This window comes from Natator depressus, chromosome 10, assembly GCF_965152275.1.
Source record: "Natator depressus isolate rNatDep1 chromosome 10, rNatDep2.hap1, whole genome shotgun sequence".
NCBI lineage: Eukaryota > Metazoa > Chordata > Testudines > Cheloniidae > Natator > Natator depressus.
In genome coordinates, this window is record NC_134243.1 from 13,695,441 (window position 1) to 13,767,529 (window position 72,089).

General features: G+C 42.1%; 1 protein-coding gene across 3 annotated transcripts; it reads left to right on the top strand.

The window, feature by feature from the left end:
- Positions 1-2,097: 2,097 nt before the first annotated feature.
- On the top strand, positions 2,098-32,029 carry PDGFA (platelet derived growth factor subunit A). 3 transcript variants are annotated; one of them, XR_012641205.1, is made up of 8 exons: positions 2,098-2,605; positions 4,186-4,282; positions 12,514-12,618; positions 14,995-15,182; positions 24,288-24,414; positions 27,552-27,634; positions 28,626-28,739; positions 28,843-32,029. XR_012641205.1 is itself a non-coding variant. In XM_074965254.1 (6 exons), the coding sequence occupies exons 1-6, from the start codon at positions 2,543-2,545 to the stop codon at positions 28,851-28,853; spliced, it is 591 nt and encodes a 196-aa protein (XP_074821355.1). In that variant the 5' UTR covers positions 2,099-2,542; the 3' UTR covers positions 28,854-32,026. The 3 variants fall into 3 exon arrangements, 1 of the variants encoding a protein (XP_074821355.1); XR_012641206.1 differs by lacking the exon at positions 27,552-27,634 and having other exon boundaries at positions 2,100-2,605; positions 28,843-32,027; XM_074965254.1 differs by lacking the exons at positions 27,552-27,634; positions 28,626-28,739 and having other exon boundaries at positions 2,099-2,605; positions 28,843-32,026.
- The last annotated feature ends 40,060 nt before the right edge of the window (positions 32,030-72,089 follow it).

The following is a 72,089-nucleotide window of genomic DNA, read 5'->3' on the forward strand; positions in this document are numbered from 1 at the left end:
ATTAAAGCCCAGGTTGTTTCCTAGAAGCATGCCCAAGCCAGTAGCACGTAAACCCCTTCGGGGGCTCTGGAAAGCATTCCCTTTTGACATGCTGCAGGAAACGCCGAGATGAAAGGATAAGTCTCCTGGCTGTGCAGTTACAGTCTATTGTCTTCCATGAAGGAGAGTTATCACTCCTCAGTTGTGTTATTGCAGTTAATCCACTTAAAGGCTATTGGATTTGCAGATGAGCTGAATTCTTTGCTCCTGCTATTAAGATGCTTTGCTGAGACGAGAAAGGGCTGTTATTTCAATCACAATGAGTTCAGTGAGATGTCAGGGTGCAGGGGACACCTTGTGCCCGTTTACAGCGGGGAAAGGGGGGGTATTTCTTTTGCCCCCAGGAGGAGGCTAGAAACGCCTTTGATTTGAGCACTCAGAGAAAGCGCCCAAATCCCAGGCCAATTATTAATTGTTAACGAGTTCGCTCAATCCGGAGTGTCATAAGAACACTTGCCCCAGGCGATCGGTTGTGTAAACGGTGGCCAAGGAACCCTGCCCTGCAACTCCATGGCATACAACGCGGAAAGGAGGGGCTGAATCAATAGGATACAGGTTTAATATGTAACAGAGTCGGCCCTTGAATAAGGGGCAGGGCACAAAACCGCTGCTGCGCGTTGACTTTGAACCTTTCCACGGGAGAGAGCTGCTCAAAGTCAAGCCACCCCTGCGCGCCCAGACAGACACACACCCAGGGCGCAACAAGCAGCTGCTCCAGCCCGTGGCAGTCTCCCGGCTGCTGCACGATGGCCCCAGCTCCCTATCCACCGCCTGCCTTTCGCAGGGGGGATTGGGGAGTGAGGCGGGGGCGAACATGCGCCCACCCCAGTGACCTCCCCCTCCCCACGCGATCACGAGCGCCTGGACTGCAGCAGACCGGGAAGAGCGCGCGGCGCCCGGGGAGGGAGCCTTGCACTTCATGCGTGTGCAAAGGAAAAAGGGGGTGGGAGGGGAAAGGTGCCGCAGGCGTAGGGTGGAGACGACGGGGAAGTTCTGGCCCTGCTGGCTGGGCCCCCCCCCCAGCCACTGCTCCCCTCCGAGGCAGAGACCCACCCACCCCCCAAGAGCTATTGCAAGCGCTTTCCTCTGAGCTTGGCATTCTCCGAGCAGCAGGACAATAGTATTTCCACCCCCAAAATATTTGCAAGGTGGGGAAGGGGACCATGTCAGGACCCATTAATAATCTCCTCCTTGCCCACTTGTATGGGAGAAACTCAGCTCGCTCTGCCGCTTAGCTGTCTCCTTGGAGTGACGCGACGTGACCCTCCCCAGGCAGCCCTTGGGTTTTTGGCGGGGGAGGGAGCGTATCAGGGGGTTGCTGAATAATGGCGATTTTCCTTTGCCTTATAAGCGAGACAAGGTGGATGCTTTTAAGGTTGCAGCCTAGATCTGCGCAGAAGCTCTCTCAGCCCTTCCCTGTGCGTTGGAGCGGCTGGCTCATCCCTCCCTCCCAGTGCCGCAGAGGGGACAGGGTTTGGGCTGGCAGCGGGAGGGGGCAGATAGCCCCCTCCCCCGGTTTTGCAGGGTCTCTCTTTCCCCGGTGCGGGGCTCAGCTGCCAGGTGGCTTTGCAGCGTGCGAGGTTGGAAACTGCCGCAGGAAGCCCCCAGCCCCTCCCACTACTTGTTGTTTGCTGCTTGGAGTACTCTGGGGGGGGGGGGGGGAGAGGGAGGCGCATGGGGTGGGAGGGTGCCTGTGGTATATTCTCCTCCTCGGGATTATTTCACACTCCAGACAGCTCAAGAACCCTCCCTGGGAGTTCCGAGTCCTCGCTCCGATCGGCAGAGCCGGTGCCGGCCCCCCGGGGATTTAAACCTGGCCTGTCTCCCGTGCAAAGTGGGGAAGAAACTGCACCAGGCCGCCTGTGATCTTGCAATATTGCTCCGATTTATTTTTTTTTTTAACCTCACCCCAGCCGGGGCGGCGGGGGAGGGAAAAGCGGGGGGCATTTTTCAGCAAGAGAAACATTTCGGTCCCTATAAATAAAGATCCATTTACGGGGGGGTGGGGGGGGGAAGGGTAGTGGAGGACCGGGGGAGGGGGGCGATCTTGCAATACATAAATAATTAAAGGAACCTGCTGCTGCTGGGGTTTGCCTCCTGCCGGGGAAGGGAGGCGGGTTTGAAGCGCTCCCGCATGTCTGGAGGGGGGCGAGCTTGTCTCAGACAGGTGATGGGCGTTTCGGCTGCGCTCCGGATTGACTCCTTGGGTTTCACTTTGGTCTGATCTAAGCAAATATGCAGAAGTACCGGCTGGTCTAGTCCTAAAGCCAAGAGGAGCGCGCGAGAGAGCAGCAGAAGCGGAGCTCCTCTAGCCAAGGGAACATACAAATCCCCCAAGCAAGTCCCCCCCACACCTCAACGTGAACGAAGAGCCCCGAGCCGCACGCCTCACCCGTGTCTTTCCCCGAGGGATGGTACTGAATTTCCCAGCCACAGGAGCCGGGCTGGAGCTCCGACACAGCACCCTGACCTTTGATTCGTGCCCCCAGTGTCTTAGAACGCGATGAGGACCTGGGCTTGCATTTTGCTGATAGGGTTTTGCTACCTTCCCTTTGCGTTTCCTGAGGTAGGTGAGACTGGCTTCTTGCATTGTTAATTCCTAGGGCTCAGCAGCGGTGGGGGAGTTGGAAAGAGTGTTTAGAAGGTCGTTTGGGAGGGGGAAAGCTCCTAGTTTTAACCCGGGCCGGGGGAGATCGTTTGTTAGTTCCCTGCAGGGCATCTCTCAGTATTGCTGCCGGGGGAAGCGATTCGCCGCGGTTGCTAGAATTTTGCAAAGGCAAAAACCAAGTTGCCATGTAGGGTGCAAATGGGTGAACGGAATGACCGTGCATTTTGCTCCAGGGCTGTTTGCTGGCTGCATGCTTTTTGGAAAAAAATTGCATACCCACCCCGTTCCAGTTTGCGACACCCATCGGAACGCAAACGGCCTTGGGATTATTTGCAAAGAAATCCGTGCTCGGACCTGTTGTTGCATGGCAAGGAGCAGGAATTATAGCGCGGTTTCCTGCTAACAAGAAACTAGAATGAAACCGCTAATAAAATGACCGAGGAGCAGTTACTCTACTGGGTTCATATACACACACGATCTGGGTTTAAAACCGAATTCATTAAAACCTCTTCTCCCCTCTTCAGAGCTGAAGTTGTTCTTGTGCGGCCAAAAATGTAAAAATAAATATCCCTTTGCACCTATTTATTTGGAGCCCAACCAGGGAGCAGTGGGGTGTAGTCTGACCTAAACCCATTCGTATAGTCCTACCGTGTGGGCAGTAGATTCCTATGGAGAGAGATCTAAGAGAAACATGATTTTCTGTCTCTCTGGGGATCATTACAGGTGGCCATTTGTAGGGGGAAATTTGAGGGAATTTGTAAGACAATTGAAACCCCACTTTGCCTCTCGCTAGCGGCACAAGGCACATGCCCACCCCAAAGCATCATACCTGGGGGGTTGTTATTATTAATCATTATTATTGTAAGTTTCATTTTCGTTTATACGTACAGCGTGGGTACTTGTTCTAGGATACGTGATTTCTCTCTGCCTCCCGACAGACGTTGGGGGAAGCTGCTGACGCCCTGGGTTGGTGTGAGCTTATAACCAGCTTGAAAACTTTGTTTTATCCCCTTCCTGTGAGTTTCTGGGAGGTTTAAGGATCTCTCCACCTGGCAGAAACTTTAAACCAGCTCAAAGATGAAAGTGTTAAACAATTGCTCAGGGGTTTGGGTTTCAGAGTCGTGGCGCATTTCAACTTGATCTCTTCTGCTGGTGGTGATGGCTCTATGAAATCATAAACACCTAGGCACCCTCTCTCTCCCCCTGCCTGTGCACAACAGCGGGGCTATCAAGCGGTGGTGAACGCAGGACGACTCCAGACCCTGTGGAGGGGAGATTTTAAATGTCTAATCGCAACACGTCCTCCGACGCAAGGCGATGCCTAAAATGAGTTACTTGAAAATGTTAAGCAAGGAGCCTGTTGAATAGAATTTCATGAGAAAAGCCCCATTCCACTTGCGTAGTGGGGTGCAGGGTAGAATCAGCTCAGAGCTTTCAGGGGCGTCCATAGGCACGCTCAGCCTGCAGTGCTCATGTACTCAGAGGTGATCCTGGAGCAGGAGGGGGAAGCAATGATTTGGTGTTTTGTCTGTTTGAAGGAAGCTGAAATCCCTCAGGAGCTAATCGAGAGGCTGGCTCACAGTGAAATCCACAGCATCCGCGATTTGCAGCGCCTCCTGGAGATTGATTCCGTAGGTAAATTAGTCTCTTTCCTTCCTTCCCTTTTTATTCCACTGTTCAGAGGGATGGCACCTGGGCCCACAGATCAGCACGTGTCTGTTTGTGGGGATAGCTTTAAAGAGACGGTTTCTGAATATTCCATTCACTCCTTTCTAGCGCTGGGTGGGCCGACAGACCTAGCCCAAAGATCAGAATCCAAAGCAGGGAAACCAGAGGAGGAGGATGATGAGTCAGGCGTTTCTCCCCAATCCCAGCAGGGTTCTTAGGAAAGTCCAAGAACAGTTACCCCAGACAAGGATCCATTTCCAAACCAGGCTTATTTTGCATTTAAAAATGAAACCATCGAAAAGTGAGCAGACACCAAATAAACTTGGTGCACTTTTTTCTCGGTGTAATATTAATGTTGGTGACCTTTGTACTGTGAGACCTCTTTATCAGCAGAAAAAAAGAATTTCCATAATATTTATTGTTGTTATTCCACTGCACCATTATCTTTAAACTACTGTGTGAGAGTCATTTAAAATATTTGCAACAATATTTATGAATGAAGTAATGTCTCTCCAAGATCTGGGGCTTATTGAAAGGAAAATAAACTGTCCATACTGATTTTAAACAGGAACCTTCCTAGGGAGCTTACAGACACTCATTCAGAAGAGAATAGCAGGAGGTTATTTTCTGCACCATTAGGCTTGTGAGACTGTACACTTCACTAATGTTCTACACTGGAACAAATGATTGCAGTTTGGAATCAGATCTCAGAATCATTGCATTATTGAGTCAGAATCATTACATTGCAGTTGATGCACTTAGCTGTTGGTGGTTTCTTCATTTAGTTTGTGAAAGAATAAAACAAACAGATGCATCCTCCATGAACCCAGAGTAAACCTCTACCTTTCTAAAAGCACAAACAAAAAGTCAATGAGTTGTTGCTTGCATTGGTATTGGGAGAGCTCCATTGAAACCGTATGGTATGCATTTTGGTAAAATATAGACTAGGCTCAATCCCCTTCATTCAATGTTGCAACATCTTTTTAAATGTTAACTTAATTGTCTTATTTTTTTTTTAAAGTGAAGTAATAGTGAACAGAAATGTACCAGAAACATAGTTTACAGACACGGCTTTCCTTTTTCGTGATGCTGAGCAGTAACTGGTGTCCCATTAAACTGAAGTTTCAAATACTCATCTCCTTTCACATTGCTTTGCCATAACGGCTGATTACTAATACTGTTAAACACATTCTTTCTTCAAAAACCCTCTTATCCATCTTGATTTTGGGTTGGTCTGAAATTTTTAGAGAGAAGTTCTGCCCTGATTGTTATTGGGATTAAATAAGCTTTCACAATAGGGACAAAATAAGGAATCCATATGTCCCCACCTAAAATTGTGCTTTATACCGTTCAAGTGCATAAGGACCTAATCCTGATTCCATTGGAGTTAGTGAATATTTTAGCTCCCGAGGGAGATGCCTGAGCACTTCGGAATTTGAACAGATTTTTTATTTCCTGTGCCTTTGAGTCAATAACTGGTAGATACAAGACTATATTATTTTAAAATATGGCAGTGAATGGAGCAGAGCAGAGGAACTTATTCCAGGCTATAATTACTTACCTAATTGCAAATATCAAGCAGAAACAGTACTGAAAAATTAAGAAGTTAACCATAAATGTGTTATTTCATTTTGCTGTTTTACTGCAAAGCATCAGTCAGAAAGCACCAGAAAAACAGGAAATATAAATATTTTAATATTTGAACATGAAACATTAATATTTTAGGGCATGAACTTATAAAAATTCCAAGGATCCAGTCCTGCACCTTTATTTTTACTTATGTGAGTAGTCCTTATCCAAGCATTAAACTCTGTTACTCTATTCTGACTAATGGTTTCAGGGCTGGGCCCTGATGGAGTTAGGTAGGCATTTACAATCTTAGTTTATGCTTAAACACATCACTGGACCCAATCCTGCAGTCTTTACTTTCATGAGTAATCCTTAGACCCCACGTATTATTATAGCTGTACAAAATCAATTAAAATTGAATTCAGTGGGTATACTTTGGAGATAAAGGATTGCAGGATTGGGCGAGTTTATTGTATGTGAGGTTAGCATGGACTAGAAAGTTAGATGTCTGATAGTTAGCACTGCTAAGATAACATTTCACGCAATATTCTTTCTTTTGGTTTAATATATTTGTTACTTAGAATAATAACTACATTTTAAAAGGGTTGGTTCAATTAAGATCTATGCAGCAGTTATGTTGGTGATTTTGCAGCATATACTCTGATAAATTATGGATTGCACAAAAAACTCCCAAACCCAAAAAACTCAAACCAAAACTCCACGCAACCCATCCAGTTATCACTTTCTCCCTCATTTTAGTGCGTAACCTTGCACATCCTTCCTCAAGTGACTAGCTTTATTAAACTCAATAGATCTTCTCAAATCAGTGAGAATTGCTCTTTTGGGCAAGGGTTTGCAGAATTAGGCTTTCATGTAGTAAATGTCTGACTTTCCTAAGAAACGTATAGCTCAGTAAGGGGCAGAGTCAGTGGAAATTGGAGAGAGAGAGGTCACTTTCTCTCTCACACTGTAAAACAAACACAGTATATGTTTTTCACAAGTAAGTCTTTTAAGTCAGAGTGGGCAGCTCTTCCTTGCATTCTGACAGATTTTGACTCGATCTTGTACTGCAAGGATGACTGATAACCCTTTCATAAAATTAGAAACCACACCCCCACACCATCTGGCATATTACTTAAAGCAAAACATTATCCAACATGGTGCTTATCAATGTTTTCAATAAAGAAAATCTGGGCCAAATTCTTCCTTGTTTGCCAGAAGCTGGGAATGGGTGACGGGATGGATCACTTGATGATCACCAGTTCTGTTCATTCCCTCTGAAACACCTGGCATTGGCCACTGTCAGAAGACAGGATACTGGGCTAGATGAACCTTTGGTCTGACGCAGTATGGCCGTTCTTATGTTGTTATGCTCTTATGGCCTGATCCTGCACTCCCTAGTCTAAGAAAACTACCATGGAAGGCAATAGGAGTTTTGTTTCAGTAAGGATTCCAGAAACAGGTCCCTGTGAAGGTTACACTGATGTAAATCCATTGAGTTCCACTGAGAGCAGAATCAAACCCTGGCTACTTAAAATATAAAGCATGCATGATCCCAGCTAGTAAATATCTCTAGCATTCAAGGTCCACAACTTTACTACTAATAGCTAAGAGAATAAATCACCAAAAAAGAGGCATTTCCTCTACTCTGCCTGCAAAATCTCTTTCGCTAGCAGTGTGGTGCTTACTATTCACACACTACCTTCTCCCTTCTGTCCTGTGGGTGGTAGAGTTCATTTAATCATCTAGTAGATTTGCCTCCTGGCTCATCACTGCTTGGACTGAGATGAGAATCTCCCACAGAGGGAACAATAGTTTCCCTGTACTAGTGGATGATGTTGGAGCATCAACCAGGAAATTCTGGTGTTGCTACAATGCTAAATTCTAATGGTGTATTATAAAATAACACACACACATGGAAAAATTGGTATTATGTTAGTTCATTAAATCACAAAGAGTCTAATTCATTAAAAGCTCCTGTTGACTTTAGCAGTCTTTGGACCAAGCCCCAGTTTAAAAATGGACAAGGATGCAGATATTATCTTCTATTAGGCCAGCTGAAAACAGTGAAGGAGGCAAGCTTTTGAGATATGTCTGTATTTTGCTCTCTTCTTCCCCCTCCCCTCCCGCAACATGATGTAGGGAATGTGGCTCTGGAAAGCTTAAATACTATAGTGTTATTCTTTTTAGTTACTAAATTACAACTCTCCACAGAAAAATGCATCCTACATGTTACTATTTTAATTTCTTTTCGTAGATCAAAGTTTAAAACTTAGACAGTCTCTGAGTTTGGATATCACAAGGGCATATTTTAGACCGGATAGAAATATGATCAAACTGTCTGATTTTGCCTTGGGCTTTTGGGAGTAGGACTGATTTGTAAGAGAGATTGTATTTGTTATTGTACATTGTATTGAATTCCTGAAAGAGAAACAATGAGAATTTCATAAGCTGATGATGATACCAGGAACCTTGGGCCTCCATTTCTTGTACACACATCAAGATGATACTTATTTAGCAGAATACAACTAAGCGCACCATTTGGGACTGTACCTTATGCACAAAAATTACATGTGAAAACGAGGATACCATACAGATATATAAGTATGCAACAGTTGCTTTAGTTTTAGGGCACTTTTCACATGCTTATTTAGAGAGTACAGTAATCACATTATTGGCAGTGTTATAGGAATGCTGAGATTTATGTATTAGCTACTCCGTGACATAGTGGAAAAATGCCAATCTGACAAAAAGAACAATTTCAACTACATTAAGGGACTGACCAGAGCTAATGGCTAGATTTTTTTTCTACCCATCATCAGAATGTTGTCAGTGCATCAGTGCATAAAAGATTAAAGAGACATTATTTGATCAGCTGCCATGAAAACATTTGTTTTATTAAATGAACTACCCCATCTTAAAAGAGAGTGGCATTCATCTTGCTCAGCACAGCATCCTCAAAGTTGACTTAGCAACCAGTACTTTTCAACGTTTATAAATTGGGAATTATACTTTTTTTCTTATATTCACATTTCTCAACTCTCTGCTCTTAGGACCTAATCCTGCAAGGTGCTTAGCACCCACAGTTCCCACTGACTTAATAGGGAGTTCAGGAAACTCTGCATTTCTGAGGCACTTGGTACCCTGCAGCTTCATTCTTTTGATCACTTCTATCTTATGGAAAAATTGACATAATTTCTGACACCATTCGTTCAGGAGCCCTTTAGTCAAATTGTGAGTTTATTTCTAGGCTTCAGCAGTCAACAGGAGAGTTCTCTTCTGGATTGCTGAAACAGCGTTGTTTTAACCATTAAAATGGTAAAAATTCCTCTTCTTTCATTGATTTCAATGGAAGTTAGGAGCCTAAATACCTTTGTGGGCCCAGGTGCCAAGAGGGATACAATATAGGCTAACTGCTTTCAGTTACAATAACTCGTGCAGTAACCACATGCTCCACAATTCTGCTTATAAAAAGACACCAATGATTGAGTGAAAAAAAAGCATTTTGTACGTACGTTTCATAATGCATTTAGATTTTAGTGGAACTTGTTTCACAGTCAGCTGTGTTAGCAGTAGGGTAGCTCTACCTTTTTTTGCTTTCAGGACTTGCACCCAGCTGGGCATATGGTTGTGAACCAATTGCATTTTATAGTGATACAGCAAGATACAGTATAAGCCAAGGGTCTTCAGCGCCTTACAAGTTATCTTAGAATAAGCACATCCAACATGTCATTTTGCTTGTAACCTGATGGTAGCATAAGACTAAATGGAATTCTGAGTTGTGCAACTGCGGTCTCATAAACACGTGGTTTCACATAGTGGTAGGTTGATGAGATTACTTCCTGGATCTTACCTGATTCATAAAGCAATATAGTATGACTGAGTTATGCTAAATCGGAGCTTTGCCCAGTAAGGGACGGAGGATTGAAATCTGGTACTCAGGGCTGCTCCACAATTCATTTCTTTTTTCAGCAAGATGGCCGCTACCAGCAGGAGGCTAGGCTCAGGAGTATCAGTTTTACAGATAGCCTTTACTTTTTAAACCCTGTTTGCAGGTAAGCAGAGTGGCTTCGCACCCTGTGCAAGTCAGGCTCTTGTGCTAAGCAGAATGAATGCAGCTTGCTTTTGCATAGGGTGACCATATTTCCCCAAAGAGAAAATGGGACACCCCACTGGCCGGCCTGAGTCCGCCCCGCTGCCCACCCACTCGCAGGGCCGGCCTGAGGTTCCCCTCCCTGGGGCCATCTGAGGCCCCCTCCCGCCCACCTGGGACTGGCCTGAGGTCCCCCTCCCACCAAGGGCCGGCCCAAGTCCCCCCCCCCAAGCCACTCTCCTTAGCCCTCCCTCCAGCGCAGGACTGGTGTTGCCACTCCCCCCCCTGCATCCCCCGCATGTACTTCCACACCCCTACTAAGGGTCACAACCCACTTTTTTTTTTTTTTTTTTTTTTTACAAAACTGTGTGTTTGTCGAGTTTGTTCTTGCCCACTGATGCTTAGTCAGTAAGAGCCAACAGGGCAAAGGCACAGTTTTGCCAAAAAAAGTCGGGATGGCTGGGAGAGGGCTTAAAAAAGGGACTGTCCTGGCCAAAACGGGACATATGGTTGCCCTGCTTTTGCACTATAATTTCTTGCATCAAAGAGGGAGAGGTAGCCAGTGCTTAATGATCTCCCAGCATATGGGAAATCATTAAGGGTTTGGTCCTGAGAGGTGGTGAGTACCCGCAGACCCCACTGAGTAAAAAGAACATGCCAGATGCTCAGCTAGTGTAAATCAGCATAGCTTCACTCACCTAAGAGTGGAAGGATGGCCTAGTGGCATTGGGGTGGGACTTGGGAGACCTGGGTTCAGTTCCCAGCTCAGCTACCTACTTCCTATTATTGTAACGATACGAAACTGAGGTACAGGGTGGATTAAGTGACATATCCTAGGTGACCTTGGATATGTCACTTAATCCACCCCGTGCCCCAGTTTTCTTTCTGTAAAATGGGAGCAATATTTCCTTACCCTTCAAGGGTGTTGTGAGGCTAAAAGCCAGTAGTGATCGCGAGGTGTTCAGACACTCCTGTGATGAAGGCCACATACATACCTAGACAGATTGGGTTCAACGGTGCTGTGCTGATTTACATCACCCCCACAGGATCATTCCCACTGTTTTAGGAAATGGGCAGGATTTGCCAACAGGTGAGTGGAAGTGTTTGCTGGAGGCTACAATTGCATAGCCCACTTAGTCTGCTTTTTTCCACTTATAAGAAAAGAGGAATTACACACTTGAGGGCATGTGGTTCCTTCTAGGGTGCTGAAGGCACCTGGGCTCTGTCTTTATGTCTCACTATGCACCCGAGGCGTGCAATTATTTCACAGCCGCATGCTCGGTTGGGTGTGATTCCTTGGGTGTGTGTGCGTGGGGCGGAAAGGAGTCGGTTTATTTATAGAGCAGCCATGTGTGATCCATACTGTTAACATAGCTGAGTGTAAAACAGGTTCCACTAGAGTCTGGATACATTATGAAACATGCATATGAATGCACTGGAAGCAGAAAGGACTGCAGCGTTTAGAAGGCATGCAAAGCTATAGAAAACAGGAGACCATTACATGCTGTTAGCAAGCAGAGAGTGTAATTGATTTTTTGTATGCCACCCACTTGTATTTTGTGTGCGTGTTACAGTTCTCCTTGAAGGCATTGGTGAAACCTATACAACAGCCCATTATGTCACAGAGGGCATTCCAATAGGCAGATTACCACACATAGGAGATGTGTTGGAATTTAGTTACATTTCAGCCTGCATTTTGTTTATACCAGCAATGCAGTATGTGCTCATATCCTTCTGAAACCCACTGCATGTGACACGACCTGGACTGCTTCACTTCACAAAACCAAATAGCGGAGCTGTCATTTTGTTGTTGTATACGATAAATGAAATGCCAAGTTTTCCATCTTTGCTTTTTCTCATGGCCCTTTAACCCATGTGGTAGGCTTATTTAGGGAACGAGACAAGCCTGGATGCAATCCCAGAGTCTGCAGTAGCTTCAGATGCCCCTCCAAAGGTTAGGATACTTCACAAGGGATTTGTTCTGCAACAGAGAGACCAAAAGGAAACCCAAACTAGTTATTGCTTGTTCTTGAGTTAGCCAGACAAGAGAAAGTTTATAGTAACAGCATTATTACTACAACACCGTATTTTGTATTACGTAGACTCACACCACCAGAACTCTTGGAACTTCTTATAAGAGAACTTCAATCTGTGTATTAGCATCATGAAATATTGTTATTCTAATTTCTACACCTAGATCCAGTTAGAAAGTTTATTATACCTTTCACAGGAAAAATGCAACAGAATTAAAACAGAATTGCCCCCGTATCATACAACACAGAGAGTTTCTATATTTTTCCATAAAACAAATATTAAAGAGTTAAAAATGCACGTTTGTGTGAGAAATTCTGCATTAAGTTCTGCCCTTATGCCCCTGCAGTTTTATTGGCAGGAGTCTCACAGGATTGTATATTAAGGCAGGATTTGATCCTATATGTATGGCTGATGCATATTCTTATACATTAATGGTGGAGAATTAAAGTGACTGTCGTGCTTATGACACAGTTAAGGTCTGATATTGTGTTTTCTACTTTAGGATATGATGATGTTTCAGAAACAAACTTGAGATCTCATAGTGTTCATTCTGCTAAACATGTTCAAGAGAATCACCCTGTACCCATTCGCAGAAAAAGAAGCATTGGTAAGAAACAACAAGCTGTTTGTGCTTAAAGAACAAAATCGTGGGGGGCTCCTTTGATTAGTCATGCAAGACACTTCATTGTGCAAAATAAAAAGTAGAAAGTAAAATGGTCTTTTCCTTTGAGTATGTCACTTTTCCAAAGTCAGTTGTTGCATCAGTCACCTTCTGCTGGGTAATCTATCCACAAGAGACAAGCATGAATAAATTCTTTACATTCACTGTCGTGTTGCAGCACGTTAAAAGGGAGACCTTAGTTGGAAAATGTGGTGATATTCAATGTATAATTCGTAGTGTGGGGAACAACTACTACAATTTGCTTTTTTTAAAAAAACATCAACAGTTGGTAGAGTTTTCAGGACAGAAGCTCTAGAAAAGGAAACAGCTTGACTCTTTAATTCAAAACCAGTTTATCCAAAAATTGAGAGCAAGACTGAAGTGCTATGACATTAATTCCCATCATTACACAAGGGACCAGGCATGTTTACAAGGCATTTTTCTAATAAGTATTAATGATGGTTTCAAACAAAAGCCTGGATATAAAATGAAATAGATGTTAATTGACTTCAAAATGGCATTTTTATGCAACACTTGTTACAAATGATTAGGTCTTACTGATTTACCATTTAATATATCTTTGGAAAACATGCATATTCTTATATGCTGTGGGCAATTCCTAATCAGTATATTTTAACTTTAGACTAAGATCTCATGAAACATACAGCAGAGCACACTGTTAGCATGGATTTGCACTGTCAATTGGCAACTGCAGACTCCTCACACTGAATGCCTCTAGAGAACAATGCTTCTAAAACCACCTGCTACACTTGGCACCTTATTCTGTAAGGTGCTGAATGCGTCCCATTTAAAGTCGATGGGAATGGCGGTCTTAGCATTTTGTAGGAGCTGCCCGGTATCTTGCACTATCAGGCCCTTAATTGGCCTAGTTAACAGCATTGTAGGGAGTGAGAAGCATCCTTCCTCTGCTGTGATATTTACCCACCCTATAGAGTTGTTTTTAAGTTTCCTCTGGGGGCTTGCCCATCGAAACGATCCTCTTCCCAAACCAAATCAAAGCAAATGTGATCCTAGGCTTTCAAGTTACAGGTTCAAACCAGATCACATTTTCTTTTCTTTATACTTCTATTGAGGATATTGAAGAGCATCCCAACTTCATCATACCCCAGCAGCTTAGCCTCTTTAACTGGACAGCAAAAAACAAGCTGCCTTCAGATAAATTCTCACCATTCAAATTTCCCCGTTGGGGTTGCCATAACAGAGATAAAGCATTCTTTGCCAGCCCATCTGGTCCTGGAGTCAAGAATGTCACTTCTTGAGTAGTCCTAGCTCTTATCATCCCAGGCTGCAAGAGATCTCAGGTTTGTGGATCTTGGATTGTTCATATGTCAGCTAAATGCACTGTGACTGAGCTGTCACCGAGCAATATCTCACAACATTGCTTTATTGCACAGCAAACATTATACAGCTAACCCTCAAATGCCTGAAACCTTTGTTTGTAAACTGGTCTTTCAGCAGCAGAAAGTTGCTGTAGATTGAGACCTGGTAAAATAATTTGCACAGCTGAACATAGTATTATAGGTTTCAGAGTAGCAGCCGTGTTAGTCTGTATTCGCAAAAAGAAAAGGAGGACTTGTGGCACCTTAGAGACACTTTTGGTCATGGTTTCGCCTTGTTAAAAATGTCAAGCCATGCATCATTTTCCCAGCTTCATTCAGAAATAAGGACTGCTGCCATTTTTATGACCGCTTGGTGTTAAGACCACTGCAGAACTGAAAGTTGGAGAAGGTTGTGTCATAAACTAAGGGATGGTGCATGGTGTAGCAATTACAGAAGCAGATTGTGTGCAGTTTATTAAATGTGCTTTGTATGTGTGAAATATACATAGATGCACATTATGGCCCTTATCCTGGAAAACAGCAAAGCTTCCACTGACTTCTGTGGTTCAGGACCAGTCCCTATCCAGCTATCTGATCAGGAACTAGTACAACAGTGAGAGTTTCAGACGGTGTCCTTGCCTGCTGTCACCTTTCAGACAGTCTGTGCCTCCCATTTATTTGTGCGCGCTCTGAGCTGCACTGGGACTTGGGCAGTGGAAAGCCGTTGTCTCGTGAGCTGGGTGTTTGGAGCAACTCAGTCTTCACTCTGGGGTAGCATGCACAGTTGAACGGGAGGCAAGCAGTAACAGCTTATCCAAGCCCAGCACAAAGGCTTTTCGTTAATGTCAGCAATAGGAGCATAGAGCACCTGTCGCAAAAGCCTGGGTGGGAATCACTCTCTTAAGCACGTAGTGGTGTAAGCATGTGTGCTCTAAAGCGAGAACAGCTGTTCACCTGGAAGTCTGGGTTCTTCTGTTTGCAGAGGAAGCCATTCCTGCCGTCTGCAAAACAAGAACTGTTATATACGAGATACCTCGGAGTCAGATCGATCCCACGTCTGCTAATTTCCTGATATGGCCACCGTGTGTGGAGGTGAAACGTTGTACTGGCTGTTGCAATACCAGCAGCATGAAATGCCAGCCATCACGGATACATCACAGAAGTGTCAAGGTGAGCAAATTCTGGTTGTAGGGATATTACTGTAAGAGTTTGGGAGCTTCAGACATTCTTGTGTGCATCCCGTTTAGCATCTACCTTTACCACCCTCACCCTAGCAAAGTCAGTTAGATATCTTGCTCCCTTGTAAGTGAGCAGATGCCTTTCATAAAATATGATTAGTGGAAAATGTTATTTTTGGATTTGATTTTCATGGATTCCTTTCATTTTCCTTTATATCTAAAAAAAAAAAAATAGTTTTGATTGTGTCTTTCCCACGATCTCTCCCAGAACAGATCTTGAATTTAAAAGATAGAATGACTCGAGGGGCGTTGGACTGCAAAATCCACTGCACAGAATTACATTTCTTTAATTAAATATTGTGCAGCCTAAATTGGGCTTTTATATGTGACAATATAACACTTTTGATCTGAAAAAATGTCTTCCAAGTTATTGTATCCCTGGGGTTAAGAGACTCAAGGCTTCATGCTGTATTTATTCATTAAGCAAAATCCATTTCTCCCTGCCACAGGCTTCTGGTAAATATTACATGAAGTGGATGGTATTTCTTGTATTTTGCTCTCATTTAGATCAGTGCAATTCAGCAGTTACTCTGCTGAAGTCAACAGAGTTGCACCAGCATGAGTGAGAATCACATTTCAGAATCACATTTCATTAACCTCTGGGCCCCATGCGTGACTGAAAATTCGAAGGTCAAAATTCTGTTTTTTAAAAACTCAAATATGGATTTGCCTGGTAGGATATAAGGAGTGCAGCAGCCACTGTGGTTTACTGAGTAATTATAAGAGGTGCTTCTAACACATTTATTTGGTCATTGCACATTCCAAGTAGAAAGCGTGACATCCCAACCAATGATGAATTATCTGAACCCCCGAAAAAGTGTCTGAGTTTTTTAATGGGCGAGGAAAATTTTCACACTCTGATAAGCTGGAAAACATCTGAACAGATTTTTTCAGTCTTTCCAAAAATAGTTATACTTTTCACTTACGTGCCATCATTCCTTTGTGGATTTTGATACACTTTGCAAATATAATTAAAAAAATAAAAAATAAATAAATCAGGGACAACTCGATTAACTGCTGGGCTGAGAACAAAGTGGAGAAGTCTAAGCCCCAAAGTATAAGCCACTTAAAATAGAGACCTAGAATGAAAGTGCCTCCCTACCTGTAACCATCATATCACTGGTGAATGCAATGTTAGCACCTTTGGGCCCAGTCCTGCTCCCATTGAGTTCTCTGGGCCAGATTCTATAGTTAATATGCAAACATGGTGCAAAGAGGTGAAAATCAAGCTGCAAATGCCGAGCAGAGAATTTCCCTGGCTGATGAGAATTTCTGCTGGTGCATCTGTACCACAACCCGGTCTCCACCCCTCCATCTCCCACTGAACTGTAGGGGTCAGGGAGTGAGCGAGCCACAGCAATCCCCCACTGGCGTAGGATGTATTAAGGAACGTAAGCCAGTGATAGAGTTTAAAACTTAGGCAGCAGCTTTAAGTTATGCCAATGCTGGGCCTGTCATCTCCCCACCATTACTGCGCCAAGGAATCTGTCTCACTGTCTCACACAGTTCAGTGATGCACATTGGTCCCCTTCAGGATTACATTAATTTTATTAAAAGTTACCCTATCAGGCAAGATGATTTTATGGCAGCATTAATAAGGTGACACCAATGATATCGATATACACATCGGCCAGTTCTTCAGAAAATTCCAAGGCAAGTTCCCTGCTCCAAACAGTAATTAAGAAGCAAGAAGGACAAGAGGTCAAATAGAAACAGGATGCTCATTGTCGAGGTTGCCCACTGACCCCACAGTCGCATCAGAAATCTCTGAACAGAATCTGTATTTGTATCCTCCAGAGTTGGCTTCTCTTGTAGGCTTTGATATAATTAATTGTTGGGTGAGCTTTTTGGAAATCCTGTATTTAGAGCTCAGGGGGTGTGCATGCCATTATCTAGCAAAGCCCCGCATGAGGGTCCCAGGAAAGGTAGGAGTTGTTTTGGGGGGGCTTGTCTGGGTTATTCCTGGAATGCAGTTGAGAGCTCTCTTGTTTTTTCCATGATGTCAGGCTGGATAAAAGCGTTCTTTTGATTAGGACTGAAAGGGCTTTCCTCCTTCCCCTTTTCATTGACAAGGTGGTGAGATCATAGCATGCCTAGTCACACTGCAAAAATGTCCACCCAGAAAGGTCAGTGAGTGGGTTTGCAGACGTATTATCTCACAGGCCAAAGCAAAGGAGGTTTCTTTATGCTCTTGTGGACAAAGTTATCATTTATCAATTAGTCAGAGTGTTAGGGCTGGAATGCGAGGGCTTAATGCAGGTGCATTGAACGTGGGTGCAGGCATTAGGGGCATTCCTCTCCTAGGACTTGAGCCTAAGGCCACTGAGATCAATGGAAAGACTCCCATAGACTTCAGTGAGCTTTGGATTAGACCCCATGTACACCAGGCAGGGGGCTGCTGCTGGGGAGCCAAGCAGTGCTCTGGGGCAGCACTGCTGGTGGCCCTGGCCTCCCACAAAGGGGCATGGGGACAGGGGTGCTTTGACCTTTCTCCACTTCCGCATGAGCCAGTGGACTTGGCTGGCATTAATACAGCCGGGCACAGGCTGCATCCTTTCAGAGGGTGATGGAGCTCACACTCCAGGATATGCTCCTTTTGGGGCTCCCTCTGCCTTCAGGCCCCTCTGAAATCTCCCTACTTCCAAATGCAGCCAATAGTTTTAATAGTCACAGCGTGATCCTTTGTTCTTAGCTTGAAAACAAGCCATCTGATACTATGGAATCTCTTTCCTCGCTGAGCGATCAACAAAAAGCAGGGTCTGAGAAGTGGGGCTGCTGCATGGCAGCACAGAGAGCACCTATGTCGGATGTATCTCCCTTTCCCCACGGGAATATGTTTTAAACAGTCTATTCATAAATAGCATGAAAGAACGCCTGTTTGATTGAAATGAAATGCCTGTTTTAAAGTCACTCTCCCTTGTTGACCTTCAGGTGCATATAAGCACAAGTTCTGTTGCTTGTATTTTTATGCTAACATACTCGAGGATTCAGTAATTGGACCAGACTTGAAGTGTTGGCCGTTTCTTTTATTGAACCTCTGAATACCTTTTCTGACCCGGCTACTGAAAAGTCTGAACCACGGTGCAAAAGCAAATTGCTTGGTCCTGCAGAATTTTGACTTTGGGAATTCCTCTGTGATTAGCACATGGCAAGGAATCCAGTCGCTCCCTAGTGCCAGCTGGTGGAGTGTGATTTTTTTTTTTTAATGTCACTTGTGGAAGCATTTTCTTTAACTGTGCCTGTTGCTGCAACAAAACTCAATTCATAATGCGTAGAGGTTTCATTGGTTTTATATTTGTTCCAGAAATATGTCAGGTAGATGAAGTTTTAATCAACCCAAGGACCTGGAATATCCCTTTGTTTGGCATTTCCTGAAGTTTACTTAACTGGGTCAGCCCAATAGCAGTCATGAAAAAACCCACATCTTTCCATTCAACAGATCTGCTGGTTTGTTCCTAGCCAGGAGAGCAGATGTGAACATTATGGAGCAAATCCTGTTCCCAATGCCAATCCCGAGTAGCTGAGCTGGGTGCTAGGGATCTCTGCAGGAACAGCAGGGAGCAATCTTCCTTTCCAATCTGTGGAGCAATAGCAGAAGGGCTCCATCCACTCTCCTTATCCGCTACTTCAGGTGTAATAGCTCTGATGGATTTGGAGCTGCTCTGCATTAATTTATGAATGTTGCACATTGACCTGGTTAATGGGATGTTTACTGTATGGAGGTGCTGGTGTAATTCAATAGGGGGCTGTTGGGAAAGACAAGCAGGAAGGGAAAGAGTAGCCCAAGATAAGCCACTTCTCAGCAGACAAACACTTGAGAGTCATTCAGAGACAGTGCCAGGGCAGGAAAGGGCAGATACGCAAGAGATCAAAAGAACTCTTGCTCGTTTAAAAAGGAACACTTCCTGAAGAGAAAGAGGTGGTTGTTCAGGAGAACCAGACTGAGATGCATGGACCTGATGGGGGTATCTTCCTTGGTGACCGTCAAGGGATGATAAGCCTTTCGGTAAGACAAACAAGCAGATAGAGTGTTTCTTGTTATAAAATTCTTTTTCTTGAAATGTCTTGTTCTTTCTGTTAAAAGAAACAATACCTTGGTTTTAAGAAGTCTGTCTGATCCCTGGATATCACTAGACTCCTGAAGGAAAGAACCGCGGGTACCCAAGTTCAGTTAGACCTGCTGGGTAAGAATGGTTGATCCACAGAGTGCTGTAGCCCAGAGCCTGGTGTAAGAGAGGGAGAATTGCAGAATTCCACTCCGCCATGGGTTAAGGTCTGCAGACTGGGAGACATGACAGATATGTGTTGCTTGGTGCACTACTGGAAGGTGTTCAGATAATATGGTGATGAGTGCAGTATAAGAACGAGTAGAGTAGAGAGCAGATGCATTCAGTGAGACCAGAAAAGAAACAGAGGTGCAGTAACTGTACAATAGCCTCTACAGTCTTTGTATGCCCCATCACATGCAGGGGTCAGTGGCTGGTGAGTCCCTACAGCAGTAAATCCAGCAACCCTACACCCAAAGAAACCTCATGGCTCCCTTATCTGGCCTCCTCTACACTGTAAAATGGAACCGTAGTGGTTCCTCTACCAGCAAGGCCTTCTGGACTAATTATGCGTATCCTGGTAGGCGGTCCATGAGGTCACATGTATGGTTTAGGGGCCATGGACATCTAGGTAGCAAGAATCTATCTGTAACAAAGCATTTCTTGAGGAGTGTAGTGGATTCTTATCTCTTCAATGTCCCAGTTAGTGTCCAGGGCCAGGCCGTAGTTTCCCTCTGAGGTAGGTTTAGTGCTTCCAGTCAAAACAAAAGTCCTCCCCTTCCAGGGCAACCAGATGAATCCAAAGCAAAATGATACAAAATGGTCCTCTGGTCCTCCCCAGGTTCAACAATCCTCATTCCTGAGGCAAAGCTAATCAGATTCTCTGTCCTCACTGCGCTAAGTATACTCTTTTCCTGTGACTCAGAGCTAAATGGCTCTTTCCTTGGTCCACCATGGGCCACAGCTCTCTCCCCATTCATGTAGGGGAGTGAAAAAGGGACTTCCTCCTACTCTTTCTGGAAGCACCAGTCTGAGCCCCTAATTGTGTAGCCAAAATCAGGCCTCAATCCCGCACCAATACTGTTTTGCCCTATACTTTGTCCTTCATGTGCTTTGTCACTACCCTGGGTTTCTTTCACTAGGCCTCCTCCTAGGTCCTAGCCACAGCCTCTTCCAGGCTGTTTCCTCTGCTCTCTTGGTGAAGAGCCACACATCAAGTCTGATCTCTCCCCAGTTTCTCCTCTTCTGAGGGAAAGCTGCTCCTTATATTCCCTGATGCTTCTTCCCATCATGTCTTGCTGCATCGTACAATTTCCAGTGTCCCTCTGGGGACTACGTCTTTCAGTATTCTCTTGTTTTGTGCTGAAATGGGACCAGGCAATACTTGATCTTTAACTTCCCTTTAAGAGCAATTGCAAACCCCATAACAGGTAGTGTTATAATAGTTCTTGTTCCATAAAACACAATTGTGCAATGACTTTTTGACCTATTATAGGCAAATGCACCTTGCCTCAGCTGTGGTTTGACTCCAGCTGACTTCTCTGTGTCTAGTTAAAACGCAACAGACCTCTTTCTTCGTTCTTTAACTTGACACCTCAGTTGCAATTTTTAGAATTGCCCAGGTTCATAGAGCTTCATTCCATCATACCATTGCTAATCCACTTCTGAGCTAGAGCAAACTGATGCCTTTGTTAGTCATTTCATTTCTGAAAAGCATCCTAATGCAGGATTTTATTTCATGCCTGGTATGTTAAACAGGGACCATCCAAGTGGGTTTTGTTGTTGTTGAGTGTTATAGTAAAAGTCATCTCCCATGCTGAGAGGTTTCTTGTAAGTTCTTGTACAGAATTAATTTTGTTATTATGCTGGTGGGGTTCTCAGGGTTTTCATGCCCAGAGTCCTGCCTTTTTCCTCTGCTTTGAGTCTCTGATTTCCATGAGACTCTGCATTGCAGCCTGCCTGGGAAAACTCATTGCCATTCCTTATGTATCACTGTTGAACAATTTGAAACATTGCCTTCCCCTTGGGGCTGAGGATACCATCAAGTGTTCCCACCAGACCAGATATTTTTATCTGAGCAACATAACTTTCCCCTATGCTCCCTTCCCCTCTTCCCTTCACTCCCTCCCCTCTCCTTCCTCAAACACAATAGGAATGTGGAATAGAGACCATAGAGGTACAAAACATAGACCCTAACCTTCATATTATGGTACAATTATTTAAATGTAATATTAGGAGGAAATTAAAAAGAAACACAAATGGAACTTGTCTCCCCCATCGTTTTTATAAGTAATATTTTTGGTGGATTTTGTTGTTGTTGAAGGTTTTTGGTTTTGTTGCATTAGAGAAAGATGAAGGAAGCCCATGTTGAAATCAGTGGCTTGCTGAAGACTAACCATTTCAAAGCAATGGGTAGTACACAATAGCGTGTAGTTATCCTTCTCTTGCGAGCAACAAGATAGGGACAAAAAGAATGCTAACCTAGAGTTGGATCCTGTGATGTCAAAATAGCCATGGTGTTTTACATCAGCTGAGAATCTGGCCCAGAGCCTAATGTTTTAGCTTAGCATTAATTATAGATCCCATGGTGGCAGCAGGTGTTATGAGACAACACAGATTTAGGAATTTAATTGTATTTGATGTTGCTTTAACTTGAGAAATTGAATGTTTACAGCACTTTATAAATCTTCAGTCTTAACTTGCGTTGCCTGAAGGAGAAAGAGGAGCCTGGGGGCTGCGTTTTTGTTTGTTTTAATTACAATGCACTTCACTAAAAACCGTAGCTTTTAATTGGTCAGTGTGAAGTAGGTTATCATCATAGAGTCTCTAAGTATCTCCTCCTACATCTTCCAGTGCATGTAGTATAAAGTAAGGAGCGGAAGGTGTGTATATGTAGTTATCTCAATTTGGAAAAAAATAGAGATGGTCTAAAATAAAGTTAGATTACAGTTTTAGTTGCAAGTGATTTTTGATGATGCTGGTTAATTCCAACAATTGGAATATGCATGGCAGATATCAAAGCCATTTCATAATTGCTGGGTCTCTTTCTAGGTCTCTGGTTATAGAGGTCTTAATCGCTGTTTGTTATTGTGAATTTTCAGGATTAGTCATCCTTTGATGCCGGATGACTCAAATGTACCATACACTTTCAAATCTTTGCATTCAAAGCCTTGCTAGAGTTATACTCTGATAGATGAGCCTGAAACATATTGCTGTGACCCATTGTTGACCCTTCAGCAGAGCATTCTGACATGTTAGAACCAGCTCTAAATCTTTTTGTATGGAAATCTGACAGCCTCAGAAAATGTCTTTAATGTGGACATTTTAAGTACTGCATCTGTCCGTGCAGAACTGTTGTTTGTTGGGCAAATGCAAATAGGCTCCAGATCTTGTTGACAAAAGGGTGCTGTGACTGAAATGTAGGTTTGAAATCTTGGCTCTGTTGAAGTCAGTGGCAAAACTCCCACTGATTTTAACGGGGCCCAGTATTTCACTCTAGGCTCTGGGTACTCTCATTCAGTTGTCCATTGGTCATGTGTGTCCAGAAAGCTAAAGGATGGTTTCTGACAGCTGGGAAGTATAATTTCCCCTCCCTCCCCATGTTATGAGAAGGATTTGCCGCTTTTGGAAGGACAGAGGGTCAATGTTTTCTCAGTGCTAAGATCAAGGAGCATTAAAACCCCCAACAAACAAATCAATACACAGTTAGCAAAAGGGTCTAGTAAAAATTGTGGACACTGATCATTTTTTAACAACCCTGCCTATTTTAATGATATACCGATTGACTGGTGCTATGTCCTCAGAGCACCACATGTGTGTCAATCATCTAAGTGTGCAAGGGATCAGAGGCCCAGTCTCTCGATTTCTCTCTGTCTCTAATTTGTATAAAATAATACAGTATCCGCACTATTAGGTTTCATTGCTGTCCATGACAGCCCATCTTTACAGCCCCGTACTGTCAAATGGGAGCCACATTTTGGATGTCTTCCTAGTGCCGAGCAGGATTGCAAAGCAAAGCAGCTAGAAGATTCCCCTTTGGGTGTGGTTCTTTCCTCAGCACAAGGCCCTGTCTATAATGGTTTCACTCAGGTTTAATCTCAGTGGTGGTTGCACAGGGCTCTAAGAAGGTTAGGCTGGCCAGCGTGAATGGGGCCAGTGCAAGTTAGAACAAGGTTTAAAATCTGTGTTCTATCTTTGCTCTCTTCCAGAGCTAGAATATGGTCCATGCTAGCCCACCAAACTGTGTTAGAACCTGTTTGTACTGTATTTAAGCATATTTGCTATGTAAAGGCTAGACTGGGCCTGGAATGTACCTGGAACCTAAATACTAGTTAAATATGTGCTCAGTATATCTGAAGAGGTAACATTTCCATACAGTAGAGAGAGAACATCAAGCAAGATGGATGTGTCTCAGCAAAGACTTTAAAAAAAAAAAGCTGTTAATCTCCTTTTCATTTTCTTCCTAGTTCTCCTTTAAAGGTAAGTGAGCTCTCATTTACCTGGAGATTGCCCAGAGTTGCTGCAAGAAGCTTACAGGACAGAGAGGGGGTGTCCCTTGTGAGATTTGGAGCTAGGTTCTCAAAACAGCACTGGTGCTTTCCATGCCTTCGCTGTTTGCCTTAGTCTTAAAAACAACAGGTAGTTCAACATAACCCTGGTGAAATGTTGTAGAGAGAAAAATATATTCGAATCTGTAAATTCAGCAGACAAATGCAGATTTGAGACTGAATATGAAACTTTACCTTGACTTAGAAAAATCCTGAAATATAGAATTGCTCAAACCCCATGAATGGGAAATCAAACTCTTGGAGAAAAAAAACCTGGTCTGTTTGGAATTGCTGAATTTGTATAAAGGATGTGTCATGAAATAAGTGTGTGATGTATGTGATGCTGTACCAGGATAGAGGTGGTTTATATAGATATGTATCCACCTGTCTTAAATCCTGTTATGCATTAATGTGTCTAAGTACAAACACCATTCTTTTTTTTAGGTGGCAAAAGTGGAGTATGTTAGAAAAAAGCCAAAATTAAAAGAAGTTCTGGTGAGGTTAGAAGAGCATATGGAATGCACCTGCACACCATCAAATTCTAATTCAGATTATCGAGAAGAGGAGACTGGTATGTCATCCTTTTATTTTTGTACATGTACTTTTATCAGATGGGAACTTATATTTGTAGTAAAGAATATGGACCCAACCCTGCTCCCGTTGACCTCACTGAGACCCCTCTGGTTTGAAGGCGTGAAATTAGAACAGGATTTGGGTTGTATATAAAAATTTGGATTCAAAGTTGAAATTGCAGCAGTTTTCTTTAGTGCAGCCTTTAAATTAAACGTAAACTGCATAACATAAAGATCTTGCCTAACTGATTTGAAGGTTATGCTATTTGTATCTTGCTGGTAAATTCTATCAAGTAACGACTCTTCTGAGATAGAGTTAAGGCTGACAATTCCCTTTACTAAAGGGAAAACCAGGTTTGAAACGAATAGAACATTTTATTTAAAAAGAATTTAAATGTTCAAAAGTAAGGAATTTTGGAATTAAGTTTCCTACTGCAGCCTTTATTCAGTTTTCATTTCTCTACCCATCTTTGCAGAGATTGTTGCCAGTTGTCACATTAAACTTATGCCTGGCTTGTTGAGAATATGAATTACAGAAAAAAGGGGGATTTATGATAGCCCAGGTTCTCTCCTGTACCCAGATCCACTGATCTCAGGGGCTAGGAGGCATTCTGGAAGCTGGGTATGGAGCAAGCTGCCCAGGCCTTGGCCCGACCCTGGTGTAAGTCAGAGCAGCCTAGCAGTTTACTTTAAGTTATGCCAGATCACTGGGCACCCTAAAGGGTCATACACCAGTTTTAGACTTGGTGGAGTGCTGGTGCCCCCAGGGATGAGGCAGGCAGTGTAGCAGCTGGCAATGGTGGATAATGTATAGGGAGGACAGGTACAGGTAGATCTTTGGCCTATCTGTGGCAGGGTTTTTTTTCCTGCAGACTGTAGTAGGAACATTCATGGGGTTATTGTGTGATGTCTTGCCTATATCAGGAGATAAAGTAGTGTTTTCTGTTGCTGAGAAAATAGTTGGTCTGATAAACCACTAGGTTGTTCCAGTTTGGTGCCTGTGTAACTCCATTGCAGTCAACCAGAACACAAGATGTTATAATCTCTAGCTGTAAATGGGAGGATGATCTGGTGAAGGATCAAGCCTTAATTCCATATGGATTAGGGGGCCTGATCCAAAGCCTACTGAAATCAGTGGAAAGACTTCCACTGACTTCAGTGGGTTTGGGATCAGGCCTTAGCTGGTTAGCTAGTTTATAAATTTGTCTGTAGAGTTTTGACAGGGAGAGTGTATTTCTGGACTCCATGTTAGGAAGGGATTGGACAACGATAAACAGAGGGACGGGTCGTCTCTAGGTAGCAGCTAGCAGATGGCCAGGATTACGGGTGAAAGCTAAGGTTGATCCAGGACCCGTAATTTCTGATTTCCTTACTCTTGAACATTTTATTGTTATTATTTAACTGTAACTCCACCCCATCTCCCATGAAATGTATTTGCAGCCACAATTCTCTGTCTGAAAGTCTTTTGTCTGACAGTTTCGTTGGTGTGGGTTTGGGGGTTTTCCATTATTATTATTATTATTATTTCATTTTTCCTGGCGGCGTCTTGCTGTGGAACATTTTGGTCAATAAGCTCTGCGTGTGCCCATGGATTCTGTAACTGCCCCAGGGACTCTGACAGTGCTGGAGGCGTATCTCTGCCATGAGGGATTTTTCAGAGGTTGTACTCCTCTTGATTACAAAAGGCCTGATTCTCCCCTCACTTCCACCATATAACTCCATTGTGCCAGATCCTCAGCTAGTGCAGATCAACTCCACTGGTATCAATGGAACTGGCAATTTACACCAGCTGAGGATGTGGCCCACTGACTTCAGTAGATTTTCTGCTGATTTATACTGGTGTTAGGAACAGGAGAATCAGGCCCAAAGGGTCTGAAACTTTTATAAGGAAAGTAGAACGGGTGAAACTTGCCTGCTTTGGGATTTTTGACAAATAGGAAACTTGCTAGGGTTCCCCAGACCAGGCCTGAGTTTTAGGCAAGTTTCTTGCTGCTATCTCCTTCCCCCGATGACACACCTTTGCCTAGGAGGTCCAGGCTTCCCATTTACCCTTTATATTTTTATTCTGGAGTGTAGAAGTGGGCAGCCCATTGGCCTGATGTCACTGAGGTGGGAAAGCAGCTGGCTGGATATTTTTGGTGCTGGCTTTAATTTGCCTCAGTTTTCCAGCAGAGGTTACAATTTCTGTCAGATGCCTGGCTGAGATTGTAACTTGGGTGAGAGAACCTGCCGGAGGTTACCAGGTCCTACAGACACCTGGTGTAAATTTTAACCTCTTCAGAGGACCTCTTACTAGCGCAGGTACTTAGCAAATGCAAGGCTCATGAGCTGCAGGTTTATATTTATTGGACTCAGAAGCTCATGTCAGCAGAATTTACCTAGCTGTTTGTCTTACAAGAGCTTTCAAGTTCTCTTGACATGCTTTGCTTTACATATAACCTCCTATAGGCCTCTCGGGGAAGTTATAATATACATGGAGAGCTGAAAAATGCACTGGCTGTCATTAAGCACCCACAGGTGAATCAAGCTGGATGATTTTAGTCCAGGCTAGTTTGTGTTATGACTGGACCAAAACATTTAGGAAAAATTGGTGGCTTTTCATATTTTTGTAAATTGTTCTCTGTTTCATACATGCAAAATCTTATCTAATCAACCTCAACTTTCCAAAATGTTTATTGTGGACAACGGCTAAGCAGTTGAATTTTCAAGATGAAAAGTTGTGTGTATGTGAGAGAAATAGGATGTCAGTTCAGAATCAGGCTTCTGAAGGAAGTGATCACAATGGCAGAAGACAATGATTCACATCCATAGTTATAGGTGAGAAAATGTTACGGGTGGCAAGTTTAAAATAACTAAACTACAGGGACGGAAGGCAAATATTGAATACAATATGGTAACAGTAGTTACAAGGCAGATCTGTCACCACCAACACCATCTTGGGTTACTGGAGCTTTGCTTTTATATAATTACTCTACCTATGCAAACATTAATTTCAAAATCAGAAGTTATAAAGAAATACCTGTAATGCAAAAGATTGAGTATTCTGTGAGCGATAACAACTTGAGTATTTATTACTTCATTTTCAACAAAATGCATTATCTTAGGGCTTTTTACCAGCCTGCCCTTATGTTAACAGGAAGGCCTAGGGAAACAGGTAAAAAACGGAAACGAAAAAGGTTAAAACCAACATAAAAACTACTGGAACTATTTGCTTATCAGGTAGGACCTATATGCTGAACACCCTAATGGCACAAGTAATGGAAAACGTAATCAAATATCATCACTCCAGCTTAATCACTGTTCAAAATCTTGACACTTGCTACCTCAAGGCTGCAAAGAGATTAGATGTGATTGGCTTTGATAATTCTACCTGCTTGGTATTTTCCCTTTAAGCTACACATCACCATAAGCATCTTACATTCTCCAGCTACTTCCTCCTTTTGCATTTTATTTTTTTATTTATTGAGGGTGCTAATATTTAAGCTTCTCGGAAATCTCAAGTTCCATTTCCTCTGCTTTTTGTTTCATTATTATTGATTTCTGAAGTCTAAGCATCCCATGATAATGCATGAATGAATTGCCAGGTTACAAATGGTTTATGCTCCAAGCCGTCGGCTGTGAAAGCGTTCAGTACGTATGGTAAATTTTATTACATGCATGACCATCAAACATTCTTTGGCCTGAACTGGGGACTGATTAAATATGCATCTGAAATTATCGGAATCACTGCATAATTTACAAAACAAGAGGACACCTGTTCTTCTGTAGCAAGGCCCTGTATCAGAGAGCTAAGAACCTTCATTGGTCTGGGGGCTTTCAGAGGAAGAATAGGATCCAAAAATAGGATGGCATCAAAATTTATAAGGTTTACATTGTAGGGAAAAAAAACAAAACAAGAAACCCCTCAATACAAAAGAGTGGCTTGATCAGCATATTAGTGAAGTTTGATGTGACAGCTGTAAAATTTCCAAATTAAATATGGATTTTGTATTTCTAAAATATCTGAAGTAATATGAGCTGCAACAGTTGCAGATGATTCTAGTGTTCCAAGTGGGATTTAATTTGAATTTGTAGCAAATGTATCTAATTGCTGAATGATGGGGTATTTAATAATTCAAGCACTTTTTTTTTTGCACATAAACTCCCAATGTCAGATTTCATTTATATGGATGTATCTTTTTGAAATGCTAAACTTGATATCCTGTTTCAGATTAACAGGTATTTATTGGGAGTAGTATGATAGAAGCAAAGATTTTGTAAAATTCAACTTTAAAAGTCAGCATGTAAACTCAATCAAAACAGCATTTAGAACGTCTTGTCCCAGGTTAGTGAATTTCATGCAGAATAGTTTTTTTTAAAGACATCTAAGAGGAAAGGTCCCTGTGATTCTAATCATGGAGTTATTATATCTTTTTTCTCTCCTGCAGATGTAAGGTGAAATAAGCTAGAAAAAAAAAGAACTTCTCTCTGGGACATGGATGTACATGGTTTGTTACATTCCTGAACCTACTATGTATGGTGCTTTATTGACTGTATACTTTATTTGTTCTCCTATGTGAAAAAACTGGCTGAAAAGAACACTTAATGAGAACAAAGAGACAATGTACATTTGTTTAATGTGACATCAAAGCAAGTATTGTAGCACTCTGTGAAACAATAGGAAGCTTCCCTGTCCAAAAAACCCATGAAACAACAAAACAAACAAAGAAAATAAAAAGACAGTTGAATGAATGGAGGATACCAAAAGTACAAAACAAAAATAGAAGAAGAAGAAGAAGAAAAAGACAAAACTCTTAAGTGAATAGTGGATTTCTGTCAGAGGAGTCAACGGTGCTTTATGTCAAGAAATGTGCCTGCGTTCTTGATGAAGATGGATGGACACAAATATACGTCAGGCACAAAAAAGCAGGAATGTATCAAATGCCACGCAAACACTATAGAAACAATACATCCTTGCTCGGTGGTGTTTTAAAGTCTATACAAAAAAAGAATACCTTCTGGGGAGCCTTAAATGGATTTTTTTTTTACACCATAAAGTGATTATTAAGCTTTCTTTTTACTCTTTGCCTAGCTTTTTATTATCTCTTGGACTACATTTATCAATAACACATATAGAAGACTGGTGTAACAGTAAGCAGAACACAAACATTATGGTATTTCTCCTAGTGGGATGCAAACTAATGCGATATATTAAAATAAAAATGGTATACCTATGCATAATTTTCTAGAGGTTTCTTGGTTTATGTCTCCCAACCTCCCCCGTAATTTAAAGCATTTAAAAAAACCTGATGTGTGTAAACAAATCATAGGATATCCATGCAAATATCCTCTTTTTCTTTGAGACTGATGCCAGTTGCCTAATAGTGATATTGTGTTAGCAATTGCCATTCTTATCAGTATACAAATACTTTTATTTCACATGTTGGCGCTGTGTGAAATGTACAAATTCTTGTATCCGCATTGTACAATGTCATTGTGGCATGGGAAAGACCTTGCTGCAAAGAGTTGAACAAAACCTAAAATTCTTTATTTTTGGTAAAATGTTATGCTTTATGTGTATTCAACAGAAATATGTGTTTTGTAAAGGTGAAGTTTGTATTTTTATCTAAAATTAACAGTTTTATATACCTAAGAAAGCCTGCTATGTTTTCTTGAACAAAAAAAAAAAAAAGAAAAGAAAAGAAAAGAAAAAAAAAGCATTTTGTGGTCATATTTTTGTAGTTGAGTAGCCCAAATAACTTCAAAATATATTTTAACTATAGCAGGGCAGATAAAATACTCAGGCACCAAATCCTACATTTTCAAAGTGCCAAGGAATTTAATTGTTCAGTTCTTCCATGGACTGTAATGGGAGCCACATGGCTAATTCTTGTCTGCTGCTTTGGAAATGTAGGCCTGTGCCATATATATCATGGCTACCCTGTTATCACTGCCCCAAAATCACTGCCCCACTCTGGTTGGTTTAGATGATATGCCCCTTGTGTTACAGTATTTTGATTATCACATTGGACGTGTAAAATAAACTACTGGGTTCTTTTCTTTATGAAACGTCTCCAATAAGATGAAAGATTTCTCTCTTCTTTGTACATAATGTCAAAAGAGCAAGTCTTGAGGATAATGTGTCCACCCTGCATTAAAAGTCTTAAATGTGAATGAACTGCAGAGCTTTAAGATGTAACAAAAAAAGAGAAATTTTGTTAACACATCGCCCCACTCACTAGAGCTATGTCCAATTTCAACCAAGCAAAGCAATTTTAACAAACAGGCATTGGTTTCAACTGCTAATGCAGGGATAGAATTAATCACTGTCCTGTTTTGCGATCATCTTCCCAGTGTATTACATTGAGCACCAAAACTGGAAATACATTTACTAAAACTGTCTGTGCTTGTTCTTCACTAAGTGTACTGTTCACAATGTTATGCCCATGAATGTATGTGTCTGCGTTTAAAAGAAAAGTGTATAAAATGTAATTTATATATTTATGTTTCGGTGGGATACCAATAGTGTTGCTCAGTTTTTTGGTTTTCTTTTTCTTTTGGGGGTGGTTGTCTAAAATATCTAATGAAAAAAGAATTCATATATATCTATTAAATTTATGTAGATGAAAAATATTATGTGACCCACTAAGAGATTGTGCAGGTTTGAAAGGATGCCAAAGTCACTTAAGTGGAATACTGCATGAGCAAATTTTTCAACTAAGGTTGCACTGGCACAATAGGGATTAATTTAAATCACTCACCTGGGCCAGATCTTCAGATAGTTTAATTTGGTGTAGCCCCATCGATTATAATGGTGCTGTGTGTTTACACCACCTGAGTATATTTAATCCCTGATGAAAATGCAACTACTGGCATGCATTTGCCTGGTGCCAGCATAGATATCTATTATGCCAAGTTTGAAAGGAGGAGAGAATGAAGACCGAATGAAGAACTTTCTGGTAATTACTTGTCTGAGATTTGAAATCTGTAATTCATTTTGTTACCAGGAATTAGGAGCATACAAAGTCTATTTTCAAACCCAGTGTTTACATGGCTCACAGTCGCAATCATCAAAGTCTTAGGGCCAGATTCTCAGCTGGTGTAAATTGACAAGCTCTATTGACTTCAGTTTTCATGAGCTGAAGATCTGGGCCACAGTCTTTAAAATATTGCTGAATGTTATAATTGGGGCCATTGATTCTATTCCAGTTGAAATTTTATCTGCAGCATTTCTAGCATTACTGTCTGTTGAATCAGTCCTCATCTATTTCTGTGATATAACAAATATAACTAGGAGGAACAGTAACATTAAGGCTTGTGATTCAAAATAGCATAAGCAAGGGACAGTAATTCAAAGTTAAGTTGGGCATTTTGAGGGCCAGATCCTCAGTTCACGTAAATCAACAGCTCCACTGACTTCAATGGAGTTATGCCAATTTACACCACTTGAAGGTCTGGTCCTCTATCCTTTACTCATCCCCTTTGGTCTCAGGTCCTGCAAGGATCTCAGATAATTGCGTATGGTTAATGTAACATTATGTTCCAACACTTAAGCACCATTGGTGAGTTTGAGAAAGTGTCAGACTTAACTTTGAATTTCCATGCTTTGAAATGGTTTGTTTCACCATCGTGGCTGTAAATTAAACAGTTTTCTGTGCATTCACAAACATTGTGCAATGGTGTCTTATCTCTGCTTCCAGTATAAATACAGGAGGAAATTGTTTATGATATTGTCAGTGAAAGAGGAAGCCCTGTTTGCTTACGTTTAAATTGTAACATTTGGAGTGTCACAGAAACAGTTTCAGGCGCCTGGGAACCAGGAGGTATCTGATTGATGGCCCGTATTTTTGCTTTCCTGGGAGGTGGGGGATTGCCAAGGGTGTAATGAAGCAGTAGGGAAAATCATTGTTACCTGGAAATCATGTCTTTTTTGGTAATTCTCAGTCTGAAATATCATAGCTCTTGTGCTTGCGTACTTCAGTGATTTCAGGATCAGATGTTTTTGACACCGCTAATACCCCCAATCATCACCGGCTGTAGGAAACTGGTCTGATAGTCATCCCGTTTGCAGTCTTTTCTGGTTAAAGCACATGATAGGAAGGCACTGGCCAGAAAATGTAATTCCAGCATAACTTTGGCTACAGTCAGCGATTCTGTGTTTTAATACAGTATTCTGCTGCTTTGCTTCCTCTTTCCTCAGTTGTCCTTCACCTGCTTTTGTGAGTGAAATCAATTGTAACAGGGTTATCTTAACCCGTGTCACCTGCTTGCTATCTCAGTTTCCCCCTTCTTTGCTACCTGCTGAATGCAGCCCTTCCCACTCCACCCCATTTGCTTCAAGTAACATCCCCACCTGGGGTCTGGTTTATTAGACTTGCACAATAAATATGAGCAGTTGCTCCTTTGGGGCAGCAGTTGGTTCACAAATAAGTCCATCCCTTCTGTCCCTTTGAGCTTAGTCCTCTTTCTCCCCTTGGAACAGGGTTTCACAGCTCCCTTGGGGCTTGATAATCCATCGTTCCTCAGTTTGGCTTCAATAGTCTCTCTGCTACATGAAACTCGGCAGCTTTCCTTCTAGGCTCTGCAGTACAATCCCTTCTGCATTCTATATCCATTAGCCCTCTTCCTAACTACCATAGGGAATCCCAATTCCCTGGGAGTCTGTCAGGCCATGCATCTGATCCGAGTAAAGCATCCCTCTCAAATTCTTCCCCAAACCCTGGATCTCTCCTGTCTGATATCCCTGCCTAGGAAAATAGCCTTTACCTGGTTTCATGTAGTTCACATGATTGCTGCTAGTCATGTGCCCTCAGACTATAGCTTTGAGCTTTAAAGAGCCAGGCCTCATAACAGATAGCTCATTGCACATGCCTTTAAACCAGTGCTCTGTTACATAGTTATACACGTACTGGAGAAAAAGAGGCATGTTTTCACCTGCTTAGCATTAGGAAAAACTGTCTCAACAAAGAGTTCCATGTTGCAGCCAAATTTTGATTCCAGTTACACCCGTGTAAAACTGGACTAGCACCATTGAAGAGACACCACATTTACATTGCTGTAACCGAGATCAGATGGCCCCCTCTGATAGTTCAGTTTGGATAAGCAACCAAAAGCATGAGGGTGGGATTTTCAATGCTGCCTCTGAGATTTGGATGCTCAGTTCCTCCTGGTAATTAACAGCAATTAGGGCTCTAGTCAGCTATGTGACTTTGAAAATCCCATCCTGGATGTTTATCTGACTCCCTCTTAGGCTGGAAGTCTTGCTTTTAAAAAAGTGTGTTGGGTTTCATATTTCCAGACAAGGCAAACCATTTTCTTGGCATTTCTCCACCTGGTTCTAGCTGATCCCAGAAGCACAACAGTCATATCAAAATGAAAAATTAGAGGGTGGGGGAAAGGAAGCAATTTTTTTCAGTTCTCAGCAAAGATTCAGTTCAAGGAATTAGGGGAGGGAGGGAAAGAGGCCCAATAATTCATCTCTCCCTATGCTCTGATATCTTTTTTCACTGGGAGCTGCGCTCCTGTCCACACGTTTGTAGCAAGAATGTATTATTTATTCAAGGGCTTTTCTATGCTACTCCTCACTATGGTGTCTGAGTGCCTCACACCCGTTCATGGATTTCCTCTTGCTACACCCCAGTGAGATAAAGAACTTTTGTTATCCTATTTTAGGGGAGACTGAGGCACAGAGAAGCAACTAGTACAAAGGTTTCAGAGTAGCAGCCGTGTTAGTCTGTATCCGCAAAAAGAACAGGAGGACTTGTGGCACCTTAGAGACTAACCAATTTATTTGAGCATAAGCTTTCGTGAGCATCCGATGAAGTGAGCTGTAGCTCACGAAAGCTTATGCTCAAATAAATTGGTTAGTCTCTAAGGTGCCACAAGTCCTCCTGTTCTTTTAACTAGTACAAGGTCACCCAGCAAGTCTATGGCACAACCTCAGGGTGTGTCTTTACTGAAAGTGACAGTGTCTTTGTAGCACGAGTAAGCACACCCATGCTAGCTTTAATTCTAGCTAGCACGGCTAATAGCAGCGTAGATGTGGCTGCATGGGCTACAGCACGGGTTCGCACCCTGAGTACGTACCTAGAGTCCCTGGAGGGCTTTAACTCGTGTGGCTAGCCTGTGCTGCCACATCTGCACTACTGCTGTTACTCATGGTATCTAGATTGAAGCTAGCATGGGTACGCCTGCCCATGCTACAATCACACCTTCACTTTGCAGTGATGACCCACCCTCAGACCAGATCAGATTCCCCATCCAGTGCCCTAAACCACATGGCCAGCGTTCCTTCCAAGACTGAACCCTGCCACCCTTAAGGCTAAATACTGTAAAGACTGAGGGCAAGTCATTTTGCCTAATGAATGCATGTATGGGCTACATGAACAAAAACTATGCCATAGCTTCAAAGGCGGTAGTGACTGATGAAAATCCAGCTCTCTTCCCATGCAAACGTACACAGTCTGTTACGCTATCATCGGCTAGACATTTCCTGCCCATCTAAGTACTCAGCCTTCTGTGACTTCAAGGGGAATTACGCAAGTGGAACAAATGCAGGTTCAGCAACTGTAGAATCAGATTTTATGGGAATCTACAAAGATTTAGTAGACAGTAGTAGGCACTTTCCCCCAGCTCATACGCTCCCTGTATCCGACGAAGTGAGCTGTAGCTCACGAAAGCTTATGCTCAAATAAATTTGTTAGTCTCTGAGGTGCCACAAGTCCTCCTACTCCCTGTATAGAGGTTGGTATCCTCCTTAAGAAATCCCTTTCTACTGTGGCTCCAATCCTGAATTCCTTATGCAGGCCCACTTTGGGAAAACACTTAAGCATATGCCTAAATCCATATCTATTTAGCACAACACTTAAGCATGGGCGTAACTTTAAGCATGTACTTAGTCTCATTGGCTTCAGATAAGGCTAAGGTTGTGCTTTAGTGCTCATCTGGAGTAGGTGTGAATCGGGACCACAACAATTGCAGGATTGAGCCCTGTGTGCCCTTAATGTATTGAGGTATGTTGTATATTAAATAACCCCAAATATGGAGCAACAAGGCCTCTATGAATAAGAGAAAGAAAATAAGAGTATCTTCAATCAGAGAAATCTGTGAGACCTCCCCACAGTGTTTTACATGATTCAAAAAAATAATTTCTATCCTTTGCTGTACATAGGACCATCTTAACATCTGTAGTGATGGCACTTAATGTGATTGTTGCTCATACACTTAAAGCATGACATTTGAAAACACAGGTTATTTCTATAGCTAAGCCAAATTTGAGAAACATTCAGATCCAGATGAAAAAGTTATTGTTGAGATAAGCATTGTCAAATTTTAAAACATATTCTTCACTCATCCAGCTGTCTAACATGTATTAGTGTGTCCATTAAAGCCAAACATATCTGATGAGACAGAAATTTTGGGCAAAAGTTTTTTTTTAATTGTGAAATTTTATCTGTCCCCTTACTTAGCTCTAACTATTTGATTTGTAAGGAAAAGAAATTTGTGTAAACTATGTTTAAAACTAGCTCAGAATCATCATGGTACACATGGAAGGATGTGGCTATGTTGCCTTGAATTGCTAGAATATTTGAGGGGGACATGCAATCAGCTGTAAATTAAAAGCACAACTCATAGGGTGAAGTGACTTATTTTCCTTGCATAGTATTGCTACGGTTATGGTGTGTTCAGTCGCTGCTTGCGCAAAAATGTATGTATGTGTTTTTTAGCTTTTATTATTGATTCATTAATGTATAATTCGCATGTATTACTGCTTGTTATTATGCAAAACAGTCTGTGTATCATACATTTATGGACACATGCTGCTCCGTAAAATGAGAAAAGCATTAGCAACACTATTCCTCTCTGTCAGTTTTCCACATAGGATTTTATCTCATGAGCCTTGTAGTAGCAATGCTACCTAGCATTTTACAATTTTTTACTGATTAATTAATCCTAATATGTGGTAGGCAGGTATTATCTCCTTTTTATAGGTACTGAAGGAAAATTAAGTGTCTTTCAAGGTCACAGAAGGAAGTTAGGTTTAGAGTAGCAGCCATGTTAAGTCTGTATCCGCAAAAAGAACGGGAGTACTTGTGGCACCTTAGAGACTAACACATTTATTAGAGCATAAGCTTTCATGGGCTACAGCCCACTTCATCAGATGCATAGAATGGAACATATAGTAAGAAGATAGATATATATACATACAGAGAATCATGAAAAGGTGGGAGTTGCCATACAAACTGTAAGAGGCTAATTAATTAAGATGAGCTATTATCAGGAGAAAATTTTTTTTGTAGTGATAATCAAGGTGGCCCATTTAGACAGTTAACAAGAAGGTGTGAGGATACTTAACATAAATTTCCCTATGTTAAGTATCCTCATACCATCTTGTCAACTGTCTAAATGGGGCATCTTGATTATCACTACAAAAGTTTTTTTCTCCTGCTGATAATAGCTCATCTTAATTACTTAGCCTCTGACAGTTTGTATGGCAACTTCCACCTTCTCTGTATGTGTGTGTGTATATATATATATATATTATATATATATATTTTTTTTAGAAGGAAGTTACGGACAGAACTGGGGGTAGAACTCACAGGAGTAGGAGCCAGGACTTCCTGAGAAGGCTACTAGACCATGCACAAAATCCTGGCCTTACTGAAGTCAATGGGAATTTTGCCATTCACTTCAGTGGGGCCAGGATTTCACCTCATGTCTCTTTCTTACTAAGGCTATTTCTTCTAGTCTTAGTCTAAGGCGTTGTCTACACTATGGGGGTAAGTTGACCGAAGTTACGCAACTCCAGTTATGTGAATAATGTAGCTGGAGTCGACGTAGCTTAGGTCGACTTTCTGCAGTGTCTACACTGCATTGGGTTGACGGGAGACACTCTCCCGTCAACTTACCTTACACTTCTCGTTCCTGTGGAGTACTGGAGTTGATGGGAGAGCTATCTGCGGTCAATTTAGCGGGTCTGTATTAGACCCGCTAAATTGACCCCCGATGCATCGGTCACTACAGCGTCGGTTCCCGGTAAGTGTAGATATGCCCTGAGTATAAATACAGGGGAATCAAGTCATTAGTTGTGTTCCATTCATTAGCAGGCAATTGAATCTTGGCTAGTTTGGTTTTCAGTTGAATAGAACTTTCTGAATGGATTAACCTTTGCTCACTCAAACTTTCCTTAATGATTCCAAATAAAAAATAAATATGACAAAACAGACATGTCGATAAATGTGCCTTTTTTAAGCTCTGGAAAATGTGAAATAGCTCACGAAAGCTTATGCTCAAATCTAAGGTGCCACAAGTACTCCTTTTCTTTTTGCGAATACAGACTAACGCGGCTGCTACTCTGAAACCTGAAATATCTAGACTCCTAAATCTTCAAGTGACTAGTGATTTTGGGTGCCTCAGTTTTGAGATGCTGAACTAGAGACACCACAAGAGCCTCAATTTTCAGAAAGGGCTGAGTTCCTATCCTTGGAAATCGATCCCCTTTAAGGTGTCTGAAGTTGGACATTCAAAAATCAAGGCCTCCAATATCAGTAGTCACTTTTGAAAAAGTAGGCAAGCTTTTAGGACCAAATTTTCAGAGGTGTAGATAGGTGACTAGCGGGATTTTCAAAAGCACCTAGGCATTTGAAATAAATAGGAAGTAGGCATCTAGGTGCATTTGAAAATCCTGCTAGGCATCTTAGGTATCTAAATACCTTTGAAAAACTGGCCCTTAGTACATTTAGCAGCTGGAAAAGAAAGTCTGGAAAATACAGTATATCTAATGATCATTCAGTGGCCAGAAAGTAGAAACACAGAAAATGTGTTAATGTTTAGAGCTTCTCAGCAGTTAATGATCATCGTCCACAGACCATAATTCTTGAATACTTCACTTATCAATATATATCAGGGCTGGGATGAACTTTGAAAGTTCTGAAAATGGTACACTCCTTAGCTTAAAGATAGCTGGATGTTCTTGTCACTGATCAACCAATTACTCATATAAAGGACCAGATCCTAAACTGGTGTAAATTGACATAACTCCACTGACTTCAATGGAGATGAGGTTTATACACCCTGAGGATTGGGCCCAAGGACTGTAATACTCTTGAAATGATTCAGATAATGATTTCATTTTTTGCTACTAGGATTGCTGTAAAAATAGATTCTATTCCCCGAGCAGCTAAAATAACGTAATCAGAAGAGGCCATTTCCCACAGAGACTCATCCCCACTGGAATTCGCATGTTATGAGACTGATAATCCGGATGTGAAAATGTGCTATTACAAAACAAAACCCAACAACTTTGTTTAGAGAAGTCTCTGACCTGTGAAAAATGCCAAGTATTTGCTCAGACTTTTCGTTGGCAATCAGTGGGTAGAATTACTTATTAAAACAGGTCCGTTTGCTTGCTGGGGTAGCAGTAGTAAACTCTATGCATCCTTTGTTCCACCACATGGAAGCAAGAGTTTATTCATGTACAGCTGGATCCTGTGTGGGGCTGAGGGGCTTATCTCCCACGCAAGTCACATTCAAACTTGGAGGTGGTTTCTGACGTCAATGGCAGTTGTGGGTGCTCAGAACACCCCATCCTGCACCCAAACTCATCCAGAATCTGTGGATGCTTCTGTCTGAGATTTCCAAAGGATTTGGACATCTAGTTCCCATTCATTTGAATGGGATTTAAAAGTCCCAGATGGTTTTGACATTCACAGCCTGTATGCGTGCAATGGAGACCAATCGTGGCCCTGCTTAAGACCATGTGAATGTTGGAGAAGGGACAGGCTCTAGTTTAGTCTCTGCTCTTCAGTCAAGCTGATTCCCAGCAGTAACATGAAAAGTCATTATTACGCACCCAATTTACCACTGTTATGGCTCTATGTTTACAGCAGCCTCCTGACATATCAAATGTGGCATCCTCACTGATTAAATATGTTTGTATTTAACATATGGCATAGACAGTATAAAGTCTGTGAATGATACCAACCTGGGTGGGGTTACGAGTGCTTTGGAGGGTAGGATTAAAATTCAAAATGATCTGAACAAACTGGAGAAATGGTCTGAAGTAAATAGGATGAAATTCAATAAGGAGAAATGCAAAGTACTCCACTTAGGAAGGAACAATCATTTGCACACATACAAAATGGGAAATAACTGCCTAGGAAAGAGTACTGAGGAAAGGGATCTGGGGGTCATAGTGGATCACAAACTAAATATGAGTCATCAGTGTAACACTATTGCAAAAAAAGCAAACATCATTCTGGGATGAATTAGCAGGAGCTTTGTGAATAAGACATGAGAAGTAATTCTTCCACTTTACTCCACACTGATATGGCCTTAGCTGGAATATTGTGTCCAGTTCTGGGCGCCACATTTCAGGAACGATGTGGACAAATTGGAGAAAGAAAGTCCAGAGAAGAGCAACAAAAATGATTAAAGGTCTAGAAAATATGAGCTATGAGGGAAGATTGAAAAAATTAGGTTTGTTTAGTCTGGGGAAGACAGAGGGGACATGATAACAGATTTCAAGTACATAAGAGGTTGTTACAAGGAGGAGGGAGAAAAACTGTTCTCCTTTACCTCTGCGGATAGGACAAGAAGCAATGGACTCAAGTTGCAGCAAGGGAGGTTTAGGTTAGATATTAGGAAAAATGTCCTAACTGTCAGAGTGGTTAAGCATTGGAATAAATTGCCTAGGGAGGTTATGGAATCTCCATCATTGGGGATTTTTAAGAGCTGGTGAGACAAACACCTGTCAGGGATGGTCTAGATAATACTTAGTCCTACCATGAATGCAGGGGACTGGATTAGATGATCTGTCGGGGTCCCTTCCAGTCCTACGATTCTATAGAACATACTTCCACACGTTATATGATTTATCCTGTGTAGCTATGTACATATCGTGCATGGGAGTGAGAAAAATATACAGGGCCAGACTTTCATTAAAAACTGTATGCATGTGCAAAATGGTTCATTTGTATTCATGTGTCCGTCCACACAGAACCTAGATTCATATTTTAGAATGCTACCTGCAAAATCCAACCCTGCAAACACACACATACTTCACTTCATTCCTATTATTATTATTAATTTCTATTACTGCAGCATCTAGGAGTGCTAGCCATGGGCCAGGACCCCATTGTGCTAGGTGATGTACAAACACAGAAGAAAAAAAACATGCTCTGTCCCAAAAGCCTTACAATAAAATGAGTGTTGTATTGATTTCAATGGAACTATTCACATGTATTGGCAGAATCAGGGTCCAAGTCCACTGTCCTGCAACGGGATCTATATGGGCAGAACCTTATACCTGTGGGGATTCTGTGCAAACTTAAAGCCCTTCTCACAGGTTCCTTTAGGGGACTGGAGCCTAAAGCTGGCCTCTCTTCGCAACCCCCCTAGGAAAACAGCAGTGCAGATACAGATTCTGATACTACAAGCTGCTCTGTGAGAGTGGGCCCTTGCCTCCAGCTGTACAGCTTGCAGCACTGGGCCGATACCATGCTCTCTCTCAAGGTGACTCCCTCCAAGGCTTCACCTTCGGGTTCGCACATGCTTATGACAGCAGCTGCGCATCAAGTCCTGTATGTGGCCTAGTCCCATCCACATCAAAATAAATTGCAGTTTTGTCATACGTTTTCCTGAGATCAGGAAACCCATTTAAATAGGTCATCAGAATATGAATTCTGTCTTGATAGCATCTGTTTCCCATAGGTATAACAAATTACTGATGTAGTTTACGTGTATGAATCACAGATATTCAATATGGCCCATCTACCATTCATACCTTTCCAGTATATTGTAGCTATTGCAAAAGTCACCTTTTAAACAATATTTTCAGTGCCTGTTCAATGGTACACACAAATATATGTTTCTCTTGCATGTGCTTTAGAAGAGAGTAACCTAACAGCCAATGTCTATTTGCAACAAGGAGCACAGCTGTCTACACTGAAATCCCAAAACTAGGAGTGTGTAGCTAACTTTAGTTTCAGAACACCACAGATGTGAACAGCAGCCAAGTGGTGTGCACTAATCTGATTGCGTAGTTTAGTGGGTGCAAAAGTTGCTTCTTGGCTACGTAGATACACATAGGCTGCGATTCAGCAAGGTACGTAACCAAAAGCCTAACTTTAAGCTTGTCGGTACTCATTTGCTTAAAGTTAGGCATGGTCTTAAGCATCTTGCTGGACTGGGTCCCTAAAGAGCTTGCTTTGGTAATACCATATGTGCTTAATATTCTCCTTTTGTGCATGCACAGGCTGATGATGCTCAGTATGCAAGTGGCATGCAAACTTTTGAAAACTGTCCCATAGTGTCTGGTGAATGCATAGCCACTTAGTGGCCTAATATCAGTGAGCTGGGCTGCAACATAAAGCATATAGCAATGTTGGCCTTTTCAAGCCCCATCAAAGACTTCCTACCTTGTTTTCCTTGGCATGTTTCCTTATTACAGTAGTGTAAAAATAATACACATTTTAAAAGGTGGGAAATTAACCTGATCATATGGTCTTAATTGCTTTATGTGGTTTAATTAAGAAAACAGTTACCAACACTGATCTTATATTTTGCAGAACTAGCAGGGATGAAGAATCCTTACAGCAACTTCAAAAGACTTTTCAAGCTAGGTCTATAAATCAGGAAAAGCTAAAACCTGAGGTGGAAATTTCTCACGTACTTTATAGCTCATTAATTAAAGAGAATACATTGTTCTATAGGATATTAATGAACTGCTCACGAGGAGGGTTCCAAAAGCAAAAATTACATATTCTGGGACTTAAAGAAAGGTCTGATGGATTTTTGTTTGTTTAGATAGTACAATGATGATGATTGACGAGATAGTTAGATAATCATAGCTCTCCCCAAAAAACATTTGTAATTATCAAAAACTGGCACCTTTGTTGTCAGTTTCACCAGGAAAGTCTTATGACTGAACGGGTGTAGAGACTACAATACCCTCTGACCACAAGTAGAGCCCTGTGCGGATACAAAATTTGTATCCACATCTGATCTGCAAACATGATCTACGGATACAGAGTGAATAGCCACAGATTTTCAGGCTCTAGATATAAAATTTGGATCTGCATCCATCTGCGATCTGCAAACATAGTCCGTGGATATAAAGCGGATATCTGCAGAGTTGCAGCACTCTAACCACAAGCCCTTGTCCTCTGCATCAGGGCTGAGTCACATTAAGCGGGAAGCCTTGAAGTGTTTACAATTGCAGCCTTCACTGCATCTGTGACTAATGAACTTCAGTCTTCAGAGCTGTCAATTCAGTATCTGTCAACAGATGAAGGATGATCTTTTGTTTAATGTACTGAAGTGGGACTCCAGAGAACTGGATTCAGTTCCTGGTTGTTCCTCAGACTTCCTGTGCGACCCGAGAAAGTCACTTGAGCTCTCTGTGCCTCAGTTCCCTATCTATAAAATGGGCACAAATAACACTTCCTTCCCCCCCTCGTACCCTTTCTCTCTCTTGTCTATTTAGACTGTAGGTTTTTTGGGTCAGTGACTGTCTCTTACTAGGTGTATGTATAGCATCTAGCACAACGGGGTTCTGTCTTGGAAGCTATAGCTGCTACTGTAATATAAACAATTAATAAATAATAATAACGATGCCATCTATAAATCAAATGGCTACTCCCTTCAGAAAGTAAGTTGGGAAATGTGACCAAAAGAATGGTGAGCATCAATTGTTTTTCACAGAAATACTTCACTGAATGTATCATTTTAAAGATCTAAAGTTTCAAGTACTACCCAAGAAAAAAAAAAAAGAAAAAAAAGAACAGGAGTACTTGTGGAGTACTTAGAGACGAACAAATTTATTAGAGCATTACATTTGTTAGTCCCTAAGGTGCCACAAGTACTCCTGTTCTTTTTGCGGATACAGACTAACACGGATGCTACTCTGAAAAAAGTACTACCCATGAAACTTTAATATTTCCCACTGTCTGCCCTCTGAAAGAGCAGTAGTTCCTTCAGTTTGTTTTACCACTATCCTGCCTACTGCATCCATCCCTGTCATGGTCTGTTGAACCTTCATAGTGTAAAATTAGACTGAAAACACAAAGTCCCTGAAGACAGGAATCTTGGGTAAAATTTTTGAACGCACCTAAGTCTAAGTCTCATTTGCAAAAAGTGGCTTAGGTTTCTAAGGCTCAGAAGTACCCAGGTGACCTTGAAAATCCCACTAGATCCCTGTCTGCATCTTTAAATATCTTTAAAATTCTGGTCTTATTGAAGGTCAATAGGAATCAGGCTTCTGAGTGCCTATGTCACTCTTGAAAATGGGGCTCCGGCTCCTAAGAGATTTAGGTGCTTTTGAAAACATCACCCCTTGTCTTTATGTTCACCTTATATTTGCCTGGATTTGCTGCATAATAATAATGATAATTAGCTAAAGCGCTTTATTGATCTCTTCTCGGTATGTGTATTTCATGGTTGATATTCTAGGTCAGATGGTGTCCATTACAGCCTTAGGTGCCTGACCGCTTGAGGAAAAAAAACCTGTTCTTTCTTAAGGTTGTAACAAGCCACTTATTTTTAACTAGCCATTTTAACAAGACAGTCAGTGACAACTGCTTAGGACCAGGGATGGACTCAGAAAAGCCTCCTTGCTCCTCTAGCAGGTACAAAAGGTAGCTGGGTCCATCTGGCTGAGGCTGGTGGGTTGGGGGGAATATGTGGCAGAGCAGACTGTTAATGTGATTTTCCATAACTTTCCTTGCAGCTGCATTTTTGAGGGGAGAGAGAGAGAAATGGAGAGGCTTGCAGTAACTTGTTGTGCTGTCATAAATGCTACAGCCACCATCTGTTTCCAGACTACAACTTGAAAGAAAACCAAGCAGCAATCTCATAATTCACGTGAACGTTTTACACTTGTGAACCCTTCCTGACCTTTGTCTGATAATGAAAGGAGCATGCAGCATCTACAGTTTGGATTTATCCTGCAAGTATTTGTGTTTATTTGTATGTGTTTCTTTTGAAACGTGTTTCTTCACGGGCCCTTAAAAAAAAAAGTTCTCAGGAAGGCAAAGCAGACAAGCTGCATAGCCAAAATGCACTCAAGGCTAAATCCTGACTGCATTGAGCTTAATGGAAAAACACCTCAAGATGAGAACATTTTAACATCTCTCACTCATGTCTATTGCTTATTTGTTGCTTAAAGAAGGGAATAAATTTGAAAATGAAACTACAGGTTGTAATAACTGCCATTTTTCAAAGTCTTCTGCAGAAAAAATATGCCATGTGCTGTTAGACCTGCTGCTGCGGTTGCACATTTGAAACCAGCAAAATCAGACATGGTCGTCTATTAATGGCTGGACCCTGATGAAAACAAGTTTCTTTGCTAATCTTGATTTGAGCTTGGTCCTCTGTGGGATTAGGATATCAACGGCTAGCTAATGACATGCCCAGGTTCAACACTAGCGGATAGAAGGGACAAATTACTTGACAGTTACTTTTGTGAATAATAGCTGTCTAAGTCTCTTGCAGTGCTGGGTTGCCAAAGGTCTGGTATTCAGTATTCACGGAAATACTGTTGAACTGCAGTCTGTGAATTAGGGTTAGCATCATTCTAGGATTCCTTCTCCACTCTTCTGTTCAGCAAAAATGAGAAGAAATTTTACGTCTATTTCCTCTCCCTTTTGTTTGGTTACAGGCAGCACAGCTACATATCCTGTGCTATACAAGAGGATAGACTTCATCATCTTATGGTCCCTGACTTTAAACTCTATGTATCTATTATTGTTATCTTGATTGCATTGTGAGTCACTTGGACTGGCAGAAGATAAAAGGTTACTTCTTAACTTCCACAACCCGCTGATCTTTAAATCCTAGCACAGGTACGTGGGGAGGACAGCACATCTGAAGCATCCAACACAAGGCCAATAATATAGACATTGTTGTTATATAGATGGTCAAAAGCTGTCCATGAAGGGCATTATCAAGGGATGAAACTTGTAAGGGGACACCAACTCTGTCGGTATTCTCCCATATTAGGGAAGAAAATATAGATCAGAAGGATTGATTTTGAGCAATGAAGACATGTGTTGCCTGCAGAGATGGCCTTTGCAAATCTTCTGATGCCTTCACAATGGCATGTCACGACATGATGGGCCACTCTATGCTCAAGGAAATGTTGGGGGTGAAATCCTGGCCCTGTTGATGTCACTGATGAAACTCCATTGATCCCCAATATGATTAGGATTTCACCTTGGATGATTAGCACCAAACAATCTTTTTGCTCTCAAAAGCCCGCTTAATGGCTTGCTGCTGTTGGACTCAGTGGTCTAGGAGAGCTATTAATGGCTATTCTGAGGCATATTGATGTTGGATGAGATATGGAAGTAATAAATAACTACCTGTTACTTGTTCAGCTTGGGGATGGTAACAATTACGTATCTCTGTGACATTTTCCTATGTGATTAAGGAGCCCTGAGGACATTATTTTGCCTATGGCCTGGTCTACACCTAAAACTTAGGTCAATTTAGCTACATTGCTTAGCGCTCTGAAAAATTTCATGCCCTGGGAGACAGTTAGGTTGACCTAAACCCCACTGTAGATGCAGCTAGGTTAATGGAATATTTACACAATCAGCCAAGCGACCGCCTCTTGGAGAGGTGGATTACCTACACTGACAGACAAAACCCCTTCCCTGGATATAGGAAGCATCTTCATTACAGCACTACAGTGGCTCAGCCGCAGCTTCATAGCGGGGCTGCTGTACCTGCTGTAGTGTAGACATACCCTAATTCTTTATAGGAGTTAAAAACAACCACCAGGAGGGTGAAGGAAGGAGTCAGAATAAACAGCTCCACCTTCATTTTATAGCTCCCCCTGCTTTATGTTATCGTTTATTACACCATCCTGTTGGATTCATTTCCTGCTGCAGTCCCACCCTCCCATCTTTAAGATATGCCCACTTACCAAAGTGCTGCCACCAGGCATTTATATCACCTCTGAACTGGGCATTTTGTGAGATGGACTCCTTAAAAATGCTCAGTGGGGCTTCCCTGACATCACTCTGTCATCACAGATTGTGGCAGTTGGGGTGTGTGTGTGTGTGAGAGAGAAGTCGGGGCTGGTGAAAGGCAGTAGCAGAGAATGCCTAACACAAAATTCTCATTAGCAGGATTTGCACATTTTATATGCATCTTATAAGCACAACAGAACTGAATTATTACTCCATATTCCTTCTTTTCTTATTATTCCCTTATGGTCTGTATTCGTCCAACCCTGTTGTGACATTTCCCCCCTACATTTAGGTGATCCAGAGGCTAAGAAACAAATACCAATATATGAAACATAGTTCACAGCCAAAAAAACACCCTGAGTTAGGCCTGTGATGGACAGAGATAGCCCACCAGCTCCAGAGAGGAGGAAGAATGATGCAAGCCTTCAAGGACAACTCTAAAGAGAAACTGAAAATAAGAGAGGGGGAGAAAAGAAAGAAGGAGGGAAAAGAAGGGCGCCATGTTCCCCTCCTCTCTTCCTCCTTTCCTTTCCTTCTCAGGATTTTGAAAGTAGTTGTCGATTTCAGAATGACTGAGCTGCTGCCAGGCCCGACTACCCTTCCACTCACTGCATTGGGAAACTGGCTCTTCTGAAAGCCTCGGTGCCTTGAATGTTATAACTTTCACTTTGTGGCCTGTTTTTGTTTTGTAGCACTTGCAACACAATTCTCAATTTCATTGCATATCAAAGCAACTATACCCAAATGTCTCCAAAATTCAGCTATAATGAAAGAATTGAAAATAAAGGCCCATTTTATCAGCATATACAAATGTCTGCCCTTTATTTAATCAGAATTTCATGCATTCGGTATTAACTATGTTGCATTCATATTCCACTGGCTTGTCTCTAGTGCTCCTGGAAGTAGGAATTTCATTCTGTAACCAAAAGCATGTTATCCTTCTGCTGTTTTGATGGTACGGCATATATAAATCCTACAGCTCCTTCCTACAGTTACGAGTAATGGGAACTGTCATATCTATTTCACAATGAAAACCGTGTTTAGCATCAGACCAAGGCCACATAGCGATGGAAGAGAGTAACCTTTCCCCTTTTCAAATGGTCTCTGAAATTCAGGCATCTGTTATAACCATTGAGGTCTATAGCTGAAAAGCGCTACATAAGAAATAGGTATTAATTATTATTGTTACCCCTTTTGACCTGAGGATTAGTCAATATTCAGGGCTCTCCCACGGGTCCTGATCCAGTAGCCACCCTCTGAGTGTGCCCACTGGATCAGGCCCCATTCAAAAGCTGGAGGAGAAGCCCACCTTATAAGATTTAGCCCGGTGGTCAGAGTACTCACCTTGGATATAGGAGACCCAAGTTCAATGCCCTCCTCCCTGGCAGAGGGGGACAAAAGATTGGAACTGGGGATTCCCATGTCTCAGGAGAATTTTCTAAACACCAAGCTTTGGGATAGTCTGGTGTGGGACTCCACCAGTTGAAAGTCTGCCATTGTGGATAAAGTAAGGAAAAAATGATTGGACCAGCAAGAGAGAGAATGACTCTGTTGCATGCCAGTGGTTCGGGCACCCACCTGGGGGGCAGGAGACCATGGCTCCTGTCCCCCTGCTCTAATCACTCTTTCATTATTTATACACAGCTGCACAGCTTCAGCAGGAGAGACTGAGAGTGCCCCACATTAGACAATCTTATGACTCAGTGGCTAGAGCACTCTCCCGAGAGGTGGGAGACCCCAGTTCCCATCCTTCCCCTGCTCTGCCACAGAGGGGGGAATTGAACCTGGGTGTCCTATGTCTAAACCACTGTGCTTTAATCCGTGGTCTAAACGTTGTAAGGTGGGCACCTCCACCTCCTCTGGCTGTTTTGGGTGAGCGAGGCAGGCAGCTAACTCATTCCTGCAAGAAACTACGTAGCCACCTAAGCCAGGCGGTGGGTTCCTGTTCATGGATAGCTAGGCAGAGATAGGCTCCTCCCTGGAGCCTGGACTTAGGGACCTATTGCTGAGAAAGGGGAGGGGCATAGCACATCAGTGTCTCCCATTGGCTAGTTCAGGCAGGCAGCCGCTGAGCATACTGGCTTTTGTGAATCGCATTCTAAGTTACCAGTCTCTCCCCATTCGTTGCATAGGGAGCCCAGGTGCTGAACTCAGCATTGTGGATCACAGTGCTGTTCCTGTGGTTTTCTTGGTGCCTACAAGTTAGGTGCCATGCTGTTCAGTTTTGTAACCCTTAAATCTCTTTATGGATTCCACCCTTCATTTTGGCCTCAGGTCCCAATCTGTAAAATGGGGATAACAGCAGTGCCTTAACTCCCAGGGGTGTTGTGAGGCTAAATACAATAAAGATTGTGAGGTGCTCAGATACAATGGTAATATATGGTAACAAGGTCTATGTAAGTGTCCTAGACAGATACCCTAATGCAGTGCCTTAACCACTGGACCAAACTGCCCACTGAAAAGCCTTAATTTTGTATGAGAAATATGGATGAAATCCGAGCACATAGGGGCCAGCTCCTCAAAGGTATTGAGGCACATAACTCCCATTGAAGTCTGGGCCATAGGGCCTGATCCAAAGTCCACTGAAGTCAGTGGGCGATTTTCCATTGAGTTCATGGGGTTTTGGCTCAGGGCCCACAGAGGGTCAGCAAAATAGATCCAGAACAGCACAGTATCATCAGTAGCAATACATTTATTGCGGAATGATCAAAGGCGGGCCAATGGGTGTGCACACACTCATGCCACCTGAAACTAGATAACTATAACAATATTACTTTGAAACAGCACCTCCTCTCTGATGACCTCCAAAGCTCTTTGCAAATGTTAATGAATTTAGCTTAACAACATCCCCATGAGGGAGGTATTATTTTTATTGGAAAGAGAGGCAGAGAGAGGACAAGTGACTTGCACAGTTACCAAGGGAGTCAGTGTCGTAGCTGGAAATACAGCCTCACTCTCCTGCCTTCAAGTTTCATACCTTAGCAACCAATTTGGATGCATAAACAGGCAGTTGCAATTACCCATTTATGCCTGCAGAAATGCAGCTTTCAGAAGGGGCATTGCACATGCCTGTATTCGTGCAGTGACCTCCTTTGAACCTCTGTTCTTCAGTCACTGAGTATGGATGGACATTTTCCAGTTTATCAGGGTGGCAGAAACCCAGGTGCGGACAGTGGCAACTTAGGTCATGGTACAATAAAAGAAAAAAGTGCTTTCTGAGAATCATTATACTTTATCATAGTTGCTAATGATTATTTAAGCAGCAACACATGACGATTTCAAAGATCGGTTTTTCACAGGACTCTGGCTGATATGAATCATTTCTTGTGATTAATATTTTGCTTCTTACATAGTGAACATAGCAAAGGTATGAGAAGTGAAGGTTAATGATTTCCTTTTAATAAGCATTCAGAGTTCATTCCATAATGCTAATCAAATGTTTTGAACAACAGAGTAGCACCAGGATCCACCCAGTGTTATATAATTATCCCACAGTATAACACTTTCATGTTTCTTTGCCATGAAGATCAGAACGGAAACATTTTGTGAAAGCCACGCAAGAATTGCTTGCATAATAGAGCCATTTAATTTTGTGCAAATCTAAACTGATCAGTAGCGTTTCTGCAGAAAGAAAGCAAAGTTTCTTCTAACCAAGAAAGGGTATCTGCTGCTTTATTTAAACGAAACAGTATTGCACATTTCTTCTGGAGCATGTTTTACAGATGATAGGTCTATGACTGCAAGAACAGGAGGTAAATTAAACAAAGACAGTTTGATCTAGTGGGTAGCTGGCTGGGCCCCAGAAGATCTGAGTTCTATTCCTCGTTCTGACAATGGCCTGCTAGGTGACCCTGAGTAAGTCTAGTTGCTTCTCTGTGCCTCAGTTTCCATCTGTAAAATGGGGTTAATGGTATGGACCGCCTTTGTAAAGTACTTTGAGAGCTATTGATAATAAGTCTTTACAAGAGCTAAGAATTATTTTTAATTATTACTATTATATAAATTTCTCCATGCATGGATGAACATTGGGAAATACACTATGGGTAAAAGAGAAAAACAAGAGTGCCACATTTTATTTGTTGCTAAAGTGAACCTAGAGACACCTTTCTATTCCATGATGTCCAAATAAGTTTCTTGCTTAATGTTCTCTCTCCCTTTTCAGCTTGTTGTTACTTGGAAACTGTCTTAAAATCGTAAACTTTTTGTTTTGTTGTTTTAAACAATGCTCAAACTTGGACTTGTCAGGCCCTATTACAAAAAAACGGAGCCTTCATATTCTAGGGTTAAAGTGATTCTAGCCCAAGGTTCTTAAATACCCACCTAAGGTGGTTTCTGCAAAAAAGAATAGTAACCATATCCCTAAAAGGGTTGGTGTTTTAAACAGCAAAGCTGGCTTTGATGGTGAAAGACACCTTAAGCTCAGCAGGGACTGTATTTCTGCACTGTACACATGGCTGGTTTCAATGAGGGAGGTCACCAAAATGCATGAATTCTCATGCTTCCCTAACAACGTGTTATCATCTTTGTATAACCTGGTTAAATAAACGGAGTTGTTTGCCACTGGAGCAATAAATGGCTGCTTTTTCTGTGTTTACATAATGCTTCTGTCTGCTTAGTGTAGATGCTTTGTAACTTTGTATGCTTTGTATACATACATTTTAGACTGTTTTAATGTTACTGATTTCTGATTCATTGGTTCTAGCTCAGAGACACATACTTTTCTAACACACAAGGAAGGGAAAAACCCCCCACCTTTAGGAACTTTCACCTGTTAAGATCACATACAAAAGCAAATCTCTAATGCTAACTTCCAGCTAATGCATCAGGTAAGGCCTGAAATAAAATCAGATTCGATATGTCCCTTTAAAATGTCTTTCAAATATGAAATCTCTGTCAGTTAGGGAACTGGCTCCGTATCCCACAACCTAAAGTGCAACAGCAGAGTCTGCTTTCAAGTTTCTTTTTAATAACTGTTATGCATTTGCTTACATATTGATTGGCTGATGTATGTACAACCTTTTTGGGCAGGGCACGCGGGATCCAACGTGAGGCTTTCCTCTCCATGTCCCTTTGATTAATGTAGGAGTGGCAGTAGGAATTTTTTGCTTTACCAGTAGTCTGGGTAGCCTTTGAGCCCAATTTTTCCATCATCCCCACCCATAAACAAACCACCACTGTAATGATACCAAAACTCCAGCCACAAGGCTAGGAAGCTTCTGGTTCCTTCAAAGCTGTGGCCAGCAGCCCTGCAGACAATCTGTCAGTAAGTACATGGAACCAGTCTGATACCAGGCACATTTCCCTTTCTGCAGGTGCTGTGCTTCTCTTAGAGGTGAAGTGCAAAGGAAAACACGTTTGTGTTTTGAGCTATTTATATACACCTTCAAGGAACAATCAAGGGCAATATGGCTGGGCTTTCTTTTCTTTACGACTTTTCATTCACCTATCTTTAATTTAGGACTTGCAGGTCTTGGTGTCTCTATTTTTTTCTGGATGATCATTGGTGGACTGGAGAAGGGAAGGTAGCATCATAATAGTCTGAAATCTGAGCTTCTAGGTCCTCAGCTGAGGGAGCAGAGGGGGCTGTCTATCCACATGCACACAACAGCAAAAGGAAAAGAGCCCATCAGACAGAAAATTGGAGGCTGTTTTCTTGTAGAAAACCAAATGCACACACACTTTTTTTTGTTAGCTTGGCAATTACACCTTCAAATTCTCTTTTGTTTCTTCTCCTCGCTAATCTTTTCTCCCTTTTGCTTGTTCTATAACTGTCGGCCTCCCTTGTGGCAAAAACCAGCAGGCAGGCGGCTTCCCAGTGGAAACATCACCAGTACCGTCACTCAGCAAAGGAGAAGTGATACAGCTGGTACTGTACTTTCTTTCTCCAAGGAGTAAATGAATCATCTTCTTAATATGCAGTGTTACCCAGGATCTTTAAAAGGCTTATGAATTCCAGCACCTCGGGAAATATTATTTCCACAGTTTGGCCAGACTAGGAATCACTAGGTAGGGTAAACAAGTCAGGTCTGCATTTGCTATTTCTTTTGATTTATTTGAAGTGAGTCTCCAAGCACTAGGTGCCTGTACAGATATTACAATACAAGGAGAAGGGCACGTATCCTTGATACATAAACCCCACTGCCTATGTATTGGCCATTTAATCTCACCAAGCAGACCACTGAAAAATGAAAACCCACCATAACTTAATAGCCCACCTTCCTCCCAGAACTCCCTTTGTGGGAGGGGGGCGATGAACACCCTCTCCAGTGTAAGTTTGTGCCTTAAAGAGAGTGCTCGATCTCAAATTTATTTTCCCCCCACTGGCTCAGCTCCAGATTAAGGTCCCAATCCTGCAAATGGTTGTGTATGTGCTTAATTTTATGCACGTCAGTATTTTGTTTTGTGTTTGCGCAATGCCTCACACAGCAGGGGCCTGGTCCATGATGAGGGCTTCTGGGCTCCACCACAATACCATTTGTTGTTAATAATAATAATAGTAAATAATTCCACTGAAGTCAATGGGACTACTCATGCACTGAAAGGTAAGCACATGCATAAGTGATTGCAGAATTGCAACCTAAGGCCGTCCCCCAAACCTGGATCTGCAAGCACAGACCCCGTCCCCGTATAGAGGCTGCACCATTGGCTTTAATGGGATCATGCACAGTACTCCGGAGCACGTGCAGGAATAAACATTTGACGGCTTTTGGAGGTGCACGTTCTGTGTCCCTGCTGCAGCCCTGGCTCCGGAGGAACTTGCTCTCCCCGCCGTGGCCCCGGGGCCAGAGGATTTCTGTGCCTCTGCTTGCCCCCCCTTTGTGCATGCCCCTGACAATATTTGTCGATTGTATTCCTCTCAGTTACTTCTGCAATTAACATAGTCCCTATATGAATTGAAGACCCTATAGGAGTAGTGTTATTGTTATTTGTATTATAGTGGACTGGGAGGCCTCAGCCAGGATTAGGGCCCGGTTGTGCAAAGTGCTGTATAAACACACCGAAGAGGCAGTCGATGGCCCAAAGAGCTTATGCTCTAAATAAATAGGATAGGAGACAGGAAGTTGTTATCCCCATTTTACAGATCGGGAACTGAGGCACAGGGAGATTAAGTGACTTGCCCAAGATCACACAGAAAGTCCGAGGCAGTGAAAACTGAATCCAGACCTTTTGAATCCCGGTCCAGTGATCCGCCAGATCATCCTTCCTGTGTATAATACGATGGGGCCAAGTCTCTACGGCCTCATTTACGCACCCCATTACGGTGGTGCGTACGGTACGTGTAGTACACACAGCAGTGAAAGGCAGGCCGTGTCCCCGCTGCGCTGTGTAACTGCATGCGGCAGTGAAAGGCTCTGGCTGGGGGAGGCCACGGGACACTACACTGCTAAAAGTAGCAGTGAACACGTGGGAGGCATTGCGTGGGCATGCAGAGAGCCATGTAACTCACATGCCCTAAAGTTCTGGTGTGTCTTTACTCACCTAAGCAGCACCTTACCATCTATGCTGCTATTTATACCCATGCTAGGGGGGCATGCAATGTATGTACTGTACATGCCGCTGTAAATGTAGAGCTAGCCGAAGGGCATTTCACGCTGCCCTGAGCGCCATCCTGCTTATTCTGTCTCTCTTTCTTTTTTGGCCAGCTCCTTTGGACCTAATTCCCCTCTGCTCTCATATTACTTATTCCATCTAATGGGTGTTGTCAGTTATGCAAGCAGGTCAAGCATCTTCCTGGACCAGTGCTGCAGTTGCTTGTTTGAGAGGGCAGCAGGAAACATTTATCTAGGCATGGTAGTTGATTTTTGTAGGTCAAACTATGGCCACTGCTGCACTTTGCATGTCCTGGGGTATGGGAGAGAGCTCTCCCAGCGCTCCTGGTAATCCACCTCCATGATTAGCTCCGAGCGCTGGGAGCCTGTCTACACTAGTGCTTTAAAGCGCTCAGACTTGCTGCGCTCGGGGTGGGGTGTGTGATTTTTCACACCCCTGAGTCAGCAAGTTAGAGCACTATAGAATGTAAGTGTAGACAAGCCCCTGGTGCTGAGGGGCTTAGACACCGTTGGAGCACGCAGGGACTATGGTCACAAGTGCCATAGAACTGCCCCTGTATAAAGATACTGACTAGACCACCGTATTTGTTCAATGCATTGCAGTGGGAAATACGGATCTGATTTAACACAGATATTGTCAGCCTGGTCACAGTATTGTTTTCTTCTAGTCTCAGGTTTTATGGATACGAACAGCCGATACTTTCTTTCTTTTTTATTTTTTTTTAAAAGGACATTTGTTATGTGTGCCAAGCTTCTAATGAGACGCTCCTGTTCAGCAGCCTGGAGGATAATGATCGAAAATATAAACCCACTAAAACAATCTTTCTATATGTTTATACCATTCTGGCATTTTCCCCTTTAGCGTCTCCGTCCCTGTGTATGCTGCAGACCCCAGTGCCTCCACAGTACTTTTATTTACGACAGCACAATCATCATTTCCATGGCAACATGTTTTTGAAGCTGCAGATTGAGGATTGCAATTTGCTAAGCAAGAGAGGAAGAAAGTGGAATTATTATTATTATTATTTTTTTTACCAGCTAGTAGCAACTTTCAAATGCAAAATAATGAGTCAGGGCAAATCATTTAAATGCTACGTTATAATCAAGGCAATTTTAAAGCTCAGCATGGTTATTTCTAAAAATAAAGAGAGTTAGATCCAGCCGTTTCATGAAAAACAGATCAGGCAATGACATCCCCATCACTGCTGCACTAAGCTGCCTTCAACTTGTTCTTTCGGTACAGCCGAATTTGGCACAGAACTGTTTACAGAAAGGCTACTTGATCGTTATAATCCTATATGTTTTAGGACCAAGTTCCCCAGTGTTCAAGGAGACTAACAGTACAGCCAGCCTGTTTGAAAATGGCCCAGGCTGTTAGCAAGTGAATGTTGTTGCCAACTGGCAGCTGATGGTTGGCTCCCACAAAATAACTGCCCCAGCACTTTTCATCTATAGATCTCAAAGCACTTCCCAAAGCAGACATTATTTTAAATATGGGAAACTGAGGCACAGAACAGTGAAATAACTTGCCCATGGTGACCCAGCAGGCCAGTTGCAAAGCCAGGAACAAAACCCAGGTCGCTTCAGCCCCAGTCCAGGGTTCTGTCCCCTGGACAACACTGCCTCTCTAGTGAATTGGTGGTCACAATCTAGTTCCTTACCGTCTCAGCAGAGAGGCCAAGGACCAGATAAGTTTACAAGGAGCTATGCTCCCCCCCCCGCCCCTCCAAAAAAGGTTCCTCTCCAGGCCACGGATGCTGCACAATGGTAGGCCAGAGGAGGGAAGCTTGTGCTACCCATGTGGTTCCTGTTCAGGAGATGGATGAATGTCACTTTTCCAAGGCTCTCTCTTTCAGCATCTTTTGCCAGCACTAAATTCACTCAAGACTTTTCTAAAAAAGTAAATTTCTCTCCACTCTGGGTTTCCTGGCTCTAGTCAGGACTGGAAGTAAAAGTGAGTAAATACAGCCAGAAAGGATGCTCTTGTGTTAGTTCCTGCCTGGCTGCAACCAGGGAGCCGCAAAACCTCTCAAGGAAGGCTCTGGTAAATATCTAAACTCTAGTGTGGTTCACTGACCAAACTGAACCTTTGGGCACTTTCAAACTCACCTACTGGTAGACGTGCTTTAAACCTAATCTGCAGTTTCGACCCCAGCACGTGATGGTGACACTACAGAACAATCTGAGGTAACATCTGTAAATCTGATTTTAGGAGAAGCCTCTCAGAAATGATTTTGAAGAAAGCCGTGGGGACCCAATTGCTTTTTGATTTCATTTTGACTAGCAAGGAAATATGATCAGGTATTCAAACTGACCAGGGGTACTTCCCTGCCCGTTAGAAATCTATTAATCCCAATAAATTCTACTGAAACTTTCCTGGGATTCCGGGCCCGGCCCTCATCTTTATTTAGGCAAAATTTCCACTGACTTTAATGAGAATGTTTGGCTGACTAAAGCCTGGAGGATTGGGCCCACATGGGTTATTCTTGTGAGGCACTGAGTGCTCTCAACTCCCACTGGAGTCAACTGGAGTTGAAGATGCTCAGCCGGCACAAGCCCTGAGTCTCCAAACTTTATGCCATTAATCTTTCATAACAGTGGCCAGTTAACTTGGCATCACTAGGTGGTGGAAATTAGATCAAGCCTGCCTCAGCTTTGAATTTTCACAGGAAATCAAGAACCCACCATCAAGAAATGTTAAACACTCGACTGAGGTCACCAAATGCTAATGAGAAAAAGCTGAACCTCTTTAATGTGCACCTTCCTTGTGTCTTTGAAGTCTGGTGTCAGACTCGATTTGGAGTCACAGCACCTGGGTTGGGAAGTCATGGTGCTACTAAATATTTTCTACGCTGAGGAAAGGGCTCACACTGAAGCTTTCTAGCAATGGACAAGGAGGAAGGATTTTTCAGCACACTCTATGGTTTCAGACTTGAACTTGGAAATGTTTGTTTTTGCTGCACCACCCCTTCCGCCTTGGTTAATGGACAACTTTGAAACCCTGCTTTCGATCCCTTGTGTTTGATTTACATTCCCAGTGCAGGCGTCTGAATCACTTGTCAGCACAAGGGAAGGAGGTGACACAGTGGGAGGAAAAAGTGATACGTTAATACCCCAGCATAAACATACAAAACAGCTGGACAGCCCTGTTACGGGGAGTGCCCTGAACAAGCCAGTGACAACTAGTCACCTTGCTCAAAATGGTGAAGTCTAACCCGTGTAATATATAGCAAAGAGTTTGTCTTTTTTGATTTACATTCAGTTCCTCTAACATGGCAACCCTGCATCCTGTTTTCCCTTACACACTGCAGCTGTGCATTAAGGTGAGATCTTGAAGACTTGGAGGGAAGATTTTTTTAAACCCCAAAATAACCCATAATTTCTCTTTTTTGGTCAGCATGTTGCAATCCTTTTTATTTAGCAGCTATCAATAGCTACACTGACACACAGGAAACTTATTTAATCACCGTTCTCAGGACAGAGAGAGTTCACCTGGCACTTTTGAATAGTCCAGATGGAAATATTTTCAACTTCTGTTTGATGATGCAGCAAAATCAGTAAGCAAAGTTTATTGAACATACCAAACAGTTTAACACCCCATGCATTGCAGTATCAATCAATGCAGTGGTGAGAAAAGGAGAGTGTTTAGAAAGTCCATTCAAAAATGTTTACTCCAAATGAAAAAGTATTATTGGCCCATCCTGGGTTGACTAGAAAAGTACCAGTGGATAGCTTGCATGAAGCAATTAATCTGAGAACTGCAACTCTGATGCTATGACTCTACAGTCAGTGTCAAGCAGCCACATCTGGATGTTTAAAACTTCTCCTAGTAAGAACTATCAATGTGACTCCTATCTCTAGGGCCCAATCCTACCTCCACTGAAGGACTGAGGAAGGGGCTCTTGCTTGTTCATGTCTGTTGGTTGGAGTTGTATGGTGTACTTAGAATCATAGAAGTGTTGGGGCTTGGGTGGACCTAGAGAGGTCTTGTTAACTACAGTTCATCAACATCAGATCAGATTTTCTTTCTGAATGTCCTGCCCCCTATGACCTGGTATTCTCGTGTAACTAGAGTACCTGATCATTTCAGCTTTTTATATGGCCACAAAATACTCATCCCATATGAGGAGAGAGACCCTCATACAAAATGCATAAGGCCCTCAAGGTTTTATTGTAAATTAGCACGTTTGTTCCTTGCACCCATATTAAGCACTACAGTCCCGGAACTTCAGCTGGTGTTAATCAACCTCCATCCATTCTCTGACTTTGGCACTTAATGTTCTCTCTCTTTCAGTTGTCCTTTAGATAGGATATCTTTTGGCTCTTAACTATGGCATCTTCCTCTCAGCTCCATCATACAAATCCTTTATAATGATAAAAAGGAAAAGGTGGACTCTTAGACTGATATCCATGGGCTAGATTAACCAAAATCGCAGACCAGTATGCTTTCCCGTTCTTTTGTCCATTTCCCCCTCATTTCTCATTACACACAAGCCTAAAATAGGAAGGTATCACATACTTGTCAAAAGAGCAAGTCAAACATTTGTCCAGTAATTTATTCAGTTAATTTCATGGCAGTTTTCAAACAAATTGAAAATTTCCTCCTCACTCACCTAGCTTAGCAGGCCTGATATATTATCAGTGAATACTCCTGAATATATATATAATTCCATTGAAATTTTTGTGATAAAATATTTACAGAATAATTCTCCACATAATTCTCTCAGCTCCACAGGGCTCTGCTGTACTCTCAACCACATACTCTACTGAAGGGCCCCTCCTCCAAGTGAAACAAGAAAGCTTACCAGAGAGCTTCCCCTTGTTTAGTCATGTATATCTGTCACACTAAGTTTTCAGCTGTGGGTTCTAGACTCATAAATGCAGTAAAGGCAAAGCAAGCAGAAGAGATGAGAAGTTCGTTAAAATATAGAAAAATAAATGACTTAATTGAAAATCCCAGAGGACACACCCTAATTTTAACTTCCAAAACTCCAAATAGCAGCTTCATAAGACAGAACTACCTCTTTATATAGTACCTTATTAAAAGGTAGAGAAACTTCTAACTAAAACCCTTAACTGAAGTCTGCCAGCTCCTAGGACAGGAATGAGCTCCTAAAAGAGTAACATGCTCCTGCCCTGGGCTAAACTAAACTCAGCCTAGAGTAACCTTAGGAGCTATCTCAAACTTCCAACCTAGACTGGGCTCCAAGGCCACACCATACTCACAGACTAGAATAAGCTCCTTAAGTACAGTAAACTCCAAACCTGGAATGAGCTCCCCAACATCAGAGCAGCCTTCTACCTAAAGTAAACTCCTATCCTAGAGCAAGTCCTCAACAGCTGAAGCAAGCCTTAATGACTCTTAGCCCCACTTCCACTGGTTCTGGCCAATTGACCTCCTCCACCTGTCTCAAAATGGAGCATTACAGCTAGTTGCAAACATTGTGGGCTTTTATAAGTCCAGTAGAATCTCACCAATGCATTTGCCCCCAGCAAAAATATCCACATTTCCATTATTCTAAAATAAAAATATTAGAGAAAGAAGCAGAGAAGCCAATTCTGCACAAACACCCTGTGGTAGGGCTCTTCCTTCCCATTTCTCTTTGGGGCTAGTCCCAAGTAATTAAAACAGCCTATTACCCATTAAACCCTTTTACACACCACTCCCTAGTCTCTGTAACAGACTGCTCTATCTTAGGCTGGTGTTCTGTTCTTGCAGAAATAACTTACATAAATAGATCCCAATAATAATGACAATAACACATTACAGGTTTCAGAGTAACAGCTGTGTTAGTCTGTATTCGCAAAAAGAAAAGGAGTACTTGTGGCACCTTAGAGACTAACCAATTTATTTGAGCATAAGCTTTCGTGAGCTACAGCTCAAAGTGAGTTAGTCTCTTTTGAGCTACAGCTCAAAGTGGTTAGTCTCCTTTTCTTTTTGCGAATAACACATTAAGTACTCTGCACTTCATATTGCATCTTTCACTGATGGATGTCCAATATTGGCTAAGGTTGGCAACCCCCCCGGAGATTAGATAAGTATTTCTACCCCCAGTTTATAGCTTAGCCCTGCAAAGTGCTCAGCACTCTGTCCATGGTGTAGCAAGGCACTTAGGCACATGCTTGACTTTAAGCAACAACTTCAGTAATTATACTCATATGCTTAAAACTAAGTCTGGGCTTAAGGCTTTGCTGCATCAGCACAAGTGTGCTCAGTATCTTGCAGGATGGGGACACTAGGGCAAAGAGAGAGTAAGGGCTGGATCCTGCTCCCAGTGAGGTCATTGACTTCTAAGGGGCAGGATCAGGTCCTAAATGGGTTGCCTGAAATTACACAGCAACTCAGTGGCAAACCTGGGAATGGAGTCCAGGAGGTCCTTACGCCCAGTCTTTAACCATTAGACAAAACTTCCTCTCCAGGAGGAAAAGAAGTGGATGTGCCAGCAACAAGGGGGCTGAGATCATGGGGAAACTGGGGCTGATGCCTAAATTCCTTCATTTCTTTTCTAACCATGTAAATTCCTCCAGAAAGTAAACCTACAGTAAACCCTGATGAACGACGGTTATAAATGTAAATGCAAGGTTATAAAGCAGGCCTTTTGGATCGACGAGGACAATTTGAAAGTGTTAGCAAAATAGCTAAAGATATTTTTTTTTGCCAACCTGAGCATGAGTCCCTTCAGAATCAGGCACCTGATGACCTCTGCAGCCCTTATACAAGATAAATAAAGATACCCACAGTGAGGCTTGAATATAACCCAGAGTGTCAGATTCATATGGATGCTGAGCCTAGATATCCAACAATCACAGTGATTTTCTATTGAAAATCCAGAACAGATTACAGTTTGCTTAGAAACAGATAGGAAAACCCTCCCAGGCATTGCATACGGCCCCACTATGAAATAAGATGAGACTTAGTTAAGTGCCCAGTATTTTTAGCACAGCAGTCTCCTCAAAGAATTCTTGCTAATTACTAAAGCGATACTAATTTCCCTTTCAGAAACAACTTAAGCTGCCCTTACCCAGTGTATATTGCAACAATTCCCAGGTTTGAGCAGCCCTTAAGGTAACTTTTAAGGCTTTCATGTTCAGTGAAGTCAAGGGAGGTAGTCTGACATGCCCTTGGTTTTCTCAAAGCTCTCTGAAAATTATAATAATAATTGCATTATATTCGTTAGTCCTCAGGGACAGCTCCATTTTCCATGCATGTAACCTTTACCACTTTGGGTTGCATACCATACTGTTTGTCTTGGCAGCTTGAAGAGCCCATAACTTCACTGCGATAACCATTTTTAGTTTGGCCTGTAGGGTTTTTTTCAAATCCATCTGCCCTGAGAAATCTAATTCCTGATTTCACCTGGTATCACCTACCCTTTTCATTTGCAAGAACAAAATTAGAATAATCTACTTTTTTCTCTCTCTTTGCACTTTGGATTTCCCTAGCACCACTTACCCTAGAGATGCCTATTTTCCGTCACCATTTCTGTATTGCATATTTCTTTAAAAATATGCCTGAAATTTAAGGACTCTGAAAAAGGCACCATGAGGCTCCCCATTTATATAACTTCCTATGACATATGGATCAAATTTGCTCTGATTTCTAGGAACAAAATGTATAGTTTTAATGAGAGACTGCACGGCACATTCAACCAAGGATCTGTGGCCCAGATCCTTAAAGGTGCTTAAGCACCTAACGCCCATTAAAATCAACGGGAGTTTGGCACCTAAATATATTTAGTCTGGGGCTGTGTTCTTGGCTCTTGCTTCATTATCAGGAACATAGATTCTGCAATCTGAATTTAACAATTCTGTTGATGATGCGTGAACCAGAAAAGAAACCAGCTCATTCTCCCATAGCTCTCTATTGCTCTGCAGTACTAAAAGAAAAAAGAAAGCAAAATATTTTCTTTGCTAGAAAAGTGAGCCAATGAGACTGGGGATACATACAGGTAGCAGAGCTATTGAGAAGGAAAGTGCCATATATTTTCAAAGCCCCCTTTTGACTATAACCACACTTTAAGCAGCATGCACTAGGACTAGATCACCATACAAAGCCACTCATTCAGACTCTGGATCACCATTCAGAGCTGTCAAGTGTTCTTACAGCTGATTCTTTTTCAGATGACCAGCAGAGTTAGGGATGTGTTATTTAAATTAGGATATTAAGCCTGAGTCTATCTTCTCTCTCATTTACACTGCTGCAAAGCAGGAGAGATTCAACTGAAGTCGATGGGACAGATTCAGGCCCCTACTCAGACCCCGTTATGCCACTCTGCCAGTGTATACAATCCATGAGGAGCTTTAGTTAGGCCAGATGAGAGTTTCCCCAGTGCCAGAGCAAGAATGGTCCTATTCTGTCCCCCACTCCTGCAGGCCCCAATTCAGGGGGCATGTTAGAGAGAGGCATGGTCAAAGTGTGGGATTCTGGTCTGTGAAGCAGTCGATAGGCAGCTGTGGGGAGGCTGCCATAAATGTGAGCAGACCTTGGGTCTGGCATCTGATTGAGCCCAGAATCTGGGCAGTATAAATGTGTCATAAAAACCATCTTTATTCCACCTCCACTTCAGCTGTGCCTGTCAGGTGACCCAGCACTGAATCTGGCCCATTGGAGTTACATCAATTTAAAACCAGTGTCAGGTAGAGAAGAATCGGGCCAGCGGGTCTTTCTTGGTGAAGACAGGTTAAGCTGGCAATGGTAGCATCAGATACGGTACCATCTGAAGTTTGTTTGGTGAAAATTGAAGGTGCTGGAGAATTTCTATGTTGAGTAGGAGTTTTGGGTCAATAACAATACTTTCTGCAGCACCAAAAAAAAAAAATGAAAAAGTTAAAAAAAATAAAATAAAAGGCCCCAAATAAATATTTATAGGTTCATAATTGAGGTAGGGAGCAATCATTTTTTGCCATCTTGCTTCCCATGAAGTGGAACACTCTTCCTTCGGGCCCATACAAAACTACATTTGTGGAATAATTCTGTTCATTGCAGGAATTACTGGGTGAATCTCTTTGGTTTGTGTTATACAGCAGGTGAGACTAGATGATCAGAATGGTCCCTTCTGGACTTAAAACCTATGAAACGAATATCCTCATGCAGTTATCAATTTAGCCAAACTGAAGATACATACTCTGCACCAGGCAAACTCTGGATGCTTTTTTGGGCTAATCCTGTACCCCCTTACTCATGTGTTTAGATGTCTCTCAATCACTTCATTGGAGATACTGACATGATTAGGTCTGCTGTTCAGAACATTTTCTTTATCTTGTCAATATTTTCTACACATGTTAACTGGCCAATATTAAGTCTTAACTAACTAACATATCCCCTGCACTTCATGAGATACGTAAGAACTAGATTTTGTTGAAGGGGAAACTGAGTAACAAAGAGGTACATGTGATCTGGCCTAGGCTATTTAGCAAATCAGTGGAGCAGATGGTGCTAAAACTAAGTTACTACTGGCTCACCCCCACTCCACTAGACAATTTTGCTTCTTTTCCTGCAGGCCAAAGTTCTATGAACTTTGGGGAGTTTTTCCTGAGGGACCTGCAGGATTAGGACCTAAATGTTTAAAAAACCCCAAAACCTAAATGTTTAAAAAACCCCAAAAGTTCTGGGAGGTTTTCTGATTTAAACTAGCCACAACTGGGAAGGGCATTGTGTCATTTTAGGATGGGTGGTAGGACCATATGGCGAGCACTACATATTACATAAAAGGCCTTAAAATGTGCTAAGTGAATAATTTCCACTGCCTCTGAAGGTCTAGTGCTCTGATTTGCAGAAGAAGAGGAGGGCAAAACAGATCAATGACTATACATATTTGGAGGCACAGCATCTGAATTTGAATCAGCATTTGGACTTCTGCCGAGTTAGATGTGGACTCTCCCTGGGATGTTCTGGATTCAAATGTGATCATTTCATTTCCTCCCATTTTCTCTTTTCTCCTTTGCAGTATTCTTCCCCTTTCCCCCGTATTTACTGTGTAGTATGGAATATTTACAGAAAAAAATAGGTTTTGGCCTCTGTTTAAAAATTATCCTAATATTATTTTATTATCTCCTTTCCCCACTCAGTGATTATTCCTTATTCAATATCTTAAACAACATGTACTCCCTTGCTGATTTCTTCATCCTGTTTAATTCCCAATATTCAGTAATGAAACCACCCCTCACTAACATGATGCTCAATGCTAGCTGATCTCTGTTTCTTCACATGCAGGTGACATTCCTCTAGACCTTTCAGTTCTATCCCTGCACTGTAACCCATTTACTACAGTTATCTAGAAATCCCATACCTTTCATCCTGACCATATGGAAAACTTCTGTTAGCCAACGCTATCCTGCTCTAATTTGCAAGAAATAATTGATTTATTGCCGCTACATATCTCGCCTGATTTTACAGTGCACAGCAGAAATAACACGATATTCTGGTTTTAAAGAACTAAATTCACATACAAGACACCTCTGTAAAACTTTCAGTGATAAGGGTAACTCTGCTCAAAGGCTGCTGCATTGTATCTTGACTCTGGAGTTTATTTTTTTTAATAACATCCTGACTTTGGCATATACAATGCCTGGTATTTGAAATGCTTAAAACAACAGCCACAGGAAGATCCTGGAGTGTATTTTGCAACCAGTTCTCACACCAGCAGGGCACGGATCCTGCATAGACGTCATGCCACATTTTATACATTAGCTGAATGAGTTATCGAGATAGCTCTCCATCTGGCTTGAGGTATCAACACAGTGCAGACAGGGGTACTTTCCCCCCCACAGAACTCTCTGAAGTGAAATTGTCGGCACAGCTACAGTTAATGGGTTCTATCCACATGCAGTCAATCTCCCAGTGCAGAAGAAATGGTTTACAATCAATGAAACCTGATGCTCCTCCATGACTGCCATGCAGCAGCAGCAAGTACCATCTACCACCTTTCCTTTTGCACTGTGTTGCATTCAGGTTAATAAGACAATGAGGACACTACAAACAATATTCTGACAGGCAGAACCAGGGCAAATTGGTTGACAACAACTGTAAACAATTTTTATCCACAACTAAAGACTCCCTTTAAATTAAATTAAAAGTTACCTTTTCTTTGGGCTTCGTATTAGTCTTGGAAATGACCTGTGATCTTCTATATAACTTGGCCATTGCATGGAACAATTCTTTGTCATTGTTAGTCATAACAAAGAGTTTATCCAGTTAAACTCATTAGGCAGGAAATAGCTGACATTTTAGGAAGATAACAGAGCAGAACTTTCTGGTACTCTTATGTATGCCTACACTGCACACTAAGCCTGAGCTCTGACTCAGGATTGAGCCGAAGCTCCCTTTCCATCCACACACACAAATCAGTGTGATTTGGGTAAGCAAGCACTCAGGACCCAGGTCCTAGGACCCTGCTAGGGAGGTGGGTCAGAGCCCAAGTCCTGCTGTGACTCGTGCCCAAGCCCTGTCATTTTGCAGTGTGGCTGCAGCTCAAGCCTCACACTGAGTCAGAAGGTCTGTGTCGTGCAGCATGGATACGTTAGCACGGCTGTGAGACCTGGGTCCGGCAGCTGTAATCCCAGGTTTAATGTCCAGTGCGGATGCTCAAGTCTGGGCTTGGAAACACCCTGGAGTTAATAGCCCGAGTCCCACAGACTCGGGTTTACAAAGCAGCACCCAGACATATCCGTAGCGTTTTCTGTGAGGTACCCTCAGAGTCTGCCTGAATGAGCTTTTATTATACACGTTAATGTACAGGTCATCTGTTTATAGAAGTGATTTTATTCAAGTAAAATTGCCTGTTTCCTAGTTTAAAAAAATGTATTCAAGTAATGTTCAGTTCATTAGCACGGCAGAACAACAACTTTATGCTCCGAGCGTGTGGACTGAGACAAACTGTGGAATACTGGGATGACTTCCACTTCATCAGCTCTCTAGTTGGCCAATAAGGTCTGATGGCCAAGTCATGACTACTATGTGATGCCAGGGCCATGGAAGAGCTCTGCTAATTATGATACATGGTACAATTACCGAGGAAGGAAAAGATGTATTTAGGGCAGTATAAAGGATTTGAACTAGAAGCAATGGGATGATATTTAATTAAAAGAAAATTAGGCTGAATATGAGTACAATTTCCTAGTTAGCAGCTCTATTGTGATGTAGTATCTCAAGAGAAAAGTGCCCATTGCTTGAGACATTTATTTAGGCTGAAAAAAAGACACCCGGGTTCTGTTCTCTCTGCCACTGATCTGACCTGACCTTGCAGAAGTCACTTACCTCTCTGCACCTCTGTTTCCCTTCCCGCCTTTTGCCTGTCTTGTCTATTTAGACGGGAAATCTTTGGGACGGGGGCTGTCCCTAATCACAGCCTAATAGAGCTATGTATTTGTACGGCACCTACGAATCTCCACGGGGCCCCCCCAATCTCCACGGTGGCCTGTAAGGGCTACCACAATCCAAATAAATAAATAAACAATAGAAAATACAATATAAGGAAAAATACTGCAATGGCAGGTAGATGTGCTGGATGACCTAATACTATTATCTTCTCCAGCTCTAAATTCAGTGCTAATTCCCAGCACATTTATTATTATTAATGATTATATATTAATATAATTTATTATTATTTTATTATTGTTATTGCGCAATTAGAACATGTAACATTTTTGTGAAAGTCTCCAAATATGAACATTTAAGAACTAGCTGCTGATGCAAAACTTGCGGATCAACATTCATTGGCTCTGATCATATTCTTTAGTATAACCTCTTTAGTATCTTGTTGTTATAGTAATAAAACACATATATTTCAGTTGCCAAGCTTATGATTCAGTGTGCTATGGGGTATATGAATAAAGCCAGCTGCTCTTGAAGAGTGCAGTTTAGTTCATGGTTCTTCAGCGGGGCTGCAAAAAATCCAGCCTCTCCTTGCTCATAGCCCCTTCTTCCTTCCTGAACTGCCCCCCCATCAAACTATGGGCTATAAATAACTCAAGTTATCTAACATTCACCATATAAGGAATAAGCAGAATTGGAAACATTCATTTCCCTTTGCCATTAAAGTTCAAATTAAATGGATATTATAGCAAGTTAGGTTTTCCCAGCAAAATGACTTTTGATACCATATTGGCTGAAATGGTCCCCCAAAGGCAAATATTCTGCAGATGAACAGGCTGTTCTCATGAGTGTGTGCGTGTGTGAATTATGTTGGCCCGTTTATTGGAAGGCTGTGTGGTGTATTTTGGTAGTAGGGTGGAAATGACTGTCAGGTTTGATGTCTAGAGTATTAAAAGAATCTCAGGTTTCTGATCAGTTAGAACCCAAGAAAAGCAGGGCTTCTCAGCAATTGATTTATCACATATTAGGGTTAGGGTGGAGATAGAAAAATCTAATTTATAAAAAAACTTACCAGACAATTACCTGGGTGCCAGTGGGTACCACCATGAGCACTGCAGCACCATTCTCAATACCACCACCACCATCGTCATTAGGGTGACCATATTTCCCAAAGGGGCTAGCCCAAGCACCCCTCCCCAGGCAGGCTGGCCTGAGCCACTCACCCGAGCCCTGCCCCCACTCCCCATGTGGGGTTGGCGTCATTGCTTGCTCGAGCCCTGCCTGCCCCCAACACAAGCCCTTCTTCCCCGCCCCTGCCCGTGCGGGGCTGGCATCACGGATCTCATGTTCCTCCCTACCCCACATTTTTGACAAAAGTGGGCATTTGTCCCGTTTGCTCTTGCCAATGATCAAGTTGACAAGAGCAAACGGGAAAAATGCCCACGTTTGCAAAGTCAGCACAGACGGGACAGGGCTTAAAAAAAGGACTGTCCTGGACAAAATGAGACACCCAAATCAATCATCATCATCTTCATAGTCAGAAGCAGGACATTCCAAAAGCAGATCTGGCCGAGAGGTTACCGCTGGGGATATGGATAAGGTTTGGGTTCAGGTTCAATTCTAAACTGGGGCCAGAATTGGTGTTTGACAGTGTGAGCTGATTTACAAGAATTTTTCCTTCTTAAATGATGGGTGACTTACAGGACCAGCTGTTCCACCTTTTAAGCCACATTCGAACCAGATGGAACCCATTCCCATTTTGGATCTGATCAAGATCCAGAACTGTAGGGGTGGCTTTGCATCGAGGCATCCCAGTTTGAACCTCCACCTGAAATTTATAGTGGAGATGTAGGATCTGAAGTTCCAGTATGGGCCTCTTTCTATCCCAAAGGGAAATAAACTGCATAATTACTTAAAAGCAATATAGTATCTGCTAGTAACACTAAATTAAAGAGTAATTTCATGAATGAACTAGCTGGCTATACAGAACAGTATATATGTCAGTGTCAATGATTTAATCCACCCCCGTGAAAGAACCCTACATGATAGCTAGACAGAAAATTTAATTTAACACTCAATTTAAATAACCTCCCATTTCCCCGAGGCATAGCTACATATCAAGGTGTTTTATATGATACAGAAAAGAAGGCGGTGATGCTATTGATGTTTGAAGTGGAAAACATCAAAGTGATGAGCTATGGTACAAGGAAGACATGCCCGTAGAGCAAAATTTAAAAAGTGTTGGAAGTTAATTTACACTGGTTTACTGAACACCCGGAACAAATCCCATTTCCCATTCAGATTAACTGTAGGAAACAGAATGTCTAATTTGTTTCTCGTGCACCTGCCTACCCCACCCATTGATCTCTTTGCCCTCAGATAATTCAACAATCAAGTTCTCTTTTCACTATAGGGCTCGATTCTTGCACTGCACCTTATATAGTCTTTTCACCAGTGCAAAATCAGAATGGTTGATTTTCACCCCTACTTTGCATGACACTGTAAATGTAAATGACTACATGGGGTACAGGGCAATAAGGAATCAGGCCCATAATGTTCATAGGCTCCCCCAGCAGTTGAGCTATATGAAACTCATATGAAGCTAGAGGTTTTGCACGAACATTTCCCCCAAACTTCAGTTTATACTGACCCCCCCATCACTTATCTACAAATGTCTGTGTGTTAAACATCAAACCAAACCACAACTACACTATTCAATCTACATCAGTAATGTCAGCAATAAAAATATTCCCTCCAGCACACAACAATACCCCCAAAACCTGTGTGAACAGAGAAGCTTTGGAGTGTGCCTCCTAGGTCAGCAAGCTTAGCCTCTCTTGGAAAAGGAGGAGCATTGACTTCCAGTATTGAGACCCGTCCATTCAAAATGCCCTGCCTCTAGTCCTCAGATGTTGGTGTCTGGAGGCTATAAGGTTGAAAGCTCAACAGTTGGGTAAGAGCATGAGGGAGGGAAACAAGCTGCTTCTATGGTACGTAGAACCCAAACCTTAATGAGCTTTATAGGTCATCTTGAATTGCATCTGCATTGGAAGCCAGTGCAGTTAATTGCAAACAATGTTTGCAATGTTTGTGCATGAAGAGAAGCCCATGAGAATCTGTCTGAGTCATAAATTTCCCCAGTACTCCTCTCGGGGCACAAATGTCACCGTCTAGCCCTCTGTTAATAAAGGACATTAGAGAATATCACCCACAGTGCCATTATCTATTTATCTATCACAGACTCATAGAGATGTAGGGCTGGAAGAGAACACAAGAGGTCATTTCTCTGTCTCTCTCTCTATTTTGTTCTCATCCTTACACCTCCTTTAACCATGGGTTTTGTTAACATTTAGCACTGAAAACCTTTCAAAATATGGATTCCTCTGGAAAGAAAGTTAAGGGAGTCAATTAAAAGGAACACCAATAGTGCTTGAAGGCTCTGGGTTCATGACATCTGTATGTAGACATAAATCCCCCAAATATTTGTATAATACCTGTTTATAACTTATGGGCTAACTCCCCCCTTTAATCAAAAACAACTGTATGAGAGGTAGGAGGTGTAACAAGTGGTGGGTAAGTAAGTGGCCACAGGTCTAGGAATTGAGACATTCTGTTTGCTCAGGAGAGTATGTCTCATGACAAGCCAACACAAAGCATGGAGAGCAGAATATTACTTGTCATCTCACAGCAAGATGCCCTCTGTAATCACACTGTTGGTAGCATACAATTCCCTATTTCCTGCCACCCACACACCCTTGGTGCATGGGCCAGCATTTTAGCTAGGCATAAATCCTGGTTCACTCTAGTGCATTATTAAAGAATGTTTGTTTGTGTGCCTATTGGTGATATAAGAGGTCCCCTATATTGCCTTTCCCCCCTTGTACAGAGGGCAGGATTCAGCCCAGAATGCAGTCTGTTTCATGCCAGTTAAATAGGGGGTGAATGTCACTGATCAGTTGTGGAATCCTTAAGATCATGGATGTCATTATTTCAGCACACAATTGTAAGAAATTCAAAGCGTTTCCCCTTCATGGACTGAGATACAGAAACACTGGGAAATACCCATGCAAGTAGAGCACATAATAATTCTGGGCAAATATGTTCTCATTTGTTAAAGCAAAACCTTACTTGTTTTTTAAAGCGTGTGTTGAAAATCGGGTACCTTTCTCCTAGTAGGAACATCTCTGGAATCAACCCCAATTCCAGAGTGAGCACTAGGAAAACACTGGTTGCAATGCAGTAGAGTCATAATTTATTCGAATAGATGACCTGGCATCTTAATGCCATTGTAATTTTCTCAGCATCCTGCTTTAAAATTCTGAGTTAAAGCTATGTTGGAAAAATCCTGTCATTCTTTGGACATTAAATTTGATCCATTGTTTTTATGGGATTTTTTTTTAGGCATATGTTATGTTTTCCTTTCGTACCATACATGGCAAACTAAACGCCTTTGTAGTTCAGAGTTGCATTCTTTTAAATCAGCGCTGAGTAGTAAGTAATACAATAGACATGGGTCTAAAAAAAGTTGTTAGCAGCCTGAAAACTGCAGCTGCTTCATTTGTTTTTTCAGTGGTTTGGGATTAAATTTACTGGCGTTATTAAATGATATGAACTCATGTTTTCCATGAAACAGGTAGATGAAAGAGTTTGATGTGACTGTGGAGATAATCTCATTGCTGTGAAGCAACAGAACTTAGAGGGACAGAGACAGAAATATTCATAGTTGGTAAATGTTTATAGGAATGAGTCATCTAACTCTTGATGTTGTTGCTAAGTTAAATTATGGATCGTATTAGACCAGACTGGAGACAACAGCTTTAAAGCAAGGCTCATGATAAATTATCAGAGGTAATCAGTGGAATGAAAACACTGGATTTAAACCAAAGCGCATTTAGTCAATGGTAAGACTCCCTTTGACTTCAGTGGCCTTGGGATTGAGTTCACTATCCGCAAAATCCTGCTCCTTCCCAGTAGAACCAGGCTGTAAAGACTGAATGAAGGGGGAAGGGTCTGGCCCAGGGGACATCCCGCACTTGCAGGGCAGAATGGCACAGAACAAATTACATTAACACACAGATTACTAGGCAGGACATGTTATACACTGATACAGGCGTCAGATGACAGATACATGGAGAAGCGATTTGTTGGAATGGGTATTGGGATAGTGACAGAAGCAGGTTAATATTCTCAAGAGGGACTGTTCAGGAACAGTCTATGAGGTTTGTCAAAAATAGGAACAGATCTTTAAAGATAATCACTCAGTGATCTGTAGAACTTTCCTGGTGCCTGGCAACTGTCTGCATTGGATCTAGTGGTACCAGCATGGTCATTGCATTTGTGTTCGAGCTGCAAACTGCTGGCAGGCAATGCATCGTTACCACAGTATGTAGTCAGGTGAAGCTGTTATTATGGAGATGCAAAGTGTTTTTGCAAAAGAAGAGTGCATGAATTTTCTTTCTTCAAATGTGAGAAACATTAGCTTAGCTTAACTACCCTCCTTAACTACCTTCTTGGTGATTGTGTATGCACCTATAGAAATCCCCTCAATTTCATGGTATTTCCCTGGCTACTGATATCAACCAAGTGCTTCAAGAATCACTCCATGCATAAGGCAGCTGTTTTGCACCTGGTTTTATGGGAAACTGTGAAATGAGATTTTCTCAAGATTTGGGGAGGGGAAAGACCCTGACATATTTAAAACAACGGTATTAAGATTTAATACATAAGGAATTTATGAACTCTGGTAGCATTCAGTAATTAAAGTGTAATGAGCTGAACTTGTGTTTCATAATTTTGTTTTTTAGTGACTTTTCAATGAACTGTTTTTTTTTAATTGGCAAGTTAATAGGTTGAAATAAATC

What these genes read in the sequence shown, in the direction of transcription:
- PDGFA (XM_074965254.1), top strand. Translation starts at nt 2,543, where the DNA reads ATGAGGACCTGGGCTTGCATTTTGCTGATAGGGTTTTGCTACCTTCCC. An exon ending in TTCCCTTTGCGTTTCCTGAG is followed by an intron (nt 2,606 to 4,185) that starts GTAGGTGAGACT and finishes GTCTGTTTGAAG; the next exon opens with GAAGCTGAAATCCCTCAGGA. An exon ending in TCGCAGAAAAAGAAGCATTG is followed by an intron (nt 12,619 to 14,994) that starts GTAAGAAACAAC and finishes TTCTGTTTGCAG; the next exon opens with AGGAAGCCATTCCTGCCGTC.